The 71,203-nt window shown below is 53.5% G+C and overlaps 1 protein-coding gene and 1 long non-coding RNA gene across 7 annotated transcripts in view; one reads left to right on the top strand and one right to left on the bottom strand.

Annotated features, from left to right (window-relative positions):
- The first annotated feature begins 38,195 nt into the window (after positions 1-38,195).
- On the top strand, positions 38,196-51,929 carry LOC308642577. 3 transcript variants are annotated; one of them, XR_014020585.1, is made up of 4 exons: positions 38,196-38,306; positions 38,596-38,635; positions 49,565-49,617; positions 51,729-51,929. It is a non-coding gene; the product is annotated as an uncharacterized lncRNA (long non-coding RNA). The 3 variants fall into 3 exon arrangements; XR_014020586.1 differs by lacking the exons at positions 49,565-49,617; positions 51,729-51,929 and adding an exon at positions 40,122-40,373 and having other exon boundaries at positions 38,596-38,772; XR_014020587.1 differs by lacking the exons at positions 49,565-49,617; positions 51,729-51,929 and adding an exon at positions 38,895-38,922 and having other exon boundaries at positions 38,596-38,772.
- A 12,801-nt stretch (positions 51,930-64,730) lies between these two features.
- IGF2 (insulin like growth factor 2) overlaps positions 64,731-71,203 on the bottom strand; it is a 10,422-nt gene continuing 3,949 nt past the window's right edge. For 2 of the 4 annotated variants that reach the window (XM_081260972.1, XM_081260969.1), the window contains exons 2-4: positions 69,734-69,896; positions 68,186-68,343; positions 64,731-68,004 (exon numbers count right to left, since the gene is read on the bottom strand). In XM_081260972.1, the coding sequence (XP_081117098.1) occupies positions 67,768-68,004; positions 68,186-68,343; positions 69,734-69,890 (552 nt within the window). In that variant the 5' untranslated portion in view covers positions 69,891-69,896 and the 3' untranslated portion in view covers positions 64,731-67,767. Of the gene's footprint in view, positions 68,005-68,138; positions 68,344-69,733; positions 69,897-71,203 lie in introns of all 4 variants that reach the window. The other 2 variants (XM_081260970.1, XM_081260971.1) reach the window with 2 other exon arrangements.

Raw genomic sequence — 71,203 nt, 5'->3', positions numbered from 1 at the left:
AACCCCACATGGAGGTTCTGATGGGCCCCTCAGCCCCTAAGACCTCGGTGATGTTCCCCGCCCCGCCCCTACACTTGGAAGACCCTTCACAACTCCTGAAAGAGCAGGCTGTGGGTCCAGCTAAGCTCCCCACAGTGTGTTTGGGTGAGACACCCCTCTCTCCACCACCTCCAGGGAGACCTCCAGGCTCCACTGGCTCTGGGATGTGTCCCATGCAGGTCTCAGCCAGTAGCCAAAGCCAACATGCCTTTCCCCTGCTATAGCCAACAGTCCTATCTCATGGAGGCCAGCAGCAGGCACAGGGCCCTGAGCCTCGTGGGCACATGGGACCCTGGGAGTGGGCCACATGCTGGGCCAGCCATGGGTCCTGAGCACCTGGCTTGCTCCCTACCAGGGGCTCTCAGTCTGTGTCACTCCCCACAAGCTGAGAGGAGGAAGGCTCCTTGGTCGGGTGGTGTGGAGTTTGGGTGGGCTGGCAGCCTGCGTCTCTGGCTCCCCGGGACCCTTTGGCGCTGCAGAACTGGGGAGGAAGCGGGCTGGGCCTGCCCTGGAGCCGCTTGGACCTCACAGGGCCTGTGGCTCGCTCTAATTGCTCTTTCTAAGAAATCCCTCAAAATCTTTTGCAGGAAGGGAAGGCCTGGGAGGAGTGGGCCCGGGGCCTCTTCCAGGCCAGCTGGTGTGAGACAGGTTGGGTCTGGGGAAGGCAGGGAGACCTTTGCCTCCACCCCAAACGCAGGGGCCATGGGCCTGAGAAATGAGTTTCCTGGGTCCCCCAAATCTGGCCCTGGGGACTGGGCACCCGAAACGCCACCTCTTCAGTGGCTCTGTCTCCTCCCACTTGCTGGGCCGCCCAGTCTGAGTGGGACACACAGCTGGAACGGCCCGGCCTGGGATTAAGGGAAGAGGAAAACATGACGAGGTGGGTGGAGGCAGAGCTGCGGACACATAGCCCATGGTGCCACACACACGTGTCTACCCACCCAGACCTCACTGCCCGCAGGGCCAGTGGAAACCACGAGTCGGTCGAGCTGCCCCACCCCTGCCTAGCTCTGACATGGCGCCCCCAGCTCCCCCAGGCTGCCTGGGTGAGGCCTCAGGGAGGGCAGGGCAGCAAGCCCAGCAGCCTGGGGTGGGAGGGTCGGGCTGGGGCTGGACGCTTCGGGAACCCCACAGTGCCCAAGGCAGCCCGCCCACGCCCCTCCGTCACAGACTGTACCCTGTACCCTGGACTCTGACCCCACTAGGCAAGGTGTGTAGGGCTGGAGCACCTGGGGGGCTCTTCCTCCTCTGCCTGCCCAGAGGCCCCGCTCCCTCCCTCCCTGCCTGTGGTGCCCCGATTCTCCAAACCGCACTTTCCAGTCCCCCGCTCCCACTAGGGATGGTCTGCACCTCGGCCTCCAGTCACCCCCAGCCCAACTGCTGGCCCTGCTTCGGGCCTCATGGCCACTTAGAGAAGTCACGGAGGTCCCCGTTGTGGGGAGCAGCTAACAAACCTTCTCAGTGTGAGGGACTTGGTGAACACCCCTCCACACAAGGCAGGGACACAGCTGGCCTTTGGGAGATGCCCAGAGACGGTCCAGGGATGACTCAGAGGGCAGCCAGGGGGGAGCACTGGGGCAGGGTCAACTGGGGGTACTTTGGTGCTCCCTGGGCTCCCGGGCCTCTCGGAGCCACAGGAGGCCTCCCCCAGGCCTGAGGGTACCAGCACACGGTGCCTGCTGAAAGGGAGGTGGAGGGGAGAGAAATGGAACCCTGCCTAGGCCTGCCGAGGGACACACCCGCCCCCCGGGTGGGCCTAGAGCAGGCACTGTCTGCCGGCTGATGGCGAGCTGCGAGGCAGGCTCAGAAGTCCCTGGGAATGGGGTGACTGGGTTTGGGTGCAGGCTGGGCTGGGTTGGCCACAGGGAGCCTCCAGCCCTGAGTGTGGGTCCCTGGGGGAATCCACAGGGAAGGAAGGAGGGACGAGAGTTGTGGGCAGGTGCTACCAGGATAATCCAGGCCCCACCAGCTGGGCACAACTCTGCCACATCACCTGGACCAGCTCTGCCTCTGACAGACTGGGCCCTCCGCGGGGAAGTGGGCAGGGAGCTACCTCTCCCTTTGCCTCCAGTCCCCACTTGTGTCCCGCTGTCCTGTTGAATTCTGCTTCTCCTGCAGGAAACACAGGATCTGGGGAAGCGGCCACCCAGGATCTCCTGGACCCAGTGGACAGGGGGCTGGGCATGGGAGGAGAAGGGCCATATTGCTGTGGGTCCCCAAGTCATCTGGCCCGCCAGTGTCCACTTCCCCAGGCCGGGACTCTGGAGGATGTGCCTCTCCTGGTCACAGAGGACTTTGAGGGGAGCCAGGGGGAGAATGGGACATTTCCTGGGACTCTGACTTGAATCATGCTTGAGGTCCCAGTGACCACTTGGTCCCCCAGCCAGTGTTGCAGAATGGCTGAGTCCAGAGGCCTTGGAGGCTGGGCCTGACTACTAGCCACCTGAAGTGGTGGAGAGGCACTCTGCAGGGGTTCCTGGGGGGCCAGTAGGAGGCTGTGCTCAGTCACTCTTGACCTGCAGGAGGACGTGGCTGGCTCTAGGGACCCAGCAGGCCTGTTGGGCTCTTCCTAGTGGTCACCTGCCACCTAGGGATCTGGCTGATCTCTGGGCACTCTCTGGTGCCTGGGTAGGAGCCAGCGCATTGCTCCAAGGGCAGTAGAGGAGGGACAGTCCTGTCCCCGAGGAACCTCCACATAGACCTGGATCCGTGAGCATTTGGTGGCAGGACGGGAAGGCCGTGGGAGAGGGCTCTAGCGCCCAACCAGGGGGCAGATGACTGCTTCCAGGCCTCAAGCCTAGAGGTGTCCCTAGCCTCTGTGTATGGGTAGACACCAGTGGGTGGAGTGCCCAACACTGTCCTCCTGCCTACCTTGTTGGTCGGCCAGTGCTGTGGGAACCTGCTCTCACCTTGTCCCTTACTCCCCTGGTAGCTACCAGGACAACTGAGCAGAGCCCATCCATAGTGGGGTCCTGCACCCATGAGGAATGTCCCACAGTGTGAGGCCACCTCAGAAAGGAGTTTCAAGAAGGACCCAGAGGGGCCGGAGGGAGTCAGGCTGCCCCAGTGGAGTATCCACGGTGGCCTCTGCTGTGCCCCTTCAGAAGGCCATACTCCAGGAGGTGCTCACACCTGAGTGGGGAGCACAGCCAGGGCCGTGGGCAGCTTTGTCCAAGTGCATCCACACTTCTGGGGTCAGTGGGCAAAACCCCACGACCCCACTGCCCACGAGGAAACCAGCCCGTTAGCTTGAGGGTGGACCTTGCTACAGGAGCAGGCCTAGGGCTGGGAGTTCCGGAGGGAACCCTAGCAACTCTATTTTTCATCGTGGAGGGTCAGCGACAGTTTGGGGATTTGGGCCTGATGGAGTGGAAGATGGGGCATGAGTGGACACAGGTGCCTGGCCGTGTCCTGGGCCTGGCAGTGTGGGGCTGGACCAACTCATGGGCCCCAGGAGGCCTGCTGGAGATCTGCAGTGACCCTACCCTCTTGGTCCATCCTGACTCTTCCTGGGGCAGCTATGGGGGAGGCCATGTGTGGTGGAAAGACCCGACTCAGCTACAGACTGCCCCTGGGCCAGAGAAGCCCAGCTTCTCCAGGTCCCCCGTCCACAAGGCAGCTGGTGGAGCCTTGTTTCTTGGAGCAGTTCTGGAGCTGAGCTGGCCTCTGGTCACTGCCCACCTCTGGGGAGGAGCAGAACCTGTAGTGCCCAGGCCTCCGTCCTGCCTGCTAGGAACCCTCTGGCTTCTGCCTCCTCCCCAGCTGGCCTCTGGGCTCTGGCCTGGCTCTGGCCTGACTCTGCCCGTCCTTGCTAAGCCTCTGCCTGTGGCCAGCAGCCTCCTCCTTGGACAGAAGCACAGGCTCCGACCCCCTCACCCACCCCACATGGCAGGCTGGTCGATGTCTACTCGGTCAGCCTTAGAACATGGCCACTGCCTTCTCTGGGTCCCCAGACTTGCTCAGGCCTGAGGGAGGCATTTCCAGAGTCCACCCCATCCTGGCCCCCGCCCTGCATTCTCTCTGTCCAGCTACAAGCTGCTCACAGCAGGGCAGGCAAACCTCAGCCTAACCCCAGATTCCAGGCTTGGGGCTGGCTGCCGGCTGCAGAGATAAATCGAGGAAGTGTCCCCTGACCCTGGCCCCGGCCAACCCCCTGTGGCGGCAGGCGAGGGAAAGGAGAGACCCCAGAGGCCTGTTTGCTGTCCCAGCTGGGCTCCCGGCATGCCCCTTCCTCTGCCCTGGCTCCAGCCCCATCAGATCTGAGGACGACTCCCTGCTCAGGATGTGGAGCCTGTCAGGCACTCAGGCCTGGGGGAGGAGGGGACGGAGATTGGGACAGACAGCCACTGTTCTGTGAGGGGGATGTGACTTCCAACCCCCAGTTTCTCAGGGAGCATCCTGGGGACAGGAGGGGCTCCCAGGTGTACCTCTCACCCTCCTCAGCCTGGCCTGGGGGCTCACCATGACTTGCCCTTCAGTCATCTTGCAGAGAGGGGACCTCTGTGAGGGGTGAATCAGCCCCTTCTCTGTGGCATTACGGAGGACCCCGAGAGGGAAGGGGCTGAGCAGCTGGCCTGGACTACCCTCAGCTGCCGCTGGAGCCCTGTGGGCCTGTGCTGCCCGGCTAGCAGGGAAGCCCAGTGGTGCTGGGCTGGTGCTGGTATTTACAAAAAGAACCCAGCCCGCCCAGGGGCCCTGGTCCTTTTTCCACCCCTACTCCATTCCCTGACGAGTGAGGCCCACCTCTGACCTTGGGCTTCTCAAAACGGCTTCCTGGACAACTGGCTAGCCAGAAGGTGTCCCCTAAGCCCCTGGGGCCTGGGACTTGACTTCTGCCCTGCAGCCAGCTCCCTGGGTGTGCCTGCCATGAGGGGAAGAGCAAGGGAGCCCCGTGCCAGCTGGCTGTGGGGCCTGGGAGGGGTGCAGGGCTCCTCTTTACTGCAGCTTCCTGTGGTCTTGGGGGGTCTTGGGGGACCCAGTCTCTGGGAGGATACCTTCCTCTCTGGTAGTCCTGGTCTTGGGGCTTATGCACTGACAGTGTGGACCCTGGCTCTGTGTCCAGCTGGTCCTGGTGTAGTACCCTGTGTCCCCCAGGTCTTCAGCAGATGTGAGAGCTGGCCTAGGGGGGGACAGGGGGTGAGAGCTGGCCTAGGGGGGGACAGGGGGTGAGAGCTGGCCTAGGGGGGGACAGGGGGTGAGAGCTGGCCTAGGGGGGGACAGGGGGTGAGAGCTGGCCTAGGGGGGGACAGGGGGTGAGAGCTGGCCTAGGGCAGGACAGTGTGGTTCAGCTTTCCAGGCTGCAGTCAGATGCTGGGCTGAGGAAAGCCTTGGGTTCCCTTGGGCTGGGCAGGGGTTGCCTTCACGCGACCCTCGAAGTCTGGGTGGACTCAGCAACCGAAGGGCCTCCATCTCCTGGAACGAGGGCCTCGTGTCAAAAGGAAGGGAAGGGGGCAGGGGTGGGGTAAGCAGCCCCTCTCACTGCGTCCCCCCCCCAGGCTGAGCCAGGAAAGGTCTGCCCTCTTCTGAGGTCCCTGGAGGACCTGGGGAGGAAGAAGGGCCCAAATCGGGGGTAGTGGGGCAGGGGGCTGGGGTCACTTCCCCTTGACCCCCCCAGAAGCCCCACCTCAGTGGCCAAATGCATGTCATGCTGACCACTGACCTCAAGGGGGCGCAGGAGACAACAAAATATCTTCCTGTTTGGGAGGCAGTCTGCCTGTGGCTGAACCTCCAGGGTGAGCCGGCTCAGAGCGGCTCCCTGTCCCACTCCCACTCCCCACAGCCCTGCCCAGGCCCACCCGCCACCTTGGCTCCCCGGCCCCTGAGCAGCTCCTGATAAGCATCCCCACCCTTTCAGCCACTCTGGCCTCTGGCCTCAGCCTTCTCCCCTCCCCTCCCCTCCTCTCCCTTCCCCTCCTCCCCTCCCCTCCCCTCCCCTCCTCCCCTCCCCTCCCCTCCCCTCCCCTCCCCTCCTCCCCTCCCCTCCCCTCCCCTCCTCCCCTCCCCTTCTCTCCCCTCCTCCCCTCCCCCTCCCTTCCCCTCCCCTCCCCTCCCCTCCTCCCCTCCCCTCCCCTCCCCCCTCCCCCTCCCCTCCCCTCCCCTCCCCTCCCCCCTCCCCCTCCCCTCCCCTCCCCTCCCTGGCTGTCTCCCATGCACTCTCCTCTCTGGGCCTGGGAGGGGAAGAGCCTCAGCCCACCTAGACGAGGGCAGGCAGCCCTGGCCAGTGTGTGCATTTGGAGGAAGTTCCAGGGCGACTGCTCTGGGGTGGACCTGGGTGTGGGAAGGAGGACCTACATCTGAGGCTCCAGGGGCTTTACTTAGTTAGGTCCCAGGCCACAAAGAGCAGCAGGTGGCTTTAGGAAAGGCCTGGAAGGGAGGCAAGGCCACTGCCCAGGAGCCTGGGAGGGGGACAGAGAATGCAGTGGAGACAGGGGATGAAGGACATGGAGTGGGGGGTAGGACACTGAATAACAGAGGCAAATGGGGGTGCAGACAGGCAGGTGGCAGCCCCAGGTCCTGGGCCGGAGGATTCCAGGGTCATCAGGAGTAGAATGGGGGCAAGGAGGCCCGGCATTAGGCAGGAACATGAGCAGAGATGGGCTCTTCAGAGGAGGCTGAGGGCAGCTGTCCAGGCATAGCTAGAGAAGTCCTCCTGGGTCTGTGGCCGACGGGTACAAGGAGCCCAGAAAGACCTCCAGCTTCCCCCTCCAGTACTAGGGAGCCACAGAAGATGGCTGAGCCAGGGCCACCCAGCCAGGAGCTGCCTGGGAAGGTGAAAAGTCACTCCAGGGCATCTGTCCCACCAGTCACCAGGAAGGGGTCCCAGGGCACACTCCCCAGGCTGGCCTGTCCAGTGGGAGCCAGCTCACCCACCACCACTGACCCTGTCACTCACACTGACCTTGGTGCCTCCTTCTGCAGGAAACTTCCTGAGACTCTAGGCAAATGTCCCTTCCTCTGGACCGGCAGCCTTCCCAAGGGGACTCCCCCCAGAGGCTGCCAACACCAGGGACCAGGGAGGACTGGGCTGCCTTGGATGGGTCAGTATGGTAGGCCTTTTTCCCTTCCAGCCTGGGTGCTGGGACTCAGTGTGGAAAGAAACTCTGGTGGGAGGTGAAGGGGTAAGAAGTAGGGAGCAGACTCAGGTGCCAAAGTCGCAAATGTGTTAAGGGAAGAGTTGAATAGAAAGTCCTTTGCATTCGATAAAGTTGAGGTTCTTTTCTCCTGGCACTGGGGAGCCATGGAAGGTTGCACAGCAAGAGCAAGAGCCACACTGCCAGCAGGGAGCCCATTGGAGGAACTTGTGGGACCAGAGATGGTCAGCCTTAGGGCTTGGCCCCCCCACCTCCATGGAGGACTCAGATTCCCCCATCAGCCTACTCTGACCAGCTTCCTGCCCTTCTCAGAAGGACTGCCCTAAGCAGATGTTGCCTAGCTGGTCGGTGGAGCCCACCCCGACATGGTGCTCCAGCCTTTGTCCTTGCACCAGGAACCCTCAGGGAGAAAAGCCCAGGCTGAGGGCTCCAGTGGACAGAGCTCTCTGGATGGGTCCAGCCCTGCCCCCAGGTGCCTCTCCCTCCCGCCTCAGTTTCCCACGTGCTCCGGCTCTTGGCCTGCCAGGAGGTACTGTCCTAGGATCTCAGCACTGCACGGGCTGCAGGAGGAGTGTCTCCGACAGGTGGGGCTCCTGGGGTCCTCAGCCTGGGCATGTGCTTTTCTCTGAGTGGATTGGTCAGCACAGCCCAGTGTGGGCAGTAGGACTGCAGGGTCCAGGCCTCATCTCGGGGGTTTCCCGTGGGGAGGGGGCGAGGGCCAGGAGCAGGCCTGGAGGGTGGAGCAGGAGGGGCCGGCAGAGGCACGGTGAGCAGACTTGGCAGGCTTCCCTGCTGGCCACCGGGCCGGGGCTGGGACAGGGCCCTTTTCGTGGAAGAGGATCGAAGCCGCCCTGTTGGGTTTGTTTGCCTCTGACCTTTGCCTGGGCTTGTGCAAGGCCCTCTCGGTGGCCTTCACCTTTGCCTGGGGGACATGGCTCACAGGAGACCCTGCTGCAGTGGCCGGAGCAGCTGGGGGGGCACTCTGAGCCCCTCGCTGGGCTGTGGTGGGGGAGGCGGCAGGGCAGCCACCACCTGCCACTGTCAGTCAGCCCAGCGGGCCCCGGCGGGGTGGGCAGCGAGGGGCGGAGCGCCAGCAGGCCTGGGTGGATTTCCTGGCCGGCTGAGCTCCTGGGGCCTGGGCCTGGGGCCTGGCCCTGCGTGTTTGTGGGCTGGGTGGGGAGCTGTGCCCATGGTCAGGGCCAGGCGGAGACCCGCAGGCCTGTGTATGTCAGTGCCACTGAAGGAGGGGCCAGTGAGGGTCCTCTGCTAGATAACGCAGGCTCCCTCAGATCCGCATCCTCCTCTGGCAGGATTTGGCTGTGGAAAAGGCCCGAGGCTCTGGGGGCCAGCTAGAGACCCAAGGTGGGGGTGAGGCCGATGGGGCGAGGCCCAGAGGGGGCTGTGAGGCAGGAGTGGTGGGGCCCGGGGCTCCAGAGAGGCCATCTTGGGAGAAGGCTGGGACACTGGGTCATCTGGAAGGTCCTCTTGGGAGGCCACCTGTGGCATCATGTCAACCTCAGGCTTCTCTGGGGGCCCCTTCTGGGCAAGGGCAGCCTGGAGGCCCCTGGATGCCTGCAGTTTCCACCAAGGCCACCAGGTTGAGGCCCAGATTCTTGGCCTCCCCGCCCCTGGCCTGCTGCTTCCTGGGCACTCTTGGGCATGCATGGGCCATTCTCTGGGGACGTCCCTGAGTTGCCCGTCACCCCTGAGAGGTGGCAGGTGTGGCCCCTGAACAAGGGGGAAACTGAGACTTCCCTCATCACGGCCCGCAGATGCACCAGTCCTTGGCACAGCATGTGACACACAGGGAGTGCAGAGCCATAAGGTGGGGAGCCGTGAGAGCCCAGGAGACACTCAGATGCCAGAAACCCCAGCACGGAGCCTGGCCCGAGGGGTAAGTGAGTCCCCAGCAGCACGTGGCAAGGCTCCCGTCACTGCCCCTGAGCACTGTCTGCACTGCATGTGTCCCCAGGGCACCCAGCACAACCCAGGGCCTGACAGGGGGTGGCTAGTGCAGGGCAGGACACAGGGGGACACGGCCACACTCACACCCCACTCCCCTGACCACACTCCACATCACACAGAGCACACTGAAGTGTCCTTGCTATGAAGGCCCCAGCCTCCACCTCCACCCCCACACTCCACCCTCATGGTCTACACTCCACCCCCATGGTCTACACTCCACCCCCATGGTCTACACTCCACCCCCATGGTCTACACTCCACCCCCATGGTCTACACTCCACCTCCATGGTCTACACTCCACCTCCATGGTCTACACTCCACCCCCATGGTCTACACTCCACCCCCATGGTCTACACTCCACCTCCATGGTCTACATTCCAACCTCCATGTTCTACACTTCAACCTCCATGGTCTACACTCCATCCCCATGGTCTACACTTCACTCCCATGGTCTACACTCCATCCGCCATGGTCTACACTCCATCCACCATGGTCTACACTCCACCTCCATGGTCTACATTCCAACCTCCATGTTCTACACTCCATCCACCATGGTCTATACTCCACCTCCATGGTCTACACTCCATCCGCCATGGTCTACACTCCATCTGCCATGGTCTACACTCCACCTCCATGGTCTACACTCCACCTCCATGGTCTATACTCCAACCTCCATGGTCTACACTCCTCCTTCATGGTCTACACTCCATCTCCATGGTCTATACTCCAACCTCCATGGTCTACACTCCATCTCCATGGTCTACACTCCATCCACCATGGTCTACACTCCACCTCCATGGTCTACACTCCACCTCCATGGTCTACACTCCATCCACCATGGTCTACACTGCACCTCCATGGTCTATACTCCAACCTCCATGGTCTACACTCCACCCCCATGCCCACACTCCACCCTTCATGTCCACACTCCATCCATCACTCTCCCTACGCCATCCTCCGTTCTCTCCACTCCGCTCTCCAGATTCCACCCTTGTTGTCCATGCCCCACACTCAGCCCTCCAACCCCACGACATCCTCAAAGTCCCACTCCTGTCATTCAGATCCACACCCTCTCCATGCCACATGCCTGATTCTCCAGGCTCCACACTCCATTTCCAGGCTCCACACTCCACATTCCAGGCTCCACTCTGGCCTCCACATCTTCAGCCTCCTCATTCTGACCTCCAGACTCCACCCTCCATCTTCCCACACCACACTCTGTCTTCAGACCCACACCCCCTCCTCATATCCCAAGACATTTCCTCCATGATCTGCACGCACCCTCCACACTGCACAGGCTTCACCCTCATCCTCTATGTCCACCCTCTTTCTTTAGGTTCCACGCGCTGCCTTCCAGCCGCATCCTCCGTTTTCCATGCTCCACTCTCTGTCCTCCATGCCCCACACTCCACCCTCCAGGCTCCACACTTTCTCCTTAGTGCTACACACCCCCACTCAATCTCTAGGCTCCACCCTGTACCCTCCGTGCTCCATACTCCATCCTCCATGATCCACACTCTGGCCTCCAGGTTTCTCACCGTCCTCCACGCCCCCTGCTCCTTCCTTCAGTCTCCACTGCCTTTCCAGGCTCAAAGCTCCATCCTCCAGGTCCCACCCCTCCTCCAGGCCTCATGGTACATCCTTCAGTCCCTGAATTCTTTTTGATCATCTCAGAACACATCCTGCCTGCTCCACATTCTGTCTTCCATCCTCACCACTCCACACTCCACACTCCACCCTCACGTTCCTCTCAGTCCTCCGTGTCCCACACTCTGTCCTCCACGCCCCACTCTCTCTGTATCCCCGACCCCTCCTTCAGTCTCCATCCTCCGTTCTCTCCACTCCACGCCCCCCACTCCACCCTCTATGCCCACTCTCTGTCCCAGGCTGCTTGCTCATTTTACCCTTCATGCTCCACACTTTCCTGCCTGCTGCACACGCCCACATTTCATTTCCAACTTCACCTGCACCCTGAATCACCCACATTCCGCCCTCCTGCTCCACACTCCATCCTGGAGGTTCCACACTCTCCTCCATGCTCCACATTCCAGTCTTCAGGCTCTAAACTCCGTCCTGCAGGCTCCACACTCCGTCCTCTTTGCCCCACTTTGCCCCCCACGCTCCACACTCAGTCTTCCATGATCCATGCTCTGGCCTCCAGGTTTCTCACATCCTCTATGCCCCAGTTCATCTTCAGCCTCCTCATTCTGACCTCCAGACTCCACCCTCCATCTTCCCACACCACACTCTGTCTTCAGACCCACACCCCCTCCTCATATCCCAAGACATTTCCTCCATGATCTGCACGCACCCTCCACACTGCACATTTCATCCTCCACGTCCACACTCTTTCCCCAGGTTCCTCACCTACTCCATGCTCCATCCTTCAGCCTCCGCACTCCATCTTCCGTGCTCCATGCTTTGCGATTCATCTTTCATCCTCTCCACCCTTTCTCCAGGTCCCACCACTCTGTCCCTCATGCTCCACACTCGGTCCTCCTTGGTCCACACTTCATCCTCAGCGTCCCACACTCTCTCCTCCAGGTTCCACACCTTTTGTGTGCCCCAGATGCCATCCTCGGATTCCATGCTCCATCTTCCATGCACAGTGCTCCATGATCCACGCTCCATGTTCAGTGTCCTCTGGTAACAGACCTCCTCCATGCCCCACACTCCTCCCTCCATGCCCCACACTGTCCTCCATGCCACACATTGGTTTTCTATTTTGGGGGGTGGGGTACCAGGGATTGAACTCAGGGACACTCAACCACTGAGCCACATCCCCAGCCCGATTTTATATTTTATTAGAGACAGGGTCTCACTGAGTTGCTTAGGGCCTCGCCATTGCTGAGGCTGGCTTTGAACTTGCGATCCTCCTGTCTCAGCCTCCTGAGCTGCTGGGATTACAGGTGTGTGCCACCACCCCGGGCTCCATGCCCCACGTTGTAGTCCTGAATGCCTCACACTCATCTGCCAGACTCCACACACACCCTCCATGCCCCATTAACAGTCCCCACACTGTCCTCAATGCTCCACAGTCCACTGGTAGTGCTTCACACTCCCTCTTCCATCCCTCCACGTCATTCTCCAGGTTCCACCCTCCATGCTCCATGTCCTACACACCGGACTCCAGGCTGCACACTCAGTCCTCCATGATGACGCTCCATCAGTCATGTCCCATTCTCTAACCGCCAGGTTCCACACGGTCCTCCATGCCCCACACTCCATCCGTCACTCTCCACATTCTATCCTCCGTGCTCCACAATCCGTCTTCCAAGCCCCATACTCTGTCTTTCATCTGCCCACTCCATTCTCCACGCTCAGCCCTCAGCCCTCCAGCCACACTCCATCTCAATGCCCACACTTCAACTGCCAGGTTTCACACCAGCTCTGTGCTCCATGATTGATCCTCCAGGCTCCATATCATCCTTTATGCTTTACACTCCATTCTGCAGACTCCACACACCTGCCTCCTGTAGGTCCTAAATTCTGTCTTCATGCTCCAAATTTGTCCTTCTGTCTCCAGACTGCAGCCTCCGTACTCCACATGACATCCTTAGCCCCACTTTGTCCTCCATGTCCCACACTTCACACTCCAGGCTCCACAACTCCATCCTTAATGCTACATACCCCATTCTCCACGCTCCACACTCACTCCTACTTGTCCACACTCCATTGTCAGTGTCCCACACTCTGTCCCCCAGGTTCCACACCTTCCTCCATGCCCCAGATTCCGTCCTTCCCTCTTCACACTCCCTTCTCCCAGTGCACACTCTATTCCCAGGCCTCACTCTCCTACTCCAGGGGCCACATTCAGACCTCTGGGCTCACTCCCTCCTCCATGCTCAACTCTCTGTCCTGCAGGAAATTCTCCGGGCTCGCACTCCCCTGCGTGCTCCACACTCTGTCTTCCACCCCCCACACTCCGGTGGCAGTTCCACACTCCATTCTTTGTAAACCACACTCCATCTTCCAGGCTCCAGGCTCCAGGCTCCAGGCTCCAAACTCCCTCCTGGAGGCTCCACACTCCATCCTCCAGGCTCCAGACTCTAAATTCCCTCCTGGAGGCTCCACACTCCATTCCCCTGGCTTCGCCTCCTGGCCCATGTGCCCCCAACTCTGTGAGGATAGGCCTCACACTGTCCTCCATAAGCACATGCTGTCATCCATATGTCACACTCCATCCTCCCTGCCACACACCCTGTCCTCCAGGCATCACCCTCCATCTTCCATGTCCCACGCCCCATCCTCCAGGTTCCACACGGTCCTCCATGGCCCAGGCCTGACCACAGTCTCAACACTCCATGTCCCACACTCTGCTCTCTGGGTTCCACAAACCGTCGTCCATGCTCCTCACACGGTCCTTTATACTTTCCACCTTCTTCTGGTTCTCCACTGTGCCCTCCATGCTCCATCCTTCATCTTTCAGGTACCAAACCCTGCCCTCCAGGTTTCACCAAAGCCCTGCGCTCCTGCACACTCTCCACACTCTGTCCTCCATGCCCCAGACTCCATCCTTCAGTCTCAACCCTCCATTTCCCAGGCTCCGTCCTCCATCCTCCATACCCCACTTCCTGATCTCCAGGCTCTACATCATTCTCCGTGCCCCACACTCCATCCTCCAGGCTCCACACTTCCTCCTGTGCTCCACTCTCTGTCCTCCATGCTCCACATTCTGTCCTTCAGTCTTCACATTGCGTCTCCGTGCTCCACATGACACCTTCAGCCTCACACTTAGTCTCATGCTTTGTTTTCCATGCCCCACAATTCATACTCTAGCCTCTACACCCCCTTCTCCAAGCTCCCCGCTCAGTCTTCCCTGATTCACCTCCATCTTCCACCCCCCCTACTCCATCCTTCATTCTCCACACTGCATTTTCCAGGCTCAACACGGTCCTCCAGACAGTGCACTCTATCCTCCAGGTTCTGCACCCTCCTGCATGCCTCATGCTCCATTCTCCACACCCCATCCTCTTCTCTCACAGTCCGCCCTTCATGACAGCCACTCTATCCTCCATGTCCCATGCTCCATCCTCCATGCTCCATACTCAGTACTCCATGATCCACACGCCACACCCAATGTCTCACACTCAGTCCTTCAGGTAACGTCTCCTCTCCAGGCCCCATTTTCCACACTCCTTCCTTTATGTGTCACACCCTGTCCTCAGTCTCTACACTCCATTCTCCATGTGCCACACTCTGTCCTCCAGGCTCTGCACTGTGTTCCTGCATGCTCCACACTCATGCTCCAGGCTCCACCCTCCATCCTCCAGTTTCCATACTCTCCACGCCCATGCCGGATCCTTCAGTCTCCAGTTCCATCCTCTATGCTCCACACTCTGTCTTCCAACCTCTCCGTTCCATTCTCTATGTTCTACACCCCTCCTCCATACCCCACACTTAGTCCTCCATGTCCTACCTCTATCTTCAATGTCCCACACCAGTCTCCACACTCCAGGTCCCACACTTGATCCTTTAGGCCACACACTCTGTTCTGCATGTTCCACAATCCATCGTCCATGCCACACATACCATCTTTCATCCTCTCCACTTTATTCTTCAGGTTCTACACTCTGTCCACCATGATCCACACTCCATTCTCCAGGTGCCAAACTTGGTCCTCCAGGTTCCACACCCTCATCCAAGCCCCATGCTCCATCCACAGTCTTCACACTCTGTCCTCCATGCTCCATAATCCACCCTCCATGCATCCCACTTCACCTTTCATCCTTTCTGCTCCATTCTTATTTCACACTCCTTCCTTCATGCACAACAATCTGTCCTCCATGACTCACACTTGATCCTCACAATCCATCTTCAATGTCTCCCACTCCATCCTCCAGGTTCTACACCATCCTCATGCCCTGACCACAGTCGTCACATTCTGTCCTCCATGCTCCACAATCTTCCATGGCCCACATCCTATATGCCCCAAACTCCAGATTCCAGGGTGCACACTTAGCCCTGCATTCTGCACACTCCATCATCCATGTCTCATTCTGTGACTCCAGGTTCTCCATGCCCTGCAGTCCACCATCACTCTCCACAGTCGATCCTCCATGCTCCATACTCTATTTTATTCTTCCCTCTTCATTCTCCAGGTTCCACACTCAGTTCTCCATGCTCCACACTCAGCCCTTCATGCTCCACACTCCCTCCTCCATGCCACACCCACTGTCATCCCTGCCTTCGGTCTCAATCCTCTGTTCTTCATGCTCCACACTCCATTCTCCAGGCTCCAAACTCCCTCCTGGAGGCTCCACACTCTGTCCTTCATGCTCCACATTCTGTCCTTCAGTTTCCACAGTCCATCCTCTTTGTTCCACTGTCAGTCCTGCATAATATCCATTCAATCCTCAATGTCCCACACTCCGTCCTACAGGCTCCACATCTTCCTCCATGCCTCAAATTACAACCTTCACTCTTCACACTGTCCTCCACGCTCCACATTCTAGGTCTTGGTTTCCGCACTCCATTCTCCTGGCTTTGCCTTCCGTTCTATGTGCCCCCCCCCTCACTACTCCAGGCCTCACACGATCCTGAACATTGCATATGGCATTGCACATGCTCCACACTCTGTCCTCCAGCTTCCAATCCTCCCACATTCGCCACACTCCATCCTTCAGTCTCCACTTCATGCTCCACTCTTCAATTCTGTCTTCCATCCTTTCCTCTCCATCCTACATGCCCCACCTCATGTCCTCAAGAGCCCACAGTCTCCCAGTCTCCAAACTCCATCCTCCATGCCCCACCTCATGTCCTCCAGGGCCCACAGTCTCTCAACTCCACACTCCATCCTCCATGCCCCACCTCATGTCCTCCATGGCCCACAGTCTCCCGATCTCCACACTCCATCCTCCATGCCCCACCTCATGTCCTCCATGGCCACAGTCTCCCAGTCACCACACTCCATCCTCCATGCCCCACCTCACGTCCTCCACGCCCCACAGTCTCCCAGTCTCCACACTCCATCCTCCATGCCCCACCTCATGTCCTCCATGGCCCACAGTTCCCAATCTCCACACTCCATCCTCCATGACCCATCTCACATCCTCCATGGTCCACAGTCTCCCAGTCTCCACACTCCATCCTACATGCCCCAACTCATATCCTCCATGGTCCACAGTCTCCCAGCCTCCACACTCCATCCTCCATGCCCCACCTCATGTCCTCCATGGCCACAGTCTCCCAGTCTCCACACTCCATCCTCCATGCCCCACCTCATGTCCTCCATGGCCCACAGTCTCCCAGTCTCCACACTCCATCCTCCATGCCCCGCCTCATGTCCTCCATGGCCCACAGTCACCCAGTCTCCACACTCCATCCTCCATGCCCCGCCTCATGTCCTCCATGGCCCACAGTCACACAGTCTCCACACTCCATCCTCCATGCCCCAACTCATATCCTCCATGGCCCACAGTCTCTCAATCTCGACACTCCATCCTCCATGCCCCACCTCATATCCTCCATGCCCCACAGTCTCTCAATTCCACACTCCATCCTCCATGCCTCACCTAATGTCCTCCATGGCCCACAGTCTCTCAATCCCCACACTCCATCCTCGATGCCCCACCTCACATCCTCCATGGTCCACAGTCTCCCAGTCTCCACACTCCATCCTACATGCCCCAACTCATATCCTCCATGGTCCACAGTCTCCCAATCTCCACACTCCATCCTCCATGCCCCAACTCATATCCTCCATGCCCCACAGTTTCCCAATCTCCAAACTCCATCCTCCATGCCCCACCTCATGTCCTCCATGCCCCACAGTTTCCCAATCTCCACACTCGATCCTCCATGCCCCACCTCATGTCCTCCATGGTCCACAGTCTCCCAATCTCCACACTCCATCCTCCATGCCCCACCTCATGTCCTCCAGGGCCCACAGTCTCCCAATCTTGACACTCCATCCTCCATGACCCATCTCATGTCCTCCAGGGCCCATAGTTTCCCAATCTTGACACTCCATCCTCCATGACCCATCTCATGTCCTCCAGGGCCCACAGTCTCCCAGTATCCACACTCCATCCTCCATGCCCCACCTCACGTCCTCCATAGCCCACAGTCTCCCAGTCTCCACACTCCATCCTCCATGCCCCACCTCATGTCCTCCACGCCCCACAGTCTCCCAATCTCCACACTCCATCCTCCATGCCCCGCCTCATGTCCTCCATGGCCCACAGTCTCCCAGTCTCCACACTCCATCCTCCATGCCCCACCTCATGTCCTCCATGGTCCACAGTCTCCCAGTCCCCACACTCCATCCTCCATGCCCCACCTCATGTGCACCATGGCCCACAGTCTCTCAGTCTCCACACTCCATCCTCCATGCCCCACCTCATGTCCTCCATGGCCCACAGTCTCTCAGTCTCTACACTCCATCCTCCATGCCCCACCTCATGGCCTCCATGGTCCACAGTCTCCCAGTCTCCACACTCCATCCTCCATGCCCCACCTCATGTGCACCATGGCCCACAGTCTCTCAGTCTCCACACTCCATCCTCCATGCCCCACCTCATGTCCTCCAAGGCCCACAGTCTCTCAGTCTCTACACTCCATCCTCCATGCCCCACCACATGTCCTCCATGGCCCACAGTCTCCCAGTCTCCACACTCCATCCTCCATGCCCCACCTCAAGTCCTCCATGGCCCACAGTCTCCCAGTCTCCACACTCCATCCTCCATGCCCCACCTCACATCCTCCATGGCCCACAGTCTCCCAGTCTCCACACTCCATCCTCCATGACCCACCTCATGTCCTCCATGGCCCACAGTCTCCCAATCTCCACACTCCATCCTCCATGACCCACCTCATGTCCTCCATGGCCCACAGTCTCCCAGTATCCACACTCCATCCTCCATGCCCCACCTCACGTCCTCCACGCCCCACAGTCTCCCAGTCTCCACACTCCATCCTCCATGCCCCACCTCATGTCCTCCATGGCCCACAGTCTCCCAATCTCGACACTCCATCCTCCATGCCCCACCTCATATCCTCCATGGCCCACAGTCTCCCAATCTCCACACTCCATCCTCCATGCCCCACCTCATGTCCTCCATGGTCCACAGTCTCCCAATCTCGACACTCCATCCTCCATGCCTCACCTAATGTCCTCCATGGCCCACAGTCTCTCAACTCCACACTCCATCCTCCATGCCCCACCTCATGTCCTCCATGGCCCACAGTTCCCAATCTCCACACTCCATCCTCCATGCCTCACCTCATGTCCTCCATGGCCCACAGTCTCCCAATCTCGACACTCCATCCTCCATGCCCCATCTCATGTCCTCCATGGCCCACACTCTCCCAGTCTCCACACTCCATCCTCCATGCCCCACCTCATGTCCTCCATGGCCCACAGTCTCCCAATCCCCACACTCCATCCTCCATGCCCCACCTCATGTCCTCCAGGGCCCACAGTCTCCCAATCTCCACATCCATCGTCCATGCCCCACTTCATGTCCTCCATGGCCCACAGTCTCCCAGTCTCCACACTCCATTCTCCAGGCTCCACAGTCCATTTTTCAGGCTCTAAACACTCTCCTGTACGTTTCCCACCATGTCCTCCATTCTGCACATTCTGTCCTTCAATCTCCACAATTGAACCTTTCCCCCCACACTCTGTCCTCCAGGCTGCACACTTAATCCTCCAAGTCACACACTCCATCCTTTATGTATTATATTCCACTTGCTCCATACTCTATCTCTAGTCTATACTCCATCCTACATGCTCCACCCTCCATCCTCCATGTCCCAGTGTCTGTCTTCCAGATTCCACACCGTCCTCCTTGCCCCTTGCTTCATCCTTCAGGATCCACGCTCAATTCCCCACGTCTCGTCCTCCATGCACCACACTCTTTCATATATGCCCCACACTCAAGGACTCATGCTATCCTCTACACTGCACATTCCTTCATCTATGTTCTATACTCTGTCCTCCAGGTTTCACCGCCTCCTTCATGCCCCATGGTACATCCTTCTATCTCCATATTCCATCTTCCATCCTCTGCACTCCATTCTCCATGTTCCACACTCCATTCTCCATGTTCCGTACTCCATTCTTCATGCTTCTTACTCAGTACTCCATGCTCCACACTCTGTCCTCCATGTCCCACTTTCCATCCTCCTGTTTCTATACCCTCCTTCATGCCCCACGCTCCATTCTTCTGTCTCCACGCTCCACTCTCTATGCTCCACAATCTGTCCCCCATGCTTCACGCTTAATTCTCTCCACTCCATCCTCCATGCCCCATACTGTCTTCCAAGCTCTGCTCTCTGTGTTTAATGACCTACACTAACATTGCACAATCTGCACTCCATCCTCCATGCCCAACAATCCATCCTACATGCTCCACACGACATCCTCCATAATTTGCACTCCTCCAGGTTCCACATCTTCAACCAAGCCCCACACTCCATCCACAGTCTCTGTCCTCTGTCCTCTCTGCTCCACTGCACAGTCTCTTCATCATGTTCCACAAGCCATTTTTCATGGCCCATACTCCATTCACCATGCCCCACACTCCGTCCTCCAGACTCCACACTCCATTTTCCAGGCTCCATACTTCCTCCTGTAGGTTCCACACTCTGTCGTCCATGCTCCACATTCTGACCTTCAGTCTCCATACTACATCCTCCATGCTCCACATTATACCTTTTAATCACACTTTGTCCTTCATGCCCTATACTCCATATTCCAAGATCCACACTCCATCCTTATTGCTATACACCACATCCCACATGCTTTATACTCAATCTCTAAACTCCACACTCAGTCTTCCATGATCCACACTGTGTCCTCCGAGTTTCTCAACATCCTCAATGCCCCATGATCCATCCTTCAGTGTCTACACTCTGTCCTCCATGCTCTACAATCCATCTTCAATGTTCCGCATTCCTATATCCAGGTTCTACACCTTCATCCAAACCCCACACTCCATCCACAGTCTCCACACTCCCCTTCCATGCCCCACAATCCATTGTTTGTGTTCCACACTCTATCTTTCTTCCTCTCCATTTTATTCACCAGGTTCTTCACTCCATCCTCCAGGAACCACATGCCATATTCCACGGCCCACATTCCATCCTCCATGCTCCAGTCTCCCCTCCCCTATGCCTCATGTTCCATCCTTTAGTCTTAACACACCATCCTTTGTCCTCCACCCTCTATCCTCCCTACCCCACACTTCATTCTCCTTGCCCAATATTTTTTCCTCCATGATCCCCATTGTGTCCTCCATGATCCATATTCCATCCTCCATTTCCTACTTTGTCTTATTTTCCCAACACTCCATCCTCAATGCTCCACTCTGTCCTTCATGCTCCACACTTCATCTACCATTCTCTACACTTTATGTTGTAGGCTCCACAATCCAGCCTCCATGCTCCACACCCCATTCTCTAGACTCTGTGCTATTCTCCATTCTCCCCAGTCTTCATATACTGTCACTACACTCCATTTTCTATACACATACTTCATTCTTTACTCTCCTTTCTCCTTACTCCACCATTCCCCATTCCTTATTCTAATATTCTGTTCTCCATATTTTATTATTTATACACCATGATCTGTACTACATATACCATTGCCCATTATTAATGTACCATAATCTGTTATCCATATGTCATTATCCATATTTATCTCATTCTCCATATGCCAATCTCCATTCTCCATTGTCCACATTCTGTATTCCATTATCCATTCTTCACTCACCATACCCAGTATTTTGAATGCCATTCTTCATATTTTATGTTCCATTTCTTGACTCCATTCTTCATAATAAAGATACCATGCTTTATCCTCCACTTCATATTCCAAGTTCCACACTTTAATTTTCATTCTCCCTTCTCCATAGTCTATTATCTATACTCCACATGCCATTAGCCATACTCTATGTTCCATTTTCCATATTAGACTCCATTTTCCACTCAAGTTTTTATCTATACTCCATATTCTAAATTTCTTATGCTATCCCCTATTCTCCATTCCTCATTCTTCATAATTCATTCACCATATCATTCTTCATTCTCCGTACTCCATTCTCTACACCATTTTCTATTATCTACATTCCATTCTTCATAATATATTCTCTATACTATATTTTCTGTAGTTCACATTCTCTATTCTCTATAACCTGTTCTCTAAACTTCACATTTCAGTCTTGATTCTCAATTCTTCTTACTCCTTGCTCTATATGCCATTTTTCATGCTCTATTATACTTTCTTCATATTCCATCTCCTGCCTCCATTTAATTTATTACATACTCCCTTCTCTACTACAAATTCCATAATGCAAACTCCATTCTTTATTTGCCATATTCTCTAGTCCATGCTGCATTACACATGTTCTAGTCTTCATTATGCATAATCATTCTCTAAACAACATTTTCCACATTTCATTCTTCATGTTCTATACTCTATTCTTTACACCTTAGTCCCCATACTCCATATTCTACACATAATCCTCACACTTCCATTCCCCATCTCATTCTCCACAGTCCATAATAATTTTCCATTATTTATTCTCCATATGATATATGTCATACTATGTACATTATTACATTCTCCATACCCCATTCCCCACCCTCTGTTCTCCATATATCGTATCACTTTAATTCTCCATATTTTTTCTCCTTTCTCCATACTTCATTCTCTGTGCTCTACTATAAGTTTTCTATATTCCAGTCTCTATACTCAATTTTCCATTCTCCTTTCTGAAGAAACTATTTCCTGGTCTGTGTTATTTATTCTCTATATTCCTTACTCCATTGTTCTTATACTATATTCTATTCTCCATTCTTTATGATCTGTTGTTCATCTCCATCTCCATATTCCAGTCTCCATATTTGTTACTCCATTATCTATCTTTTATTGTCCATATTTTATATTTCTTTTTCCATAACGTAGTCCATCTTCTTCATCCTCCTTTCTCCATTTCCATACTCTATTCTACAGTCTCCACACAACATTTTCCACTCTCCAGTCTTCATACACCATTCTCCATTTTCCAATCACCATGCTTTATTTTTTATCCTCTGTGATCTCTTACCCATATTCTGTACTCCATTATCTCTTTTCCACACTGCATACTCCATTGTCTGTACCATTATTCATTTTCTATACAACATAACCCACCTCTATACTTCAAACTCCTTTCTCCAGATTCTATGCTCCATTGTCTAGTCTTCATACTCTGATCTCCACATTCTAAATTCTTCATTTTTTATTTTAGCTTCTCTGTTCTGTGTACTCTGTGCTCCATTGTTCACTCTGTATATTCCAACTTCATTAAAATTGTCTATATTCAGTTCTCCATAGTCCATATGGTATATTCCCTATTTCATTTTCCACATTGCATTTCCTATACTCTCCATTCTACTTCCTCCATATTCCGTACAACATTCTCCATTCTTTATTAACCATGCTCCATTCTCAGCTCTTCAAACTCCACAAATCATTCTTCACATTCTGTTTTCCATTCCCTAAATACCATACTCTGTTCTCTGCACACTATACTCCATTCATCATATGCAGTACTCCTGTTCATTCTCCATACTCCATCCACCATTCTCCATAATAATGATCCATTTTCTATAATCATACACCTCACACCATTCTCCATTATCAAGTATCAGTATATCCATATTCTCTACTTTATTCTCCATATTCTATACTCCATTCTTCATCCTAGATACTTCATACTCTGTTTTCTGTATTACATTCTCCACACCCATAATTCATTCTACAGTTTATTATCCATACTCTACACTCTATTCTCCAATCCATAAAATATTTTCTACACATCATTGTTCAGACTCCATGCATCCTTTTTTATATAGTATGACATACTCTTTACATTCCATATTCCAAACTTCATTCTCTATTCTCCATATACCATGTATGCTACTCCTTACTCTACTCCAAATTCCATGCTTCATTCAATAAATTCTACACTTTGTTCTCTATTTTACTTTCTCCTCACTCTATTTCTACATTACTCATACTCCATAACTTATTTCTATATTCTATTCTTCATGCTACATAGTCTACATGCCTTTTCCTGTTTATAAGCCATTATTCATAATCCATACTTCACTTACCATTCATCATACACCATACTCCACTCACCATTCGCCACACTTACATCATTGTTTATATTCTATAATCTATTCTCTAACCTTTATTCTCCTTCCTCCATCCTCACTTGCCATGCTCCATTATTCACATACTATTCTGTATCCTCTATTTTATAACTCTGTATTCTATACAACATATGCCATTCTCCATACTTCACACTCCACTCTATGCTCTATTATCCATATTACATTATCCTCTGCCATAATCCATTCTACACATTCTATTCTTCATACTCCATATTCAACTCTCTACACTTACATTTTGTTATTCATTTTTATTCTTCTTATTCCATTCACTGTACAGCATTGTCCCTCCATACTTCACATTATATATTTGTATTCTCCATAACTTCATTCTCCATAATTTATTCTCCATTCTTTCTTATGTACTGTGCTTTTTCCATTCACCATCATCCGTCCTATACTCTCCACTCAATATTCTATACTCTGTTCTCTATGTTTAATACTCCATTCTTTCTTCTCTGTTCCTTACTACATTAATTGTGTTCTATGTTGAATATTCCATTATCTATTCAACATACTCTATTATCCATTCTCCAAACTGCAAAATTCATGCCCTGTAACCCACATTCCATATTCCACATTTCATTCTCCCTATTCTATTTTCCAACTCTGCACTATTCTCCATAAACATTTTCATATTACATAATCTTCCTCCTCCTACCCATTCCATTCACCATTCCATAAACTGCTTTTAATACTCTATTCTTCATACTCGATACTCCATTTATTCCTATTCTCTATTTTTCTTGTTCCATTTACCACACTCCATTCGACATTCTTTGTATTGTATACTTTATACTCCACCGTCCATTCTACATACTTCATTCTCCTTTCCACATTTCAGAAATTCCAGACTTCACACTCTATAACCCGTTCTCCATATTCCAACATTTCATTATCTATTGAACATTATTCATACTGCATTCTCCATTTTCCATATTCCTACAACATTCTCCACACTCTTGTAACATTCTTCATAGGCCATTCCCAATATTTCTTTTGCATACTCCCTATATTTCATTGTCCTTATTCTATATCACATTATCCATTTCCATCCTCCATATTGCACGCATCATTCACCATATTCTATGTTCCATTTTCAATCTTCATTCTCTATTTTCCATTTTCCTCACTCAAATCAACAGATTCCATTTTCCATATTACTACATACACCATGATCTATTCTCCACTTCATATTCAATACTCTATTATTTATACTTAATTTACTTTCGTTTGTTCTCTTTATTTATTCTTTTCGTTTCTTTGTTCTCTATGTTTACTCTTTGTTCTCTGTATTTATTCTTTTCCATATTCTCCATACACTTTTCACTCCATACATCTTACTCCATTCTCAAGTCTATGCTCCATAGCACTTGCTCCATTTGTTGTTGTACTTGATCGTCTCTTCTACTTTGTTCAAACTCTATTTGCCATGCTGCGTTTACCATACCCATGCCCTATGCTTCAAAAACCATTCTAATTTTAAACTCCTTTCTCCATTCCATTCATCGTTCTCCATACTCTGTTTCTGGAAATCTTTTCCATTCTCCATACTTAATACTCCATTCTCTGCTATCTATACTCTATTCTGCATTTTCTCCACACTCCATTGTTTGTACTCCTGTAGCCATAATGTATGCTTCATTCTTCATTCTCCATTCTGAATATGTTCCATTCTCCATATTCTATCTGCCATTTCCTGTACTCCATTCTTCATGTTCTTACTCCATTCTTCCTTCTTCCTTTCCCATACTCTAGTCTCCACACCCTATATTCCATTCTATATAAACATTTTTCACATTACATACTTTATACTCCATTCTAATGTTAAATACACATTCTTATTCCATTATTAAGACCCTATTCTACATTTTATATACTCCACACAGCCAGATTCCATTCTCCACTCCTATCTATTCTCTATATTGAATTCTCCATACATACAGTTATATTCTATTCTCAATATTACATTCTCCAATCCATTCTTTCTTTTCTTTTTTTAAAAAAATTAAATTTGTTTTAATTAGTTATACATGACAGTAGAATGCATTTATGCACATTGATATATCATACATAGATAGGGTACAATTTCTTACTTTTCTGAGTGTACATGTTGCAGAATCATATTGGTCTTGCAGTCACATAGATACATACAGTAATCATGTCTGTTTCATTCCACTATCTTTCCTATCCCCACATCCCCTCCACTTCCCTCCCTAATCCAAGGTAATGCTATTCTTCCCTATAAGTGCCCCCACCTTATTGTGAGTTAGCATCCGCATATTAGAGAAAACTTTTGGCTTTTGGTTTTGTGGGATTGGCTTATTTTGTTTAGCATGATATTCTCCAATTCCAACCATTTACTGGCAAATGCCATAATTTTACTCTTCTTTAAAGCTGAGTAATGGGCTGGGGATGTGGCTCAAGCGGTAACACGCTCTCCTGGCATGCACGGGGCACTGAGTTCGATCCTTAACACCACATAAAAATAAAATAAAGATGTTGTGTCCACTGAAAACTAAAAAATAAATATTAAAAAATTCTCTCTCTCTCTCTCTCAAAAAAAAAGCTGAGTAATATTCCATTGAGTATATATACCACATTTTCTTTATCCATTCATCTATTGAGGGACACCTAGGTTGGTTCCATATTTTAGCTGTTGTGAATTGAGCTTCTATAAACATTGAAGTGGCTGTGTCACTATAGTATGCTGATTTTAAGTCCTTTGGGTATAAACCAAGGAGTGGAATAACTGGGTCAAATGGTGGTTCCATTCCCAATTTTCTGAGGAATCTCTATACTGCTTTCCATAGTGATTGTACTGATTTGCAGTCCCACCAGCCATGTATGAGTGTACCTTTTTCACCACATCCTCACCAACATTTACTGTTACCTGTATTCTTGATGATTGTCATTCTGACAGGAGTGAGATGAAATCTTAAGAGTAGTTTTGATTTGCATTTTTCTAATTGCTAGAGATGTTGAACACCTTTTCATATATTTGTTGATCAGTTGTATTTCTTCTTCTGTGAAGTGTCTGTTCAGTTCCTTAGCCCATTTATTGATTGGGTTATTTGTTTTTTTGATGATAGTTTTTTTTGAGTTCTTTAAATATCCTAGAGATTATTATTATTATTATCAGAGGTGCATGTAGTGAAGATTTTCTCCCAACCTGTAGGCTCTCTCCTCACTTTATTAATTGTTTCCTTTACTGAGAAAAGTCTTTTAAATTTGAATCCACCCCATTTATTTATTCTTGATTTTACTTCTTGCACTTTAAGAATCTTGTTAAGGGAGTCAGATCCTAGGCCGATGTGAAGATTTGGGTGTATTTTTTCTTCTATAGGTACAGGGTCTCTGTTCTAGTGCCTAAGTCTTTGTTATACTTTGAGTTGATTTTTGTGCAGGGTAAGAGATAGAGATTTAATTTCATTTTGTTACATACGGATTTCCAGTTTTGCCAACAACATTTGTTGAATAGGCCATCTTCTCTCCAGTGAATGTTTTTGGCATCTTGTCTAGTATGACATAACCATATTTATGTGGGTGTGTCTCTGTGTTCTCCATTCTGTACCATTGGTCTACAAGTCTATTTTTGTGCCAATACCAGGCACTTTTGTTACTATATCTCTGGAGTATAAGGTCTGGTACTGTGATGCCTCCTGCTTCACTTTTCTTGCCAAGGATTACTTTAGCTATTCTGCATCTCTTATTTTTCCAAATAAATTTCATGATTGTTTTTTCTATTTCTATGAAGAATGTCATTGGGATTTTAATAGGAATTGCATTAAATCTGTACAATACTTTTGGTACTATGGCCATTTTGACAATATTAATTCTGCCTATCCAGGAGCATGGGAGATCTTTACATCTTCTGAGGTTTTCTTCAATTTCGTTTTTAGTGTTCTGTAGTTTTCATTGTACAGATCTTTCACTCTTGCTAGATCTATTCCCAGGTTGTTTTTTTTTTTTTGAAGCTATTGTGAATGGAGTAGTTTTCCTAATTTCTATTTCAGTGGATTTATCACTGATGTATAGGAATGCATTTGATTTATGGGTGTTGATTTTATATTTTGCTACTTTGCTGAATTCATTTATTAGTTCTAGAAGTTTTCTGGTGTAGTTTTTTGGATCTTCTAGGTATCCTGTCATCAGAAAATAGTGATAGTTTGAATTCTTCTTTACCTATTTGTATTCCTTTAATTTCTTTCTTTTGTCTAATTGCTCTGGCTAGACTTTCAAGGATAATGTTCAATAGAAATGGTGAAAGAGGACATCCTGTCTTATTCCAGTTTTTAGAGGGAATGTTCTCAATTTTTCTCCATTTAGAATGATGCTGGGCTTGGGTTTAGCATATACAGCTTTTACAATGTTGAGGTATGTTCCTACTATTTGCAGCTTTTCTAGTGTGATGAACATGAACTGGTGCTGCTGTATTTTGTCAAATGCTTTTTCTGCATCTATTGAGATGATCATATAATTCTTGTTTTTAAGTCTATTAATATGATGAATTATGTTTATTGATTTCCATATGTTGAACAAACCCTGCATCCCTGGGATGAATCCCACTTGATCATGGTGCACTATCTTTTTAGTGTGTTTTTGTATGTAACTTACCAGAATATTATTGAGAATTTTTGCATGAATGTTCTTCAGGGATATTGATCTGAAGTTTTCTTTCCTTGATGTGTCTTTGTCTGGTTTTGGAATCAGGGTGATATTAGCCTCATAGAATGAGTTTGGAAGGGTTCCCTCCTTTTCAATTTCAAGGAATGCTTTGAGGAGTATTGGTGTTAATTCTTCTTTGAAGGTCTTGTAGAACTTGGCTGAGAATCCATCCGGTCCTGGGCTTTTCTTGGTTGGTAGGCTCTCAATGGCATTTTCTATTTCATTATTGGAAATTGATGTGTTTTTATTGTGTCTGAACTCATTCAGTTTGGGTAGGTCATATTTGTTGATATCTTCGATATTTTCTATTTTATTCGAGTATAAATTTTCAAAATAGTTTCTGATTATCTTTTGTATTTCAGATGTGTCCATTTTGATATTTCCTTCTTCATCTTGTATTTTAGTAATTTGAGTTTTCTCTCTTTTTCTCTTCATTAGCATGGCCAAGGGTTTATGTATTTTATTTATTTTTTTCAAAGAACCAACTTTTTGCTTTGTCAATTTTTAAAATTGTTTCTTTTGTTTTGATTTTATTAATTTCAGTTCTGATTTTAATTATTTCCTGTCTTCTGCTGCTTTTGGTGTTGATTTGTTCTTCTTTTTTCCAGGGCTTTGAGATGTAGTGTTATTTGTATTCCTTTAATTTTTTTTTGTTTGTTTAATTGCTCTGGCTAGACTTTCAAGGATGATGTTCAATATAAATGGTGAAAGAGGACATCCTTGTCTTGTTCCAGTTTTTAGAGGGAATGTTCTCATTTTTTCTCCATTTAGAATGATGCTGGGCTTGGGTTTAGCATATACAGCTTTTACAATGTTAAGGTATGTCCCAACACACAGCTTTTCTAGTGTGTTGAACATGAAGGGGTGTATTTTGTGACTTTTTATTCTTTAAATGAATGAGCTCAACACAATAAACTTTCCTCTTAGTACTGCCTTCATAGTGTCCCAGAGATTTTGATATGTTGTATCAGTGTTCTCATTTACCTGTAAGAATTTTTTTATTTCATCCTTGATTTCTTCTAATATCCATTCATCATTCAATTGTGTATTACTATTTGTTATAGTAGCTTCTATTTTTTATTTTATCATTTATTTCTAATTTCATTCCATTGTGGTCTGATAGAATGCAGGGTATTATTTCTACTTTTTTATATCTAAGAGTTGCTTTGTGACATAAGATCTGGTCTACTTTAGAGAAGGAGCCATGTGCTGCTGAGAAGGAAGTATATTTGCTCCTTAATGGATAAAATATTATATAAAGTCTAAATTATTGATTATAGTATTTAATTCTATATTTTCCTTATTTAGATTTTGTTTGGAAGATCTGTTCGGTACTGAGAGAGATGTGTTAAAGTCACCCAGAATTATTGTATTGTGATCTATTTGACTCTTGAAATTGAGAAGGGTTTGTATAATGTACATAGATGCTCCATTGTTTGAGGCATAAGTATTTATAATTGTTATGTCCTGCTTGTTTATGCAATCCATGAGTGATAAGTTTTTCCCATCCTTTCACCTTCAGCCTGTGTATGACTTTGCCCACAAGGTGAGTCTCTTGATGACAGCATATTGTTGGTCTTGCTTTTTAATCCAATCTGCCAGTCTATGTCTTTTGATTGATAAGTTTAGGCTGTTAACATTCAAGGTTATTATTGAGATATGATTTGTATTCCCTGTCATTTTGATTTATTTCTTGTTTTTGATTTGTCTTAGTTTCTCATTTGGTTGAATGTCCCTTTAGTGTAGATTCTCCTTTTGCTGGTCTTTACTTTTTTTTCACTTCATCATGGAATATTTTGTTGAGAATGCTCTATAGTGTAGGCTTTCTAGTTGTGACTTCTTTTCATTTTATTTTATCATGAATGTTTTAATCTCATCTTCAAATTTGAAACTTAATTTTGCTGGATATCAAATTCTTGGTTGGCATCCATTTTCTTTCATATCTTGAAATATATTATTCCCGGATTTCCTATCTTTGAAGGTATGGGCTGAGAAATCAGTTGGGATCCAAATTGGTTTCCCCCTATATGTAATTTGATTTTTTTCCTCTCACAGCCTTTAAGATTTCATCTTTATTCTCTGTGTTAGTCATTCTCATTATAATATGTTTTGTTGTGGGTCTGCTGTGATTTTGTACTTTTGGGGTTCTGTAAGCCTCTTGTATTTGATTTTCTATCCCATTCTTTAGGTTTGGAAAATTTTCTATTTTATCATTGAAAAGATTTTCCATTCCTTTGGTTTGTATCTCTGGTCTTTCATCTCTTCCAATAAATCTTAAATTTGTTTTTTTCGTGTTATCCCATAATTCTTGGATGTTCTGTTCATGGTTTCTTACCATCATCTCTGCATGTTCAACTCTACTTTCAAGGTTATATATTTTGTCTTCATTGTCTGAGGTTCTGTCTTCCAAGTGGTCTAATTTGTTGGTGATGCTTCCTAATGAATTTATAATTTGGTTTACTGATTACTTCATTTTGAGGATTTCTGCTTGTTTTCTTCTCACAATCTCTAACTATTTATTAAAGTGGCCTTTTACTTTCTGTATTTTTCCTTTTTTATAATATTTATTTTTTGGTTGTAATTAGACACAATACCTTTATTTTATTTATTTACTTTTATGTGGTGCTGAGGATCGAACCCAGGGCCTCCCACATGATAGGCGAACTCTCTACCGCTGAGCCACAACCCCAGCCCCTGTGTTTTTTCTTTGATTTCACTCCTTATGCTACCCTTTACTACACGTATCAGTTTAACTATATACAATATGAACTCCTTCTTGGACATTTCTTCCACTGTGTTATTAGTGGCTTCTGTTGTTGAAGCATCTTGGTTTGTTTGGGGCACTTTATTCCCTTGTTTTTCCATGTTGCTAGTGTATTCTCCCATCTAAAAGTATGGATCTAAGGCAGGATAAATTCTACCCCGTAGACCTATAGTGTCCCTGAAGGTTTGCAGCACTTCACCTTTAAGGGTGAGACCAATATCAACAGCACCCAGTGTACACACTATACAGCCTTAAACCTGACAGCTCCCGCTAAGGTGTCCACTGCTTTCTTGCATTGAACCAAAATGATGAGTTCGATAACTATCTGTAGTACAAACAGAATATTGTTAAAACAGTATACAGTTTCAAATGGTGGGTGAGAGAACAGAGGTATGTAGTATGCAATATCCATGAGGGAGGAAGAGAGAAGCTAGAAATAAAAATCCACAGGAAGAGTGGAAGAGGAGCCGACAGAGAATGGCTGTTGGTTGGAGAAAAGTTGGAAAGAAAATAGACAAGAGAGAGGAAGAATATGAACAAAGAGAAAAAAATTAAAGACATAAGAATACAACAAAAATGCAAAATGCCAATCATATATCATTATCCTCCACACACTGATGCATAAAAAGAACCTATTTCAAATATGGTAGAGAGATTACTGAATCAAAAAATAAAATTAGTCTTGCTGGAAAGTTGAACTGTCTCTGTCAGTGTTCTCTCAGCATCGCCAAACCCAGACCAGCCCTCACAAACCCAGTCTTTATCCCACTCTAATCTGGGCTTCAGACGTCTCAGGATCAGCCGTGCTGCAGTCCCAAGACCTCAGTGCTGCTCCTACTTGCAGAGAGACCACCAGGGATCCACTCATGCCAAGGAGCAACCCCGAGATGCAGCAGCAAGACAAGGGCCACCAGCTCTCTCAGCAGAAGACCCCAGGCTCCTCCAAACCTGCAGGCACCCCCACACTGGACCTGCAGGTCCCAGCTGGAGTCCCCAGACAGAGGCTCTTGTGGTGGTCAACCTGCTGGCCCCAGGCCCTGACCCTGGCTGGTGTCCCCAAATGGGTGCAGCCACATGCAACCAGACCTGGAGTCTGCCCTGAAGCAGTCCCGCAGGCTGTGGTAGCAGCAGTAGTAGTGGTGGTGGTTGGCAGTAGGTCAGCAGTAGTGGCAGCTGCAGAGGCAGCTGCGGGGGTCACTGTCCCCAGGTGATCTCCGGGGGTCAGCATCAGTGTCGGCTTCAGCAGTGTCCAGGGCCGTGGTTTCTCCTGTGGCAGTGACACCCAGAAAGAAGACCTCCAGGCGACCTCAGGCTGGCAGCAGCGGAATCAGAGGCAGCAGCGGTGCAGGCGGCGGTTGGTTCCCGTTCTTTCTCGGATGTCTTTTTCCATGTCTATATATCATGGCCCACTGAGCTAATCACTGAGTTTCTTAGTGCCTTGGCATTGCTAAGGCTGACTTTGAACTTGGGATCCTCCTGTCTCCGCCTCTCGAGCCACTGGGATTACAGGTGTGCCTCACAGCACCTGGCTGAACTCCATTCTTCACATCCACTCTCCTTACTCCTTTCACCACACTCGATTCCCCAGTCTCTTGACTTGACCATCAGTACTTCATCCCACCTGCAACATTGCTTTCTTCTTTCTCCACTCTTCATACCTGACACTCCACTCCCCAGTCCACGCTTCCTTCTCTGCTGCTCACACTCGACACAACACTCTCCACACACTGTTCTCTATTCCACACTCATCATACTACAATCTCCATCCTCAACTCTCTACGATCCATTCTCTGTTCCACACTCGATTCTCCAGTCTTCATCCTCTTTTCTTAAATTCCATTCTCCCTTCTCTATATTGCAGCCTTTTCCTCTATTCTCTAACTTACATTTCCAAATTCCCGTCTCCTTGATCCATACTCCATTCTCTAGGCATCATTATCCATACTTTATATACTCTATATTCATACTTTATACCCATTCTTTATTTTCCTGTCTCCATAGTCAATTATCCATACCCCCTTCTCCACTCTTTGTTATCAGTACTTCATATTCCAATCTACATAGTGTCTACTTCATTCTTAGCCTCATTTCCCCTACTGTACTTTCTAGTGTCCAATCTTCATTCTTCATACACTACTCTCCAACTCCTAACTCCACACTCCTCAATTCCCCATTCTTAATACTCCATTTCCTATATAAACCAATCCTCTTATTCCATTTTCACTACCTTTCTTCAGTTTGTATACCCTGTACTCCAAATAGCATACTATGATTCCCATTCTCTGTACTCTCTACTTAACAACATATTACATTGTCCATATTACACGGAATGGACAATGTAATATGTTGTTAAGTAGAGAGTAGAGAGAATACATATTCTATATATTTCATAGTCTTTCCTTTATATTCTATTCACCATAATCATATTGCATTCTCCATACTAATTTTCATCCCATTATTCATTCTCATATCTATTCTTTATACTCTTTTTTTCAATATTTTGCTTTTTTACTCTCTATTTCCTTTTCTCTATAATCTATTATCCAAATTCCATATGTCATCTTACTTTCTCCATTCTCCTTATGCCACACTTCGTTCTCCATTGGATTCTCCATACTTGATACCCCATGTCCACTCTTCACTCCATTGTCTACTCTCTATACTCCATGCTTCCCACACCTTACTGAGTTCTCCCCTTCCAGTAGTCACCCCACACTTCATTCTCTGTATTCTACATTACATTATTCATTCTTCACAGTTCATTCTCCATTCTTCACACTTAATTCACCATGTTCTCTTCTCTGCTCTCCATACTTCATATTCTCCATTTTCCTACTCTACTCTCTCTATTCCATCTTTCTCCATTCTTTTATCTCTGATTCCGTACTCCAGACATTTTCTTACCATATTCTATACTCTGTTTTTGGTACTCCCCTTCATTTTCCTTCCCCTTACTTCATTCAGTATGCTCCATTCTCCATACTCCACACTTCACACACCGTACTCCACTCTCCTCCTCCAGTCTCCACTTTACAATCCACTCTCTATATTCTGTTATTCATTCTTCATTTTCCACAGTCCATTCTCCATTCTCCACCATTCATTCTACAACTATATTCTCAATATTCCATATTCTATTATTCATAATTTTCCGTAGCTCATACTCCCTTCTGAATATTCCAAGTCCTTTCACCAGTCTTCTATTGCTAATTCCATAATCCATACACCAATCTTGTTTTTTAATAACAGGGTCTACTATGTTACCAAGGCTGACCCCAAACACATGATTCTTCTGGCTCAGCCTTCTGAGTAGCTGATATTACAATATCCCAAGCAACAGTGTAGTCTCCATGCTCTATTCCACACACCACTCTCCATTTTCTATCTCCATACTCTATTCTTCATATTTCATTCTCCTCCATTCCTTATTGTCTCTATTCCACACACTGTTCTTCCTGTTCTATACCCCATGACCAATTCTCCATTCACCATACTCTTTTCTCCATATTCTCTATTCCATTCTCCATACTCTACTCTCTGTCTCCACTTTGCATATTCTGTGCTATATTCTCCATACTTTAATTTCCATTCTTCATATACCACTTTTCATCATCTATACTTCATGCTCTATTTTCCACATTCTGTCATCATTCTTAATTCTTTATATTCTATACACCACTCTTCACATTCTATATTTTATTATCTATATTGTATTCTCAGTTCCTTACTCCATAACCCAATCTCCATATTTCATGTGCCATTTTCCATATTCCACACTACTTGCTTCAAACTCAACTCCCTGTGTTCTACACTTCATTCTTCATATTTCTTTCTCCAAACTCCACTCTCCATTCTTCACGCCCCACATTTTATATTCCGTACTCATACTCCACAATGTTCACTAATACATATCCCTTTTAGATTCTCCTTCCTCTTGTTTCTCATTTCTCTTTGGTTTTCAATGTTTCTTTGAGCCTTCCTTTTCCACTAATAACTTGGTTTTCTCCACTTCAGAGTGCATATCTCTCTCCAGCACATCCCTTTATCCACAAACTTACCTACTCACTCCATGATATTTTTGTCTTTCCCTCAACATCAGTCATAAAATCTCTATGCTCCTTCAAAGGCCACCCAATCACTGGAGAGGAGTTCCAGGCCCTGCCACATTTTATTATTTAGGATCCTTTAATATGCCAATAGGCTGGCATTTCCTCCATCCTGAAACAAGCAAATACGCAGAGTCCCAGCTGACTTCTCACTCACCGCATCGACTTTCTCTCCTCCCCTTCTCTCCCCAGCAGGCCTGCTGTTCCAACCAAAGAGACTTCTGACCTGGTTCCATCCTTCCTGTTGCTCAGGGCAGACTCTTGCTGCTGTGTTTGATTCCCTGTTTCTCTGACACTCCATGTTACATCTGTTGGAATGCAGGTATCTGGGGAGAGTCCCCCACACACCTCAACTGAGAATAAAAAGAGCTCTGGATGACACTGGGATCAGCATTAACTCACCTTCAGACCTCCACCTTCCCTACACATTTGGCCACCATCTTAGCTCCCGGGATTATACACTGAGGTTCTCAGTGATCCTCCTTCTCCTGCCATATCCCCCTGAAGTCCATGCTCCATGGAGAAAATGGGATGGAGGGCCTGTCCCTCCTCTGCTCAGAGCCCAGCACAGCCCCTTGCCTCACTCAGAGTAAAGGCCCCACATGATTACTATGGCTGACAGAGATCCACAGGTAGACCCTGATGTGTCCTCTGACACTCTCCTGGTTGCACCTTTGTTCAATGTCCATGGAGGATTGATCTGGGGACTTCTGCAGACACCCAAATCCATGCTGCTTCATCCCTCATAAAAAATGTGGTATTTACCTGAACATACACACATCCCCCGGTATACTTCAAATCATCTCTAGGGTGCCCATAACACCCCAAACAATGCAAATGCTACTCAAGCAGTTATTATGCTGTATTGTTTAGAGTATAATGACAAAGTTCCCATTTGCAATTTCTTGTTGATTGAATCTCAGATGTGTAACCCATGTGCATTAATCTGTGTTACACTACTATAACCAAATACTTGAGGCAGGCCAACTTTATGAAGAAAAGGGTCTTATATACCTCACAGTTTTGGAGGCTGTGCTTGGACCATGTTTGTTGGTTGATGGTGTGTGCTGCTTGGCCCTTAGCTGTGTGCAGCCTCTGGCGAGCACCTCCCTGGAAATGAGGAGGCTCCAGCTCCCACCCTCACTGGTGTTCCGTCTCTCCCAAGGCTGAAACACCTTAGAAAGTCAGGATTTCTGCTCTGGTGTCCTCAGGCCTAGCTGCTCATTCTCTCCTGGACAGCTGCCGCCTCCTGCAGAAGCCCCTCCCCATCCTCCCTGGCCCACAGCAGAACTTGGCTCTGGAGCCCTGGCTGGAGGTTCTGTGTTCTGCCTGGTCCCTGCCACCTTGGGGGCCTCTTGCAGCCCAGTTTTGCAGCAGCCTGTGGGGACTTCCGGGTGCTCAGGCATCAGGCCCTAGGGTGGAACACCACCTCTCCTAGGTGGGTCTGTGGTGCACTGAGGCCAGAGCAGGGCCCTTGGTGGGAATCCAGACAGGACGGGGTGGGCAGCAGGGGCCCTGCAGACCTGGAGCCAGCCCAGGCCACCAGCCCTACAGCAAGCTGCACGTATGGCTGCCAGGCTGCAGTGGCCAGTCCCCGCCCTGACCAGGATGTGGTGTTCAGAGCCACGGCCTGCAGGACAGCTGAGCATAGGAAGGGGAAGGCCGAGGGGCATCAGGGACCAGGAGAGAGGAAGGACCCTCCCCCATGGTGCTGTTGCCCTCCTCACCTGGAGCCAGAGACAGCCACGAGGCGGGGGCCCACTTGCTCCTGCTCTGCCCCCAACTTCCTGGAATGGGAGAAGAGGGGCAGGGGACGAGGGAAGCGGTGGCCACTTACCCTCTTCAGTGATTGTGGGTGTGGGGATTGGCCCCTGTGGGAAAGAGGCTGTTGCTGAAAATGGAAGAATGGGTTTAACCAGGAGAGTCCATGAGCTTCAGACCCTTGGGCTGGGCACGGGCTGCTGGGAGGGCTAGGCCTCCATCCTGCTCTCCCGGACAAAAGCCTCATGTATTTTCAGGAGAAGTTGAATTTTCACTAATTTTACATCAGGGAAGATCTAACCGGTCCCCAACTCACAGGGGAAGTGCAGGGTGACCCTGCCTGAAGCTCCAGCCTGGCTCAGCTCTGGCTCCAAGGGACTGTGTTCTTTCTGGTGGTGGTCAGGGCTCCAGTTCCCCCCCAAGCAGGGCTGCATGTTCCCACAGTCCATGGCAGGGCCAATGGGGCCAACGGGGCCACCCAGCAGAGTGCAGGCTGCTCAGCCAGGCCACCTGACTCTCCAGGAGCAAGGGTGCCCGCGGACTCCCCTGACCCTGGGAAGTCACTGGGATATGGGAGTCCCCACTGTGTTCAATGGAAACTCCCCACAGGAGGGAATGTAGGGACCTGAGTAAGGAACTTTCTATAAACCTGTCACCTGATTGTCACCCCCCCAAGGCCTCTCTGCTCCACCCCTGTGTTATCCCAAAGCAACGCTTTACTTTGTTTTGTTGTGGTTTTTGTTTGCTGGTTGATCGGTACCAGGAATTAAACCCCAGAGGTGATTGGCCACTGAGCCACACCCCAGGCTTTTTTATATTTTATTTAGAGATAGGGTCTCACTAATTTACTGAGGCTGGCTTTGAACTCACCATCTCCTGCCTCGGCCTCCCACGCTGTTGGGATCACAGGTGGGCGCACCGCCCCCCACTTACTTTTGTTTTATGTCATCTTTATTACAACCTACATGAAGGTTTAATTAAAATAGAGAAATATGAAATTAAAGTTGGTGATGCAGTGAAATGATTTTGTATCCTGTGTAGGAACAGGACTCAAGTCCATTGGCACAGAATCAGCTCCCCCCGTGTGTCCGCCTCGAGGTAAAGCCACTCACAGCAGTCACCACGAAGCACATCTATGTGGGCTCTACCTGTATTCATTTAGAATGCGGACTCTCTCAATAGCCTCCCCTTCCAACATTCTTATTTAAAGTTTGGAAACCCCTCAGGGTGTGATTCACTGTTTATTGGTGTGGTGTAATTATACAAGCAGCGGGTTGCGCTGTGAACTTCCGCGTCTGCGCATGACACCATCAGTCAGCTTTACCGCCTGGTTCGCCCCTTGCCCTCCCCTCATCCTCCACTCAACTCTCCCCTTCCATTTCCAGGAACCCCTTTCCCTCCAGCTTCCACTCAGCACCAGGTCCCGCAGCGCAGCCCCGTGCGTCCCCAGCTCACGCCTGATTTCCTTCTTTATGGCTGGGTGAAGCCCCGCAGCGACTCTGGACAACTTGACCCCTGTCCGTGGACAGGAAGGTTCATTTCTAACTGCCACCAGACAAGCGTGAACACACAGTGGGAAAGGTGGCTGGCCCCACACCAGGACACACTGACTCCCCCAGGCCTTCTCTTTTCTCCTCTAGATAAAACACCATGTGGCAGCCGGGACAGTGACTGGAGGGACGATCAATGTCACAAACACAGCTGGGGACCCCAGGGCCCTGGCATGGGCTCCCCCGTGACAGCCTCAGAGGTGAGTGACCTCATTCCCCCATGGCCATCCAGCTGCAGGGTGCAGCCCAGGGCAGGTGGCTTTGGGGAGTGGGCGTCAGCAGCAGCCACTGCCCCTTGTGGCCCACCAGCCTGTTCTCCACCTCCTGGAGCCACCTGGTCCCCTCAGAGGCTGATGGCCAGGTTGCTTTCCATGGCTGGTCTCCAGCTAGCCCAGCAAGGGAGAGGCCTCATGCCGCTGGTGCTCAGGGACAAGGTGTATCTGCTGCCATCCACAGAATGCCTTTTTTTTTTTTTTTTTTTTTTGGCAGAGCTGGGAATGGAAACCAGGGCCTTGTGCATGCCAGGTAAGTGCTCTACCACTGAGCCACATCCTCGGCTCTTTTTTTAATTTTTTTTATTTTGAGACAGAGTCTTGATAAGTTCCTGAAGCTGGCCTTGAACTTGAGATCCTCCTTCCTCAGCCTCCCTCGTCACTGGAATTACAGGTATGTGCCACCGAGCTCAGCAAACTTCTCTGTTTTAAAAGTAAAAGGAGTAGACTCTAAATAACAATTAAAAGTGCATGGAGTGAACCCTTAAGCCAGCAGTGGGGGTGTTCGTTTCCCAGGATCACACACCGTGTGACTACACATGCCACACTTTCGGGACTGGCTCCACAGTGGCTGTGTTCATGCCCACCAGCATCGGGCGAGTGTGCACATCACACCCTGAGCTACTGTGATGACTGTGCCGTCACAGGGTGATGTGAATTTCATATATGCCACCTACCACTGTCCAGGATGTCATCGTGTGGCTTGTGCCCGCCCTGGCAAGCCTCACTTTTGGGGTCTGCTCTGTGCTGGTGGAAGTGAGGGGAGCCTGGTCCAGCCTGCCTTGCACACTGGGCAGACTGTGGGCCTCTGGCTCCCCTCACACAGGTCCATGTGGGTGACCAGGGCAGCCCGACTCGAGTCCCCCAGCATGAAAGGGGTGGTGTCCACACTGCTGTCCCTCTCTTGTCTCTCCTGGGTGGAACACCGGTCTCCAGGGCCCTGGTTTCACTTAAGTCCCCCTTGGCAGCCCAGGTGCTGCAGCCATGCTGACCAGGGTGGTGGATCCCCTGAGCCCAGGAATCCAGGGGCAGGAGAGATGCCGAGTGGTTTGGGGCCTAGGGATAGGCAGGCATGTTCTGTAGCTGACTCGAAGCAGTGTCTGGGGTACAGATTCAGGCCGCTGACCCAGATCTGAGCCTGCAGCCGTGGAGCCTGGAGTGTACTTGCCTGGGTCATGGGCAGCCCAAAGAGCTCACCAGGAGGGGGAGGGCCGAACATAGGGGCAGGTATTAGTGTGGGGGGCAGCAGGAAGTCAGGGGAGGAGCAGCCATGGATGTGGCATCGAGGGTCCTTGGTGCCCTTCTCGGGGATCAGGGGCTGGAGGGCGGGGAGTCAGTGTTGAAGGTTTCCAGTCTGGGAGATGTGACGCTCTGGAGGGGGTGACAGCCGCGCAGTCTTGGAGTGAGCTTGGAAACCTAGTGATGGCAAGTTTCATGTCCTGTCTGTTTTACCACAATAACAAAGTAGTAAATCCATTTGTTTCTTAATCCACTTCTGGACTACTATGCAGAAACTTGGCCCTGACCAGAATACTCACTGAGTGTAGTTAGAAAAGCTTATCATTGTTTAACAAATGGGAAAGTTGTTTATTCTGCCGTGCTCTGGGAAATCCTTAGTGTCTTTGAAATGCTCTCATTTGTTGTTTAAAAGTGGAGACTGTGCACCAGGAGTGCCTGGGCCACGTGCCTCTGCGAGGTTCCATTTGGTGATAAAGACCCAATCTCTCCTCCTGGTCTTTCCAGGCAAGTGGCAGGCAGGTGGCCATTGTCCACTAGCACCCTTGGCCCTTTATGAATGGTCCATGGCTGCTCCTGAAGGCCCGGGTGAGCCGTCAAGCAGGGACCCCAGGCCACGGTGCCAGAGCTGCAGCACTCACGCTCCGACCCTCTACGGGGAAGGTTTGTGGCCCTGAGGTCCGCAGATCAGAAACCACTTGGCCCAACGTCCACTTGAAGCTCTGAATTCTTCTCCTCTACTTCACCACTAAAACTCACTGTAATGAAGCCAAATAAAATCAATTTTAAAAATCAGGACATTTGATCTAAAGGGAAATGCCCTGGAATCTGGGCCAAGTGTCAAATCGTGGCGGTCTGCTGAGGGGAGATGGCATGGCATGGGGGCAGGGCAGGTCCAGACACTGAGACACCTAGGAGGGCTCAGGAGATAACTGGGCACCTGGGAAGAGGTCCGGGGAGGGACTGACTGCAGGGTCAGCCTGGGAGTCACCCACCCGCCCTGGCAGGGACTGTCCAGGGAGCAGCGAGTGTCTGGGTGGGTGCTGCGAAGCCAGGGGCTATGACGGGGCCACCTCATGGACTCCAGGGACCCAAGAGAACTACCCTGGGGGGCTAAAGCCATCTGGTGTGGGTTTGGAGAGGAAAGGAGAGGTCTCCTCCCTGGGAGCTCTGCTCTGAAGGCAGCCAGATGGCTGGCAGGGCCAAGTGAACAGGCCCAGAGACATCAGCTGACCCCCACCCTGTGAGGAGGAGGGGTCTGTGTGGACGTGGCAGAGTGAAGGGTTTGAGGTGGGGAGATGGTGCTGGGATGTCTGGGCGGGTCCTTAGGAGTGGGAGACAACAGCAGAGGACACACTGCCATGTGGCCTCAGAGGCTGAGGCAGGAGCCACATGGACAAGCCCAGGATGCCTGGAGTCCCCAGGAGTCCTTCCCACATGCTGTCCCACTCCAGGCCCTGCCCCAACCCCGGCTCCCACAGACACTGCTGCTCTGGACCCCTGGAAGCAGGACCCCATGTGGCTCCTAAGTCAGTGTGAAGGCCCTGAGGCCACCAAGCCAGCCAAGGGCCGTTTGGTCAGGAAGAGAAGGCGAGGGGCTGCTCAGTTATAGACAGGAAGCAGCCACACTTAGGGCCACCTCACCCCTCTGCCCCCGGAGAACCCTGCACCAGGCAGTCCATCCAGATTTGCCCAGACCCAGAGACCACACTAGAACTCATCCCCAATCAGGGGTCCCCAGGGTCAAGTGGAGGCCAAGCCTCTCATCCCACTGTCACCCGACCCCATGACAGGACAGGAAGGATCTGGAGCCCCCGTGCACTTGGCATGGGGTGAGAAACCAAGGCCAGAGGCAGGGACAGAGCTGCTCCCAGGGACAGAGCTCGGGCTGCAGGACAGGTCTCCCGTGGGCCATCTGCACACCAGCCCTTTACAGGAGTGGTCAGGCAGGAAGGGGCCAAAGCCCCTGGGTCCTGTGTGGGATGTCACATTGCCGGAGGGAGGCCAGACCCACCTCACCTCCCTCTCAACGTGAGCCCTCCCATCGCACAGAGACCCCTTTCCCACCCTACAGCTCTGTGCGCAGGCCCTGTCCTACACCACACCCTGGACCAGTGCACCTCCCAGGCCACACTGACCCTTTCAGAGCCTTCTCTGGTCAGCCCAGCCAGACTGGAAGACTGCCCAAGACCCGCCCTCACTAGGCACGCACAGCTGACCCCTGGTGCCTACCCACAAATACCCCTTTCCCCCTCACCCACTCCCAGGCCTCCCTGGCAGCTGCCTGACCCAGCTCCCTGGAGCCCCACCCAGGCTACCCTCTTACCTGGCAATCGGAACCCACAGATGCCAAGACTGGCCCTCAGGCCTGGCGTCAGGGACTCCTGCCACAGACAGGGCTGGCATCTCGGAGCCAGGGCTGACCTCCCGGATCCAGGCCTGCCAGGACCTCCCATGACTTGGATGCTTCTTCCCGCAGGGAGCTCAGCAGAGAACAGGGCCTTGGGTAGGTGTTGTCGTTAGGAACCCTCGCTCCGCCCCCAAGGGGCGTCTCCAGGCCCTCGGCTCTGGTTCCTGGGGAAGCGGCAGCATGGATTTTGAAATCCTTTTGAAAATGTTTTTCCTTTGTTTTGTTTTATTTAGAAATTTCCCAAATTTTTACCAAGTTAAAGAGACAACCACAAGAATGTGTAGCCTGGATGGACGACTGGCATAAACAACCCCTCCCCCACTGCCCAGCAGCCCCGAAACCACGGCCCCCCAACTCAGCAGCAAAAAATGCCAAACACGAACAGGAAAAAAGGCAGCGACATGGACACTGTGCGGCGGGGGGCACGGAAACCACTCCATGACCAAGGGCACACACACATGTGCACACATGTGCAACACATGCCTGCACACACACACACTTGCATGTAACTTTGCACACACGGACGGTTGAAGTGCATATGTGTGCAAGCTCATGTGTGCAGGGTGTACACCCCACAGGCACCATGCACACGCACCACTCATGCTTGCAGACACGCTTGGCTGAGGCAGAGAATCCCCTTCCACAGGCAGAGGAGCCTGGTGAGGGCAGGCTGCTGGGTCCACCCCTCACACTGTCCCTCCCGGTCATCCCTTGGCCTCTCTTGGCCTGCTTCCTCTTCACCTGCCCCACCTCCCAACGTCCTTTGGAGAATACAGTAGGACAGTGGTGGCAGGATCTGCATGTCATCCCACATAGCCACAGAGGATGGGGACGCATCTCCATATTCCTAAGAGGTCCTGGGACCCTGGGGCTACTCCAAGGTGGGCACCCCTGAGCCAGAGCAATACCATCCTAGACAGAGCCTGGGCTTCAGAATGTGGAGGATTCCTTCCCAGAGACCCCTGGGATTGGAGGAGCCTTGCAATGGTCAGTGGATATGTAGGGATGGGCCCAAGGATGGGCCACAAGGCCTGCCTTTAGAGTCACCCAGCTGTGCCTTGAGCCTGCCCGTCCCCAGAACTGTTTCTCCTACCAGAAGAAGCCTGGCCAAATGAACTCCCCCAAAAGTCAAAAGTCAGAGGACAAATGTCCCCACTGGCCTTGGGGTCCTCCCCTACAGATGGACCTGCTTAGTCTGGGACACTCCATTTCAAGAAAACAGGTTGGCATTGGAACCCAGGACTTCCTGCCCTGCTCACCCAGCTCTGACAGCTCTGCACCCCGGGAGCACCGCCCACAGAAAGCCCTGCCAGCCACGGGGGATGCCCTGCACACCCCCAGGGGAAGCCCCCTGAAGGGGACTTTCTGGACCCTGGGGAGGCTCCAGGGGCTAAGAGGGTCTCTGAGTCCTAGGAATGTCACATCCAGGAGGATGGCCTCTTGTGCTCTGCGAAAGACAGTCTTGGCTTGGGGAATTTTGCTGGCACAGAGACAGGAAGGAGAGGATCTTGGCTTTCCAAAATGTTTACTACATCAGGAAATTAATTCACTACGCACGGGCTTCAGTGACGATAATAAAAACACTCGTGCTGGCTCAGGACGAATGGAGTCTGACCATCCCAGAGCTCCCTACTTTCAGGGGAGCCTAGGAGGACTCAGGCGGGCTGGGGTCACAGACCCTCCCCTCCCTGCCGTGGCCACCCACATTGCTGGGGCAGGGAGGGGTGCACGCTTGTCTTCACTGGTGCCTGACTGAGAGGGCGGCCTCAGGAATGTGCCCAGGAGGATGGAGACAGTGCTGGCTGGGGCGGGTGCTGACCTGACTGCTGCCGGCCATCACGGCTCCCCCCACACTAGCCGGACTGGTCCAGACCAGGGCCGCAGGAGGTCAGGGCACTTGTGTAGGCTCTGGGCAGCTCTAGACCAAGCTGGGACGCAGATGCTGATGGGGAGAAGAGAAGGGACCTGAGTAGGGAGGGGTGTGCCAGGGAGGGCCCCCCACAGGCTCCCCGCCTCTCTTTGCTGGCAGAAGCTGCTGCCAGAGCCCAGGACCCAGCTTCCAGCCCTGGCTGCGCAGGCTCCAGCAGGAAGGCCCGGGCTGTTACCTCATCATGGGGCAGAGCCCCATGAGAAAGGAACTCAGGGGAGGCCCTGGGCCCCCACTCCCTCCCCTGCTCTCCAACCCCCTCCAGCCTAACAAGCAACCCCTCGGTGCACCCTGCCCGGGGTCCCCTCATCCATGAGCCTGCAGTTCTTTGATGACACTCCCCCCAGCCACCGTGGCCTTCTCTGGCAGCATGTGCCCTGTGCCCATGGGGGGCTCTCACCTCACATGTCCACAGCAGGCCTGCAAAGGACAGTCCTTCCTGGAGTTCAAAGCCCCAAAGATTAGTGTCCAGCCCCAGCCAGCTGCCCAGTCCCATGTGCTTGGCTGAGCTCCCTGGGTTCAGGTTTTGGGGAACATTTAGCCATAGGCTAGAGGTCCATTTCAAAGAGCCCTTTTACTTCCATTGAGTGGGAGTTTGGGCCAAGAAGTTCTGGGGGTCAGTAACAAGTGAGTCCTAGAGGACCCCTCCCTCTGGGTTAGGTCTCTGGGCTGTCATGGAGGTCAGAGGCTGGAAGGAGGAAGAAGCTAGAGGGTTGTGCCCTGCAGACTCAAGGTGGCCAGGACAGCTGGGTTAGGATGACCTGAGAGGCTGAGGAGGCTGAGGTCCAAGAGAGGGGCTCAGGCCAGATCCAGTAGTGCAAGCTGCTCACCCTTCCAGGCTCAGGGCCACTGGTGGCCCTAGGGAGCAAGTTCTGATGCTGTTCAACACCTCACACCAGAGAAGCCCTCTTTGGGCCCAGAGGGGGGCTGCCATGGAACTAGGACTGGTGCCCCAGCACTCAGCTCCTGCCACCTTTGTGTCCATTCCAGCATTAGTTAGCCATGCCAGACTACCTTCCAGTTTCCCCAAATCTCAGCGCCTCTCTCTCCTTTGTCCCCTCACCTGGATTGCTCCTCCTGTCTGTAGAACAAACTCCACATGAGCTATTGTACAGAGGCTGCTTGGGACTGAAGGGTGTTGCTTCGCCTCGGAGGTCCTTAGATCAGGTTGGGGGAGGAGAGGCCTTCACCTCCAGGAAGCTCATCAAGCGTATCCCGCAGTCTTTCTCTGCAGCAGCCCCCACGACAATCTTGGGAACCCATTTTACAGAGACAACCTTTATTGTACTTTTCCAGGCCTTGCAGAGCCTAAGGGACCCTTTGCCACATGCCATCACTGGGCTCAGCCCCTTGGAGTGCCTGTGTGCTTGCGTCATCTCCAGTATGGAAAACAGAAAGTGCCAAAGGGGCAGTCCTTATGTCCTGATCCTGGTCTCAGACATGACTGCTAATGGCTCAGAATCTACAAGTCATAGATGCAGGAGGGAAATAAAGGCCGCATTGCATTTCACGGCAAAGGGACTCACTGAAGTTTTCTTAGCAATGGACTTCCAGTTATCAAATTGGGAAGTTACAAAATTGTATCGGAAATGGTGGTAGGTAGATGGATGAATGGATGATGGATGGGAGATGGGTGAACATGGCATGGATGGTGGGTGGGTGGGTGGGGAGGTAAGAGGATAGTAGATAGGTAGATAAACATAGTAGTGAACAACTGAAAAGTAGACTAGAAGTGTGAATGAATGAGTAGTTTGCTGGGTGGATGGATATGGTTAGGTAATGGTGCATGGGTGGATATGTGGTGGATGGGTAGATGCACATAAAAAAGTCAGCTGGATGGGTGGATAGTTAGAGTGCTAGGGAAATAGAAAAGTAGAGGCTGGATGAGTCAATTAGTTGATGATAGATGGAAGGATGGATGGATGGGTGAGTGATAGATCAATAAGTCTATGGAAGGGCAAGTAGATGGCATGAGTAGTCAGTCAGGTGGATAGAAGAAGGGGTCTTGATAAAGCAGATGAGTGAGTCGGGAAATGGGTGGATAGAGGCGACTAGAACTACAGAAGAGTAGATGAGGGGTGGGGGTGCACCGGAGAGCACCCTGAGAGGGAGCCTGGTGGAGAAGGTGGATGGGTGGATGGATGGATGGGTTGAGGGTTGCATGGATGAAGGTGGGTAAGGGAGGGAGGGAGAGACGGATGGATGGAGGGAGAGATGGGTGGATGGATGAAAGAGGGGTGGAGGGGTAAGTGTTTGGGGCAGCTGTGTGGGTACTAGTGGACATAGGAGTGGGTGTTGGTGGAGGGTGGGGAGGACATGGAGAGGCAGTTGGACAGCTGGATGATGAAGGAGCAAGTAGGTCTTTTCATGGCACCTTTTTTGGCTAAGCTCTGGTCGTGATGAATAGCTGCAGTACCCTCCACCCTGTGTCTGTAGTTCCACGCTGTGACCTCCAGGCCACAAGGCAGCATGGCCTCTCAATCCCCAAATAAGGTGACAAAGTCCGCTCTGGCAGGGTTAGGGAGCAGGAAGTCCAGGTGGGGGTGGGAGGCCCTGCTCCCGGAGCTGAAGTCAGTTCCTTCTTTTCTAAACAATGGGGCTTGGCTTGGACCCTGCCGCACCTCCACCCTGCTCCACCCAAGTTCCCGCCTCGTCTGATGGGGTGCTGGGGCCCTCGTGCAAGATGTAGAGAGCTGGGGGCAGCTCTGTCTTTGCTCAGGGTTCCAATGGCCCACTTTGGGGTCTTTGAGGCCACCTTACCCCAGCATGGGCCCCCCAGTGAGTGTACCAAGGTTCCCAAGCCCACCCCCAAAGCCCCCAGGTCTCTGCCTGCTCACAGCAGGGAGTCAGCCTGCAGGGTAAGGCCTGCCTCACCTGATTATCTCCCCTAATCCTGACAACTGCCAGCTGAGCACAGCCACAGGGACCCCAGGCAGTCTCCAGGTGGTACAGTCTCCAGGTGGCAAAGTGCAGGGTTTACTCCTCGGACCACCTCCACCCAACGCCAGGATGCAGACCAGCCTAGCCCTAGAGGTCCAGCCCCCAGGCGGCAGGGTCTCCAGAGCCTGCTCAGTGTCTCTCAGCCCTGGTGTGGCTTGGACCCAACGTGTTGCTAGGATTAGTGCCCGGATTAGCCCACCAGCTCTCCAGAGCCTTGAGGTCCAGTCACTGGTGCTATAGTAACCTGGCTGTCGGCTGTCGGCAGGGGACTGGCCACTCCTTGGCAGGCTCTTTCCTGCAGGCCCAGCCTGAGCCTGGGATCAGGGGGAAGGGCCCTGGGTGAAGGGGCAGTATGGGCTTGGGCCTGAGTCCCCAAGCTGCCCTGGACTGTGCCCTGCTCCCTCCTCTGCACAGCACTTTCCCTGGGAAATTTTGAGCTTCTAAAATCAGCTGTTTTCCAGATACCAGAATGGAAGCCACACCTGGGTCATTCCTTGCTCAGGGAGAAAGGTGATTTGTTTCCGGCCTCACCGAAGCTGCAGAGTCACAAAGCCTTTGGGCTCGTGCATCCAGTCCCCCAAATTCCACCTGAGAATTCCCCACCCTGGCTCAGCCCAAGCCATCTCTGTGGCCCCCTGCCTCTGGCCCCCACTGTCCTCTGCCCAGGCACCCTTGTGCCTCTGCTCTGAGGCACAGCATGGCCAGGAGTCTGGGATCTGGTCAGCCCTTGGTGGTGCTGCTGATTAGGGGACTGCCCCAGAGGCCCAGAGAGCCCTGTGATGCCCAATAGGCTGGCCCTAGGAAGGAGGAAGGGGTGCGGCTGCCTGGGGAGGGCAGAGCCAGCACCACACCATCAGAGCCAGACCCTCTGAGCCCTTTGCAGGATGCAGGCCCGCCCTGAGCCCCACGTGCCCCTCTCCTTGGCCTGGCCATGCCTCCAGTTGCTCTGCAGACCAGGGCCGTGGCCTTGAATTCTTGCAGCTGCTCAGCTCCTCCATCCCATCCTGATCTGACCGCCTGTCTTCTTCCCTCCCACCTGGCCACAGTGGCTTTCCTGCTGGGCCAGGGACCCCTCTGGATCTGCTCACACGGCCACAAGGGATCCTAACACCTAAGCCAGGCTCCCCACTGGCCCAGTCCCACCTGTCTCAGGCTTGTGGGATCTTCCTGGGCAGCTTCCCTGGGCCTCCCAGACATGCCTGCAAACCACCCTTCCCCAGAGACTCACACTACTGCCTATGGGGCTTCACACCTACTGCTCCTGCCTGGACACGTTCCCCCAGATGTCCACCTGGGTACTTAGTAGGGGAGTGAAAGATATGTAGATGAGTGGATGATGAATGTGTGTGTGTGTGTGTGTGTGTGTGTGTGTGTATGGGTGGTGGGGATGTGGATGTGTGGAAGGATATACGGGTGGACAGGCAGACGGGTAGATGGTGGTGAGTAGATACCTGGATGGATGGATGGATGGATGGGTAAGTGGGTGATGGATGGGTAAGTGGGTGATGGATGGGTAAATAGATGAATAAATGGGTGGGTAGCTGCATGGGTGGATTGGTGGGTGCCCCTTCCCTGCATGCCATCCAGGAAGTGCGGCCAAATGGAAAGGCCCAGGTAGGTATATTTCTGCCTAGAGCATCCAGCCTGGCCTGAGGACAACTGGGCCCGGATGTTGAGGGGCCAACATACAGGTGCACAGCAGGACTGAGCCAGTGCCAGCTGCCAGATAGGAGCCCCTTTGAGCTGTGTTCCACTGGGCTTCTCCAGTCCTCCTCTGGGGACTCAGCCCCATGGGACCATCTGTGGGCTACCCTAGTGGTCTCGTGGGCCCAGGCCTCAAGCCAAGCCCTCTCTGACACCCTGCTTGCTGTCCCTGACGCACACGGCTTGTCCCTGTGTGGTTGTTGGCTGTCTGCCTCTGTCACACACCAGCTCTGTTGCATGGGAGGGGTGGACCTGGCCAGCACACACAGCGGCAGAGGCCGAGCCAGGCAGACTCAGGGCAGGCCGGCAGAGGTCAGCCCCTCAGCTTCGTCACCCTGCTCTGATCCAGTGCTCATGTCTTTCTCCCACTGCCCCTCCCCCACTTCTAGAAGTTTCTACTTCATACCTGCCAGAGACTGTATTAGTTATCTGTCACCACATACTGGATTACCCCAAAATGTAACCCAATAAAGACTTGGAGCTAAGCGTCTGTGACCTCAGCCTCTGGGGTCGGGGATGCAGGAGCAACTTTGCTGGGTGGTGGTTGCCCAGGGTCTCCCCAGGGGCTGCCATCAAGCTCTCAGCCAGGGCCACAGCCACAGAAGCCCCCCCTGGACTAGTACAGCTCCTTCCAAGGTAGCTCGCACCCCCCTGGCATGTGGTGCCCCTGTGGGCAAGAGGCTTGGTTCCTCCCGTGAGCCTCTGCACAGGGCCACTTGGGCACCCCGTGCGTAGCAGCTGGCTTCCTCCAGAGCGTGTGAGCCGGAGACGGAAAGAAGAGGACACGGTCCTTCTACCCCCGACTCAGAAGTCACCCACCACCATTGGGGACACAGTGGGGTCTTCATAACTGGGGGAGGCTGCACAAGGGGGTGCATCTCGAGGGGAGACTCCGCTGCGAGGCTCCTGGGGCGGTTTGGAAGCCGACTACCAAGGCCGTGATAACGTGCTCTTCTTCCACAACAGAAGGCGTGGGAGGAGAGAGGCTGGCGCTGGAGCCCCAACCAACCTCTTGACACCAGGTGACTCATCCAGCCAACCCCTTGACCCCATTCTTTTCCTCTCCCTGGAAGCCCCTCCCTCCCCTGTGTGCCCATCCTCCTCCCCAGCCCTCCCTCACCCTCTCTAGAGGAGCCCCTCAGCCCAGTGGCGCCAGCCCCGCGCACTCCTGCCACAGCTCCTCTCCTGCTCTCTGCCTCTGGCCCTGGGTGACTGCAGGGAGTGTTGTGGGCAGGGCTCTTGGAGCTCTGAGAGTGAGGCTGTGACTCTCCTGGGTGCCACTGGGCCCCGAAACCCTTCAATGCACTATGGAGGAGGGGAGCCCACTATTATCTAGGCCCCCCATGACGTGGCAGATTCTCGAGCCCCAGGAGGGGAGAACCGAGGGGTCCTTGAGTAAGAGGCAGAAGGCCCCTGGTCCAGCTGCCCTCCCAACCTGAGCCAGGACCCTGGGGCCCGAGAGCTCCAGCCCAGCTGCCAGGGCCTTGGAGAGAAGGACATCAGCCAAGAAGCAGGGGTGGGGGTCCGTCCATCTTCCCTGGGCTCCTGCTCCTGGTAGAGGAAAGGAAGTGGGGGATGTGACAGGGGCCGACTGGAAGTCAGGTGGCCCCACCCCTCCAGCCCTGCTCCCCTTCCCCTTCCCCCTGCCAGGACCCCTGGGCCTTGCCGGGCATTCAGAGCCTGCTCCCCAGGGCTGCCCCAGGCTGGAGGGGCCAGGGTGTGGCTGGAACCCCAGCGACAGGGCGGAGGGCAGCCCCTGGCTTCTCCCTGGCTCCCCCACAGCAGCGCCCTGTCCTGGCAGTGGGCAGGCCTCCGTCCCCAGGCCACCACCCTGCCCTGGGAGCTCCTGGCTCAGCACTGCTGGCTGGAGCAGAGCTTGGAGAAGTGACGCCTGTCATGCAGGCAGCGTCACAGGGCCCCAGGCTGCAGCAGAACAGGGTCATTTTTTTTTTATTAAAAAGCAAAACCTAAACCAAGAAAACAAAGTGATTAAATTTCTTCTCAGAACAGCAGGGCCTGCAGGTCAGGGAGTGACCGTCTCGCGGGGTGCTCGGGGACCCTCGGCTGTGGCGCAGGGAAAGAACACAAACAGGAAACAGCTGGTTTTCCCTAATGTGTGGGAGGGCTGGGGTCCCCAGTACCAGGTTCCCCAGGACACAGCGACCTCAATGGTGGCCCTGGAGCTGGGCTGTTCCATCCTCAAGGAACCCAACATGCTGCGCCCCCCCCCCCTCGGCTTCCTCCTGGCCAGGTGAGGCTGGGGTGTGTCCAGGAGGATGGCCCCAGCACATATACCACTTCTGTGGGGTCCAGCTGCTCTGAGGGTGCTGCCACCAATAGCCAGGCTCCTTGTGGGGGCAGAAGAGGGGACCTGCCGGGCAGGACCTGGGCAGACCTTCCAGGTGAGGAGGCTGCTGCCAGGAGACCTGGGCCTGCAGGGGAGGCCTGTGTGAAGGCCCCAGCAGCCTCTCCCTCCTGCCCACAGCCCCACTGTTGACCGGACCCTGGACATGGAAGAGGCGGGTTTCAGCCTCCCGCCTGAGGTCTAGGCAGTGGTCAGTGCCTCATTAGGCCTAACTGTGGAGGGACGCTGAGACTGAAACTGGGAACAGGAGGAGGGAAGAAGGCCTGAGCAGGACCTTGTAGTCAGGACTCGTCCAGCCCAGCAGGGCACGGCCACAAGAGTCCCAGTCAGCTGATAGGAAAGGGACAGGAGGGATCTCAGGAGGGGCGCCCAGCCAGGGCAAGTGGCAGCTGTGTGCCTTGGCAATGGTGGCCGGCCAAGAGAGGCCCCAAGCAGAGTGCCAGGCCGACGGCTCTGCAGGGATCAGGCAGGAGCCCCCATAGGCCCCTCTTGAAGCCAGAGCCCCTCAGCTGCAGCGGGCTCAGTGCCGGTCACAGGGGGAACTCGGAAGTGTAGGATCTGCTTCAATGACAACGTTTAAAACCCCAAAGACTGCTCCAATGGGTGACGACGCAGGGTCGGCCCTGCTCTGAATCTCAGGTTCAGGTGGGCTCACGACAAGCAGGGTCTGAGCCAGGAGTAGGTGGGTGGGGGGTTAAAGAAGTCACGCCAGTTTTACCAGGGTGTTGTAAACAGAAGGCAGTTAAAACAGTAAATGCTGTGTTCTAGGCCTGCGACGGTTGGAACTGCTGGGCCACAGTGCAGAGCTGGAGATGTAGGTCAACCGGGAGACACAGTCTGGAAATGGACCCGACTGTCCACACGGGCAACAGCAGCAGCGCAGCAGGGCCCATGGGCCCCGCACGCTTGGCTGGTCAGCTCGGACCCAAGAAGATCTTCGAAGGAACCAAGGGGAGTTGTCTTGCAAATCAAAATCATCTTGAGATGACTTGATCATAAATTTGAAATAAAATTAGACTAGTGAGAAAACTAATATTCACACCAAAACCTGCGCACAAATGTTTGTGGCGGCTTTATTCATAATCACCCAAATGAGGAAGCAGCCCGCTGGGAACCCGCCATCACACACCTGTCCTGTGCACGACCAGGCCCTTCAGGACTCTGGGCTTCAGTCAGCGGCACCCACCCACTGGTTCCCACCTACGGGCACAATGGCCACAAGGAAGCTGGGCCTGGGTGAGAAGGGGGTCCTGGGAGCTCTGGACTTTGTGGGCAGTGTTCTGTAGCCCTAACGAGCTTCTGCCCTGGCCTAAGGACTGTCCTGCTGCTCTTGGATGGCGTGGCCCCAGGCTCTTCCCACTGCTCCCCCTGCGTGACCCTGGGCTCCGGGGTCTCTGTCACACAAGGAACGCTGAGGCATGGGGGAGCCGGGCAGCACGCCAGGGTCGAGAACACTGAAAGCAGGGCCCCCGCGGCAGAGCTGGTGGCCCTGGAGCCCAGGCTCCGAGGCCTCAGCCCTCAGATATTCTGGCCTCGGGACCCCTTTACAGTCCTAGAATCTACTGAGGATCCAGAAAGAGGCCTTCTGTTGATGTGAGATTGTACCCATTACTATATACCGTGTTAGAAGTTGCAATCGGCACATTTAAGTCATGTTTTTAAAGAAAAACTTAAAGCAGGATAAATGAACTCATTTAAATTCAAAACAAAAACCCACTGCATAGTATGGGTCCCCAGTACCAGGGTCCCCAGGACACAGCGGCCTGTGTGATAGAAATAACGAGGCTTTTCGAAACCAAACAAGTGCAGGGGACGATGGCATCGCTCCACATTCTGCGGGTCTCTGTGGCTTGCTGGGTGCGCAGATGCCTATGCCGCCTCCGCGTTCGGGTCGTGGCTGGCGGTGTGTGCTGGACCTGTAGGAGAACGCACGTGAGGACGTGGGGACTTCGCGGGCGGCAGTGGGAGGGATGCTTTCGTGGTGTTCTCAGACGCTGGTAGGTTCTCTTCACTCGCTGGCCACAGCGCAGCAGTGATCTCGTAAAGATGAGCCGCACTGCGGGCCCTGGGCCCTCTTCTCAGACTCTGTGATGTTAAAATCCACCAGTTCAAGAGAGAACAAAGATGCCTGAATGCACCTGGCGCTGGCAGGGTCCGAGGTGGCAAGAGGACAGGGACAGAAGCTGAGGTGCCGACCACCTGCAGCCTGGGCTTTTCCTCATGGTCAAGGGTCTCAGCTGCCAGAAACTTAGGACGGCCATGCAAGGTGCTACCAGTGGAGACCAGGGTGAGGAGCCCCAGGAGCTCCGGGCTCGGGTGGGGACAGCTTGTCTGTCAGTCTTAATGATCGCCACATGAAAGGGTCATCGTGGAAACACGCTGCTCCCGCGGCACATCCAAAGGGTCTTTTCCGTGGGTGGCATCCCGTTCTGAGAGTTTGGGAAATAATATCCCTCCAACGATGTGCAGAGTCCATGGAAAACTCCCCTTTGTCACCATCTCGACACCAACTTCTCAGAAAGGTCTGCAGGGGCTGGGAAATCGCCTGGATCAGGGTGGGGCAGGGGAGTGCATGAGTTCTTCTTGAAATCTCAAAAGCTACCACCACCGGCATGGCCCAACTTCCAGGAGCTGGGGAGTCCGCCCTTCTCCAGGGAGATGGCAGTGCGGTTGTCCTTGCAGTCCAAGTGTCGCGTGGGTCAGTTGAGCTTGTAACTCAAGCCTCCACACGCTCCCCGCACAGGGGAGCCTCCCCACACAGAATACGGAAACAAGGCACCGCGGGGTCCAGGGTTCCAGGGATTAATCGTTCGATGCTCCACCAGTGAGGCCAGCCAATGTCTTGGCCCTGCTTCTCAGGGTGAACCCCACAGGCCTGGAGACTGCCACATTGCTCCTGGACCCCCCACACAGCCACTGCCATTTGTCAGGTGGCCTTGGTGGGAACATGTCCTGCCCCATGGACCTGTGCTCTCTGCACCCCTCCCCACTTCTCCAGGATGAATTCCACCTCTCTCAGGGGGCTCGCCAGCTTTCTCTTCCCTATCTGGAGCCTTCCAGTCAGGGTGTGCATCTCTCTGCAGCAGAGCCCCTACTCCAGGGCTCACCCTTTTACCTGGAAGCTGTTTGTCTCCTGTTCACCCAGGCTGGAGGTCCCCCGGCAGCCCATCTCACGTGCCTATTCCTGTGCCTTGTCCCTCTCTTCCCCAGATCTGGGTCCAGAGCACTGCCCACCCCCATGCAAACCTGAGGCCCTGCTGATGGCCAGCAGAGCGTGCAGGAGCCACAGCCCTAGCTGCGGGGGCTGCCCAGGCACTTTCTCGGGAGCAGCTCTCAGCGGTGGCCTCCAGCTCCCTGGACCGCCACAGGAATCAGCCTCCAGATCCCCGTGCTGCTGCCAGGCATTCCCTGGAGCCTGCAGTGGGCAAGAGTTACCAGGAATGGGGGACAGCCCCTGAGCTTCCTCTCTCCTTCCTGTGATTTCCAGGGAGCACAACATGGCAGGGGACGCTGTGTCCCAGGCCAGGTCCCACTGAGCAGCTTCTCTCATCCTGCTGGCCTGTGCTCCAGAGTCAAGCCCAGGAGCAGAAGGGGCTCCAATCTAGGACTGTGCAGCCAACAGTTCCACCCATCCTCACCCCAAGAGGATGCACACAGGGCCCGACACCTGCTGAGCTCAGGGGACCCCAGGCACCTTGGGCGCACAAGGCCTGACCCCTATGAGGGTCCAGATGGGGCCCCAGACCTGGTGGGAGGGCCTTGTCCAGCTAAGAGGAGAGAAGACGTGGGCCTGCGGCCTGCGCAGGGCAGGCATTCGGGCCACCAAGCACCCCTTTCTCAGAATCTCTTCTTTCACCCTTCTGCCCCGTGGGGGAGGCTGCCAGCAGCGACTCCTGAGGGTCAGAGAAGCGGGGAGGAGAGACATAGCGGCTGGCAGGCACCCTGAGGGACCCTAAGCTTGCCCGCGTCCTGCGGGAGCCTCAGTCTTCTCACCTGGGGGATGGGGCTGGTGGGCACGGAGCCTGCCCCAGGAGTGTCCAGAGCATTATGGGGGTGCACACAGAGGGCTTTTCACCCTGGGATCCCCTGGGAAAATGTGATGATAAATCCTCCTCACACAAGGAGTCTGGGGTGGGGGGCCTGGGGAACTGGGCAACAGGTGCTGGCCACCTCTGTGTTCATGGTGGGGACATGGCCCAAAAGTGAGCCTGGGGCTGGACCCCCACCCCCAAAGCCCTCTGGAGACCCAAGGGCGGTTCTGAAGCAGGAGCCTGAGCTCCCAAGCCTTAGAACGGCTCTCCCTTGGCTTTAGGTCAACACAAGAGAATCTGATGCCGGTCCCAGGAATCCCCCTCAGAGCACCTTTCTGAGGCTGCCTGGCCAGTGGGGCTGCCTGCCCCACTCCACCTGTACACTGGGGCTCACAGCTGGAGGAGGAGGTGGACAGGAGATGCCTAGGAGCCAGGAGAGGACTGCCTGGACAGCGCAGGTCCACAAACATCTCTGGCCTTGGCCTTGGGAGGCAAGAGGATTTGGGCACCACCCCTCAACCACAGGAGGAGTGGGGAGTGTTGCAGTCGGCAGATCCATGGCCTGTTATTCTCTGCAGCCCATAATTATGTAATCAGCTCATTAAAGTCCTTGTCAGCTGCCAGCGTCTCCCTCCAGACGGTGTTTGCAGGGCAGGCAGCCTGCCCGCCTGTCCTCCTCTACGTGACTGATGCCCAGCCCAGGGCCTGACCCGGGGTGCTCAAGAACAACTAAGTGACCGTTGACAAGTCACTTTCTCAGTTGACCATCAACAAAATGGGGAGGATTAGCTCTGTTTGGGGACGAAGTGACTGAACAGATGTGCAGCAGGTAGCACAGTGTGGCTCTCCGTCCATGGAAACTTCCAGGTGAAGAGAGCTTGTTGGTGGTAAGTAAGGTTGGCCGGATGTGACGGATGTGACGGGAGGTGAGAGAGAAGGAGAGCACTGGCTCCCAGAATCCTGGCTCCGACAAGTGGGCTGCTGGACAGTCACTCCCTGAGCGGGGAGCCCTGGAGGAAGAGCCGGTGCCAACACAGAAAGCCTCAGGTGCTGTCGGCAAGGTGAGCAGGCAGGGGTCTCTGCACAAACGCAGAACCAAGGAGCAGGAGGCCTGCATTTGGGGTTTCCAGGATGCATTCCATCACTGAAGCTGTGGGAGCGGGTGACCTCACCCGGAGGCCAACTCAGGGAACGGGAAAGGTAGAGAGTGCCTGGTCCATATGAGGCTCACTGGCCCTTAGAGAAAGGGGGAACCAAAAGGAGACTTGAGAAGACAGGACAGGGAAACTGAAGCCCTGGCCACAACAGAGGAAGGAAAGCAAGTTCTAGGCTCCAGCAGGTGTGTGCCACCGTCTCTGGTCCCCACGGTCTCCGAGGAGAAGTCTGGATCACTGAGTCATCCTTCCCATTATGTCATGGGCCATTTTCTTCCTTCAAGAGTTTCCTTTTGAATTTTCATTTCATCCGTTTGACTTTGATTCACTCAGCCACGATTTTCTTCAAACTGACCCTACTTGAATTTCAATGAACTACTTGAATCTGTAAGTGTGTGTTTTTAACCAATTTGGGAAGTTTTTAGTAATTATAACTTTAATGTTTTTTTTTTTTTGCTTCTTTCTCTTTCTCCTCTCCAGTTACCCAAATGCTAAATTATTCTATATGTCCCAGAGTCTCTGTTCATGTTTTTAGAATATTTTCTCCTTTCTTCACATTGGGCACATTATATTGAACTTCACATTCAGAGACCCTTCCTTCTGCCTTCATTCTGTGGCTAATCCCTTCTGGTAAGTTCTTAGTTTCACAAACTGTATTTTCACTTCTAAACTTCCATTTAGATATTCATACTGTGTCTTACTTGTCTGCTGAAATGCCCTGTCTTTTCATTCATTGTAAATATGTTTTCCTTTATCTTCATGAACATAGTCATAAGGGTTGTCTTAAGATTTTTTTTTTTTTTTGATAATTCCAGCATCAGAGTTGGCCTCAGTTGTCTTTTCCCTTGAGAATAAAGTATACGTTCTGGCCCTCACATATGCTGTGTGGTGTGGGATATCTCCTGCACGTGTGACGGTCATGTTGCTGAGGCTGTGGCTTGTGCGGCTCTTCTCTGGCAGGCACTGGAGTTTTGCTTCAGCTCGCAAGTGGACTTGGTCAGGCTCCAACTGTAAACTGTGCCACCTCAGCTCAGACTGCTCTCAGACCATCCCATGCCAGGAACTTGGGATGTCCCCCTTCTCTGGCCAAGTTTGGGATTCTCATCTCACTCTCCAACCACTTTGATTGCCCCAGGATCCTTTTTCTGGTTTCTGTTGCCAGAAGAAAAATGGCAGGATTTCTTTAGGAAATCTGATACCCACGTTGAATTCCCAATAGAAACCCTGACTCATCCTTAAAATCAACCTGCTTTGCTTGTTTTCTAGAGTCCTTGGGTAGCTTTTTGTTTGCTTGTTTATCATCACTATCTGCAGGAGTGCTGTTTTGTTAGAAGTTGACTAGCTTATACTGGAAGTGAAACCCAGAGAAATTTCTGGGTGGGGTGGGGGGATCAATAGCAGCAAATGCTGCTGAGAAGTCAAGTCTGGGAAAGAAAACAAGTGTCCACTGAATTTGGCTATAAGAAGTATGGTGGTGGACATGAGGGATGTTTTCTCAGGGGGTGATGGGAGACTGAGGACCAAAATATTCTCTTGGGTTAAGGAGAGTCTCTTTTTACTCCTACACTATTAAATAGCATTATAACTGGGAGTACATTTTAGATTTTGTTAAGTATGTTGTCAATATTATCATATGGCTTTTCTTCCTTTGGCCTATTAACGTGATGATATTGATGGATTTCTTAATGTTGAGTCACTCTTGCATTCCTGGAGACAAAGTTTCTACTTGGTCACAGTGTATTATTCTTTCATTCAATACACTGCTGGATTTAATTTGCTAATTCCTTTATTGACAATTTGTGCATCTATCTTTACGTGTGACCTGGGACTGAGGATTTTCTGCCTTTGTGCTATCATTATTAGGTTTTGGTATCAGGATTATGCTAACATAAAATCTATTAGAATTGTGTCCTTCTTCTATGCTTGAAACATTTTGCACAATATAGGAATGATCAGGAGAGTTTAAAAAACTTTCCCAGAAAATTCTCTGGACTCTGTGCCTTTTGTGGGGCAGGATTTTATAAATTTCAGCTGACAACCTGGATATTAACATATTATCTTCTAGGTCCTCTGGAGACAAGTTCCAGATAGATATTCACTTTAAATTCCATTTAATCAACAAATATCTTTCAAATGTGCCAGACCTTAGAAACAGGAAATACTACAACCTGAATTAGCATATGGTCTTTCTATGAGAATGAGCACTCAATAAGTTATGGTCATTTTGCTTTCTTCCCTCATTCCCCACTAGGACTATCTCCAATGAGAACCCAGGTAGATATTTGCTGATGTACAGTTGACACGCACCCATCACCTACCCATACATCTTTCCATTCGTCCCTCCACTCATCCACCTTGCCATTGACTCACCCATCAGTCCACACATTTATCCACCCATCTGTCCATTCATTCACACATTCATACATCCGTCCCCCCACTTTCCACCCATCCATTCGTGGAAGTCTCTGTACTAGGTTCTATTCTAGCTATTGAGGATCCAAGTCTGGGAGCTATAAGCCAAGTGCTGAAGACCAAATTGAGATTTGGTCCAGGGGTGGGGACGCTCCCCCAGCCTCAGCCTGTCCATACCCGCAGACCCTTGGTCATTCCAGGGGCTACACCAGAAGCCTCTGGAGCTGTCCAGGGGCCAAGCTGGGGGGAATTCTAGGCAGGAGAAAGGTGGGGGTGGGCATCGCTGTCCTTTCTCCTCCCCCTCCCCCAACTCTGCCGAGAACCAATGCCCAGCAGGCTGACACCACTGACAGAAAAGAACATAAGAGGCTGTTCTGGATCCAGTGACCCAGGCATCCATACTGGCAGATCTGAGTGAAGAGTTCTGAGTTGTGCCCCAAGCTCCAAGCAGGGATGGCCCACTGAGAGCTCACCCAAGCAGCAGTGGGTGCTCAGCTAGGAGAAGAGCCTGGAGTGGAAAGACCTCGGGGGAGAGGCCCAGGGCAGGACTCTGTGAGTGTTGGCCTGGGAACCTCCTCATTGTGCTGATGAACCATCTCTGAGTTCACTGTGGGTGACCCAAGGGCCACAGTGGAACTTGATTCATTTTCATGGTCCTAGGGGTTCCTGTAGGACCTAACCTGGAGAAGGGATGAGAGAAGGACAGACCCATGGTTAGGAAGCAATGAGCTTTCAGTCCTGGATATTGTGGGGAGTGCCCACACCAAACTGGACACAGAATGGAGAGGCTGAAGGCTGGGGAGGGCTGGGGAGGGCACCATGGCTCTGTCTTCTCAGAGGGCTCTGGTCTAAGTTTTTTCTCTCCCACCAAGCTCTACACCCGGGTCCGGCCTCAGCTTGTCCAGACCTGCTGGGCACGAGCAGACCCTTGGTCATTCCAGGGGCTGCACCAGAAGCCTCTGGAGCTGGCCAGGGGCCTAGCTGGGGGGAGTTCTAGGCAGGAGAAAGGTGGGGGTGGGCACCGCTGTCCTTTCTCCTCCCCCTCCACCAACTCTGCAGAGAACCAATTTGCCTTATCAGAAACTCCCAGTGAGTGGCTGGCTAACCAAATAGCTAGAATTCCAGCTCCGAGGCACATCTGTTCCTGATCGAGGGGAGGCCAGGGATGACAAGGCAGGGGAGGGGGAGCAGAGGTGCGGCCAGACCTTTCCCAAATGGTGCTCCCCGCCAGGCGCAGGGGGCTACCAGCCTGGCAGTGGGCTGCCCGGATGGCCTCCAGGGCCTGAGGCAGGAGCGCTGCCTCTCTGCCCCTCCCCCAACTGGGAGCCAGGCCTGCCCTCCTGGGTTGGGGAGGGCTGGAGAGACCCCCCCACTGCAGGCCTGCAGTGATGCTGGCCACAGGAGCACCTCCCCCCAGGAGTACGCCCCTGCTTCCACCTCGCACCCCTCCTCCACCCACCAACACCCCCAGTCTTCTTAGCTCTGTTGTGCCCCGCACCCAAACACCTTCCTAGAACTTGCTTCTGAGCGGTTCACTCGGTCCCTGAAAACCCTTGCCCGTGGCTCAGAGTCCTCGAGGGGTCAAGCTCTGCCTCTTGGCTCTGCACTGGGGCCCTGGGCCTCCAGGTACTTCCCTCTGCTGAGATGCTCTTCTGCCCTGTGTCTCACGAACCCCTGCACACCCTTCGGACCCAGGCCCACCCACTTCTCGTCCCCATGACGCCTAGGGCCCCTTGGCCCAGGAGACCCTTCTTCTGAGGTCCTGGGTTCTCAGCCTCCGAGGCAGCAGGGGGGAGTGATGGAGGGGAGGACACAGGGAGAGGCCGGGAAGAGAAGGCACAGGGGGCTGGGAGGGGCAAGGCCCTGCACCAGTGCAGCAGGAAGGCAAAGGTATTCTCCATGTTCCAACCTCCCTGGAGGGCTGGCCGCACAGGGGGTCTGCAGATGGGGAGGCTGCCCAGCCCCTCTCACTGTCCAGGGCACCTTGGGGTCCTGCCTGCCCCCACCACTGGACTCCAACAGGGTCCAAGTCCCCCACCGCACCCAGCTCCTGGCACTGGCTTCCCCAGTGCCAAGCTGCAACACAGACCCAAGATCTTCTGGAGCTGCCAGCCCCCTGGAGAGGAGGTGCCCACTCTGGGCTCCATGCTGGACTGAGTGGGTATTTCAGCTTAGGGTGACCAGGAGGGGAGAAAGAGGTGAGGGGGCAGAGGAGAGAGGCCATTCAGTGGGGAGGTGTCCCATCACCCCAGGCTCTAGGCACCTGTCCTTGTAAAGTGGAGGTAGCTGCTGGGGCCAAGCAGACCTGTGAAGGGGGTCCTTTGGTGGAGGACAACGGGGGACCGTGGAGGTCCGGCTGTCCTTCCCTGTCCAGGGTGGGTTGAGTTCCTGCTCTAGCTTCTCGATGGATGTGTACCCCAATTTGCTTCTGGGTCTCCAGAACAAGCAGGCCTCCCCCTGCCAGCCCCTCCTCCTCCACTTCAGCCAGGCCCAGCAACGCTTCCACCGGGTGCCCAGCGCCCAGTGCGAGGGCACTGCACTGAGGAGAGGGCTGGCCGGGAATGTGCTGCAGCCAGTGTAAACAGATCGCTTCTGTCTGCCTGGGGGAGGGCGGGGGCGGGGAGGGAGTTGTCTTGGGCTTTGTTATGTTCTGAAAAAAAGGCAAAAAATTTGGGTCACAAACCACAACTGTTTTGCTTTCGGCATAACTGGCATAAACAGGCATTTTCTCTTTGGTTTCTAGCCGGTGGAGGCCTGGGCTGGCTGGGCTGGGAGGGGAGAGAGGCTGGAGGCTGCACTAATGAGGCCTGAGGCTGTGGCCTCTGGGCCAGGAGGGGGCTGGGCAGGGCCAGGGCCCTATGGAGCAGGTAGAGGCCGGGATCAAGGGAGCTGCTGGACTGTGGCCCACATGCCAGGCCCAGATGCCCCCCAGCCTGGGTGCACCTGTGCAGAAGTACCAGCCTGGTTGGCAGGCCTGGGCAGCTGGAAAGAGTGGGGACCCTGAGAGCTGGGGTCAGTCAGACAGGTGGACACACACAGGTGGCTTGAGGATGAGGCCTGGTGCCTGAGGCCAGGAGAACATTCATAGAGGAGGTGTCGGGAGAGCGGCAGCATGAGGACCCGGAGTGAGCAGGCCTCAGTGGCTGGTACCACGGGGTTCCTGGAGGCATCCTCTCTGACCAGCTCTACTTTGGGGGCTGCAGGGAGAGCTCCAACATTACAGGGACCACCTGACAGCAGGTTTCCTCTACCCATGGGTACCAGCATCTCTGGGGGACAGGGGCAGAGGGTAAATGCCAGATGCCTGGCAGGGAGAAGAACTTCCAGAGCAGCAGAGGGTGCGTGGAATTAGCAGGGTGAGGACCGTCCAGAGGGCCTGGAGAGAGTGCAGCCTGTGACCCAGGGGAGTGGGGATGCGAGGGCGTGAGGGGCAAGAGGTGGAGGGGAGAATGGGATGTAGCTGAGGAATGAGGCGGGCGGGCTCCTGTGAGCAGAGGGCCTGGCCAGGCTCCCGACTTCACCCAGGGGCCCACGGGAGCTATGGAGAGTTCCAAGGGGAGAGTGGCAGGCTCTGGACATATGACTCTGGTCCCAGGTGGAGCACAGCCAGACTGGCTGGTGGAGCCTTGTTGACCAGCTCAGTGTGGAGTGAGGAGGAGGGCAGAGGACCCCAGAGCAGGTGGGGTATAGGCTTGGGGACACTGGGTCTGTGGACATGCTGGGCACAGAAGCTGCTCAGGAGCTCATGGTTGAATCCTTGGTGCCTGGGACAGGGCTAGGACAGAGTAGGTGGATCTCGCCTAGTATAATTATTTTCCCAAATGACCACAAGCTGGGGGATTACGGCTACATAAATGCATCCTCTCACAGTCTGGAAACCAGAAGTCTGAGGCCAAGGTGTCAGCAGGGACTTCCTCCCTTGGAAGGCTCTAGGTCTTTCCTGCCTCTCTGAGCTTGTGGGACCCCAGGCATCCCTTGGCTGGGGCAGAATTACCCCAGCCTTTGCCTCTGGCTTCAGGTGGCCATGCTCCTGTGTGAACTTTTCCTCTTCTGGCCCAAGGATGCCTGCCATTTGAGTCAGGCCCTCTCTAAATCCAAGAAGACCTAATCACAAGATCCTTCTGCAAAGACCCTTTCTCTAAATAAGGCCACCTTCATGGGACTCAGAGTCAGGAGGTGTGTGTGTCTTCCTGAGGGCTACCAGACATCTCACTGTGGGAATGGTCTGTGTTTGCTAGGTTAATGGCATTGGCCCCTGGCCCCTGTTCCAACTGGACCTCACCACCTACACTGGACCCCTCCTCTGCTGCAGCCCCACCCTGCCCCAGTGCTGCTCTGACAGTCCAGACCCACCCACGTCACACCCTCCCACACTGCACACACCTCCTCACCACTTCAGGTCTCTTCTCCAGGCTCAGCTTCTCCTCAGGGCCTGCCCAGCTCAAAAGAGCCTCCCGGCCCCTCTATAGCACCTGCTCATCTCCCAGCCTGGAGCCTCCTGCATAGAGGGGTGCCCATCTGTTTGTGTGGATGGGTGGACCATGGTTAGCTAGCTAGATGCCTGGATGGCTGGTTGGATGGAAGGGTGGATGGACAGACAGAAGGAGGGAGGGAAGACAGTAGATAGGTGACTGGCGGTGTGGATGGTTTGGTGGATAGGGGGGTGAATGAATGGATGGTGGGTGCATGGGTGGGTGGATAGGTGGATATGGTGATGGGTGAGTGGGTGGGTGAGTGAATGGACAGATAGGCAGGTGGGGGATGGGTGGGTGCAGATTCTGGATAAAACCAAGAATTTGCAGAGAAGAGACAGAGAGGGCCCTAGGCAGTCCTAGACACCTTTGGAGGGGCTGGGCCAAGCCCAGTAGGTGAGGGCAGGGTGAGCCTAGAGGACCTGCTGAGAGACGGGACTGAGCCAGGGAATTGGGCAAAGGGGTGGGTTATCACGAGGATTTGGGGGAGGCCAGGGGATGTCATGGGGTCTTGAGGAAGTCAGGGCCAACAGGGGTGGGGGAGGGAGTGAGGAAGCTGCTAGGGGAGCTCTGGGATGGGGCAGGGGCAGCTAGAGAGGGCATGGGGTGCAGCAAATGCCAGTATTGAGTTGGCCCAGGGCCGCAGGTCCAGGAGAAGCGGGCCTGGGGAAAATGGCCAGGGGTTGGAGCCCAGAGACCCTGACCCCCATTCCACTCAGGCCTAGGTAGCTCAGGGGCTGAGGACGATGGTCTGGTCAGGACTACAGTGGGCCTCAGGAGATTCTGGTGTGGGGCTAGTGGGGAAGATCTGCAAGGGGCTTCAGGGCAGCTCAGGGCTGGGCCTCCACCCCACCACCCAGAAGGGTCTCAGAGGCAACTATGGGAGCTGGGCTAATACTACCTCGGCCCACGGAGCAGGGTCCCACGCCAGCTTCTCCTCTGCCTGGTTGGGGCTGCCTCAAGAGGGGCCTGCTGCCTTCTAGATCCAACCCCCAGTCCTCCTCACCCTCAAGGCTGACCCTGACCCCTCGAGGCAGCCCCCTCTGACCACTGCTCACCCCAAGGGGGTCTGAGAGGAGTTCCTGGGCAGTGTGCCTGCCATTGCAAACCCTCGCAGCCGGGTGCCAGCTCAGCACCCCGTCAGTAAGAAAAGCAGACAAGTGGAGTCCCCAGGGCCAGGGTGGGAGGCCACACCAACTAGACACTGAGAATCGGGAGGCCCCTTCTCACTGTGGAGCCCCCTCTCAAGGCTGCCCAGCCCCTCTCCCACCATGGGGGGTAGAGGCCATCCAGCCTACAAGCATCTGGTGCCAGCTACAACCTCCTCCTGAGCTTGGGGACTGCCCCCTTCTGTCTGGGGGGTGGGGTCCAGGAGAGGAATAGGCAGGGAAGCCTTCCAGGTGATGAGCCCCGTCCCCAACCCTGGGGTTCGCATGATGACCCTTGACTCTTCCCTTGGAAAAGCCCACAGCCCTCTCCCACTTCACAGTACCTCTGCTTTGAGCAGTGGGTGCCTGACACTGTCCCAGCCCCCAGCTTCAGGGGGAGTCCCACCCTGTCCTTATGTGATTGGGGGGGACCAAGAGGTCCACACCTCTGAGGCCTTCCCTCCCCTCCAAACCCCCTGCCCTGTTCCTCCCCAATCATCCCCGCCCTTCCCTTCCCTCCCCTCCCCAGTAAAAAGGGGAAGAACTCAGAAAATAGTTTTAAATGCTTTATTGGGATTGCGAGCGATAACAAGTTAGAGACAAAACCCAAGCACTGGATTTTGCCAGAAATATTAGCATGTTAAAGGGGTCAAGTTGAGGCAAACACAGGGCCGCTGCATGATGGACCAACACAGGCGGCAAGGTGACACAGGTGTTCGTCGCGTGGGGGGTCTTCAGGTGATGGCAAAGGGAGGGACCCAAGAGGGGGTCCTGCTGAAGACAGTTGGGGGGGGGGATGTGGGGGAAGAGACAAGATGGAGGACCACACTAGGGCATGGGAGGCCAGATGGGTGCCCGGGTCAGGATGGCCAGCGACCCAGGGAGAGCCATACATTTGGGGACACAGAGGGCAGAGTGCAAGTACCCCAGGAGCACCCAGCCCAGCGAGGCAAAACATAACACTGTTTGTGGGTGGGTGTCCCACTGAATGGGCAGGGAATTTAGGGTGCCTCGCAGTGTTTTGGATCTCAGGCCAATCCGACTCTTCAATCAAAACAACTTTGCGCTTTGGTTTCTGTCCAATGTTCCAAATGGCCCATTCTCCAGGCACTTGCTGAGGGACCCTCTGTGCTGAGGTCGGGCTGGCATGGACCGCCCCCAGGGTCATGCCAGTCCTGTCGCTAGGGCCCAGAAGCCTCAGGCCCCTAGATTGCTAGTCGGACTGCTGTGCAGGGGGACTGCACTGGAGGCAGGAGTGGGGGTGAGGTAGGCCTCTAGCCGCCCGAGGTCCCTGCCACAGTCCTAGGCGCTGTGGGTGGCTGCCACAGCACTGCCAGACCCGCGGGCCTCAGGGCCCAAGCGACCCCATTGATGGCCAGCTCTCCTGCTCTGCGGGCTCAGAGCCTCCTGACCTCCCCTGCTCCCTGGCCTCACCCCACCCTGACCAAAGGAGATTCCACAGAGCTCTGGACCTCCTGTGGACAAGGTGGGGTGCTGAGGAGCGGGCATGGTGTCACAGAGGGAGGGGAGTGTTCCCCAAGTGTGCGGAGGGCGGCCACCTGCTCCCGCCTGGTGGAGCCCTTCTGCTTACACATCTGCAGCCCCTTCCCCCCCAGCCAGCCACAGGCCGGCCGGGGGCCCCATCCCTGTGGCCTCCGAGCACCCTCCTGACACCTGAGGAGACACTGCCCCAGCCCTCCTCCGCCCCTCAGGACCTCCGGGGACCAGCCACAGTCCCCGGGTGCCAGGCCGGGAAGCGGCCTTCTCATTTCCCCTCTGGCTTCTCCATGGGGCACAGTGGCCGGAACCCCATGAAGGCTCCACTCCCAACTCAACCCAAGCAAAAGGGACAGATTAAAAAAAAATCAAATCAAGGGTGATAAATGGCGGGGAGCAGGAGGTGTGGTGCCGGTGGTAGGGCTCCATACTTTGTCACTGCCCCCCTGTTATGGGGAAAGGGAGTAATTTAATTGATGAGCGCATGAAAAGCTAAGGAGGGACCAAAAAAAAAAGGAAAATATGCCCCAAGAAACAAAGGGGGGAAAAGATCAATTGACATGGAATTTGGGATCTAATTTCTCTTGGTAATTCTGCAAGTTCAACTGCTTTTCCTCCTGACATCCAGCCAAAACCCCCCGGGACCACTTCTTACCCCAGAGCTCCCCCCACCCAGCCCCCACTGCCCCCCACCCACCCCTCCAACCGCCAGACTTCCCACACTCCCCACATCAGGGCCAGTCTCCTGGGCATGCCGGGGGTCCCCCCAGGTCTCTCCAGATGCACGCCCAGGCCTGGCTACTCTGGGAACCTGACTGCTGACTTCCACATCTCCATCTGGCCAGATTTGTCCCTCACTCCGGCCAGGCTGACACACAAGGACAGGGCATGGACGTTGGTGGGGTCTGGGGACCATGATGGCTCACGCTGCAGCGGGGCCATGGGGACAGGCACCTCCCTCATGGGGAAAGATGGAACCGTTTGCCTGGGCCTGGGCCGCACCATCTCCCACCCTACAGTGCGCCCCAAGCAGATGTAATGCCCCACAACACTGGCCCGGAAAGCCGTGGGCAGGAAGGGAGCTCGGACCATGAAAACAGTTCAGAGAATTTGGGATGGACCTAGGCCTGATCTGTGCAAGGGGCGCTGTTGAGCAATTCTCACTGCTTCATCTAGTTTTGTGGGGGTGTGAGGGTGCGTGTGTGTGATTGAGTGTGTGTGTGAGTGTGTGTGTGAGTGTGAGTGAGGGTGTGTGTAAGGGTGTGTGTATGCAATGTGCTGAGGGTAGTGTTCAGTGGGTGTGGCTGGGGGCTGCTGTGTGCCTTCTGAGGCAGGGGATGAGATGTGAGATTTTGGGGGAGGGGGTTGTGCCAATTAAAATTTATTTGTGAGGTTTAGGTTTTCATGTTCCCTTCCCGGGCTGTGGTCTCACTGGGTCCCTCGCCCAGTTCCCTGGTGACCCATGATGGTAAGTAAGTTGAGTGAAGGATGAGCCTGGGAGTTGCTGTGGGAGATGGTGCAGCAGGGCCCCTTCCTTTCTCTGGATAGTTTAGGGACCCAAGTCCAAGCCAATTTGACTCAAGGTCCAAAGGGGAAGAGAAGGAAGGGGGGGGGGCGTGCCAAATTCCTTTATTTTGCCAATTGTTTCTAAGCCAATTAATTTTTTAGTATTTTTTCAGCCAATTGATTTTTTTTAGTAGTTTTTTAAAAAAAAAGGTAATTAGTGTTTCTTATGCTTCTGAACAAGTCAATTGAATTTTAAGTGGGGCTATATAGTGTGTGTGAGATAACAATTTAGGGTTAAATTTTCAACTTTTAGTTGTGGATGTATAATTTGGGGGAAGGGTCTCTGTGGAAGATGTTTAAAGCCCATTGGTTTTGTTTTTTGAAGGTGGTGTCATTCCCTCAGCCCGGTGGAGGGGGGCTGAGGAGTTGCCTGATGTGGGGAGGCGGGGCATGGGGGCTGGGTGGGAGAAACCCTAGGGCAGAAATGGAACAGAGAGATCTGAATGGTGGGACGTGATGGAAATGTCCCTGGTCAAGAGGAGGTCACAGAGCTGATGGTACACACTGCAGAATTATAACAATCTGGCTCACTTCTGATTGCTGGACATCTCCGAAGAGGCACCCCCGTGGGCCGGATCTTTGAAGGACATGGCGATCAGGGGACGGTGACGCTTGGCCTCTCTGAACGCTTCCAGCTCCTTGGCTAGCATGCGACCCCGGCGGGCACGCAGGAGGGCAGGCAGGCCTCTGCGCAGGCGTTGGGCGGACTGTCTCCAGGTGTCATATTGGAAAAACTTGCCCACGGGGTATCTGGGGAAGTTGTCCTGGGAAGGAAGGGGCTGGTGGTGGGTGTCAGCTCCAAACTCGGCTCCCCCTGACCTATCCATGCCCCTGCCCCACCCCTGTCCCTTGCACCCCTGTCCCTTGGCTAAAAAGTCCCAGCTGCTAAAACAAATACCTAACGTCCTGTCCCTGTCTCTGGGTAAGCAGAGGTGCCAGGCTCACCGGAAGCACGGTCGTAGAGGTAGACACGTCCCTCTCGGACTTGGCGGGGGTGGCACAGTAGGTCTCCAGGAGGGCCAGGTCACAGCTGCGAAAGCAGCACTCCTCGACGATGCCACGGCTGCGGCGGTTCACACGGCTTGCGGGCCTGCCTGGAAGACCCACAGGACAAAGAGTGGAGGTTAACACCCATCAGAACCCCCCCCCCCCCACAGAGAAGGCTCCAGAAAGAGGCAGCCACCCCTGTCCTCAGGCTAGGCCCGGACATTCCATCACCCTGCAGGGAGGGGGGAGAAAAGCCAGAGTCGGGCAGGAAGAAGAGCCCAGAAAGGAGAGAGAAAAGAGGCTGCTGCGGGACCAGCCCCTGGCCTCTGGTGCCTCCTGCCTCCTGTCTGAATCAGGCACAGCCCACGTGCAGGTGGTTTGAAAATGGGTGGGGTGTGAGCCCAGCGAGGGGCACGGCCCCATAGGGTGCACATGAGTGTGGCCCCAGGTCTCCGGGCTCTGGCCAGGCTTGGCCTCAGAGCCTGGAGTCCCCCAAGCGCTGAGACCAGGAGGATCGGGCAGGAGAGAACAAGACGGGAGGGGAGGAGTGAGGAGCCGCATAACCGCTCTCTTCTCGTCTCCCGTCTTCCCCCTCTCCCCCACGGCACTCAGGTCCGAGGCTCGCTGGGAGTACGGGGTCGCTGGGGACTTCACCTTGGAGCGCCAAAGGGCAGGTGTCATCTGTGGGGGTAGGGACAGCGAGCCCCATCTCGGGGACCCACGAGGGGCTCGGCCCAGCTCTCTGCTTAGGAAAGCCCAGTGCAGGGAAGCAACTCCCAGAGCAAGGACCAAGGCCCCCCGCAGTGCCACATCCTGCCCCCGAAGGAGGCAGGTGAGAGGGAGCGCAAGAGAGGGGCCAGGCAACAGGGGCTTCAAGGGTATCCAGCAGCAGCAGCGCCTTTCAGAGAGAAGCTTTGAAATGCAGGTACATTCTGTGAGCCCGTTTCACAAGTAGGTAAGTAGAGGCTGCAGAGGAAGAGACCACCTGGCCAGTGCCAGGGGTAGACAGGCAGTCCATGCTGGCAAGAGGAGTCACATTCCTGAGGCCCCTCCCCTCCAGCCCCACCCAAGTGTCCCCCAGTTCCCCAGGCTGGAAAATGAAGAGAGAGAAGCATGAGTGAGCAGTCGTCAAGGCAGGTGGGCACCCCACAGTGCGGCCCTAGAGCCCCGTGTTTTCCCTACTCCCAAGCTGAGTACAAACAGCCCTGCCCCCAGCCACGTTTGCTTAATTCCTATTGATTTGAAATCTGTCAGATTTGACATCTGATCATCCACCAGCACATGGGCCCCGATAAAATGGTGCAGGGAAAAAGGCAAGCGCCCCCATTCCCCGCCTGAGCCTGGACCCCCAGCCACCTCCCACAGTGGCTCAGTACCTGCTAGAGGGGGCCAGAGTCAGGGCGGGGCCCCTCCACCTCAGGCCAGGGGGGGGGGCTGTATCCCATGGTCTGATTAAGTGCCTGCTGTGGACACCCCTCACCCGCCCCACGCCTTCGAGCTACTTACTGAAGTAAAAGCCGCGGTCCCCACAGACAAACTGGAGGGTATCCACCAGCTCCCCGCCACACAGGGTCTCACTGGGGCGGTAAGCAGCAATGCAGCACGAGGCGAAGGCCAAGAAGGTGAGAAGCACCAGCATCGACTTCCCCATTGGGATCCCCATTGGTATCTGCGGGAGAAACCACAGTGAGCGCCAGCCACACCCAGGGTCCAGGCCCTGCCCCGCCAGAGGTGCCCCCCCCCCTTAAGCTGAAAGTCATTGAAATCCAAAAGCCCATCTTTCTTGATGCCATTATTTTAATTTCAAAAACAACACACATGCTTGAAGGGTTAGGCCGCCTGGAAAAGGGAGAGATTCTGGGAGCCACGCAAGCGCTCCACGGCTTTGAGTTGCAGGAAATGGCAGCAATTTTGTGTGGGGACCACCAGACCGTGGTCAGAATTGCAGGAGCTGAGCCACACCCACAGCCACAGGGGCTGTGCTGGACACTGGCCTCCCTCCTGGGACATCGTGGGGGTGGGGCCAACCCAAGGTCACGTCACCACGGCTCCCTTCCCAGGCCTGCCAAGATGGCAGATGGCTCCACCCCACTGTGGAGCATGTGCCTCCGAGAGGACTGACTGGTCCCTGTCTTCCCCACCCCCCAGCAGGACAGGGGGATCCAGGCGGACCATCCCTCCCTAGCCGCAGGCATGTCCTGCTGGGCTAGCCCCTCCTGCCCTCTCCCTTCCAGGCTGCACTAGCAAAGCTCAGGTCAAGGACCCAATGGTTAGAGCCACCATGCCGCCCACACTCAGAGCACTGCTCTCAGATCACACAGCCCAAATGCAGCCCGCCACGGGTGCCCCCAAACTCACGAGAAAGCCCAAAATCCCCTTTCCAGGTCTCTACTCACACCACCCAGTGCCAGGGACCCGAGTCCCTCCAGAACCATCAGAGCATCTCCCGACTGGAATACAAACTCCATGGAGGGAGCTGGAGGGAGCGGGTCAGGCCACTTGGGAGGCCAGACACCAGGACCCTCCAGGCCCAACCTGGAAGGGGCGGCTCATTGCAGGACACACCCCCTCCAAGCCCAAGGCTTTGAGGGCAAGGGTTACTGGTGGGAGGCTGGGAAAACACGCCAGCTGCCCTTGCCCCTGCGGAAGGTGGAGCCCTCCAGGCCGGCAGCCCCAGCCTTCCCTCCGCAGGTCCAGGGGTTTCTTGATGCAATAAATCATATGCAGGACGGAGCGGGAAATAAGAAACCATCTCTTTAAGCTCCCTGAGGAGCACTAGCCAGTTCTGCAGGAGGATCTAAAAGTCACCTTGCCCACCTCCTCCACAGGACCCCAGCCAGCCTCCCTCTACCGCCCCTTCTAAATTCTAGCAGCAAACAGTGGCTGGCCACTTGGCTGCAGTGAGTCCAGGGGCAGCTCCATCCTCCGCACACCCCTCCGCACACCCGACCACTCTAGATCCAGGTCCAGCCCAGG

This window comes from Spermophilus citellus, assembly GCF_964194105.1.
Source record: "Spermophilus citellus genome assembly, chromosome: 2".
NCBI classification, from domain to species: Eukaryota; Metazoa; Chordata; class Mammalia; order Rodentia; family Sciuridae; genus Spermophilus; species Spermophilus citellus.
The sequence above is the reverse complement of the archived record's forward strand: the minus strand, read 5'-3'. Positions and strand labels throughout refer to the sequence as shown.